The following is a 72,089-nucleotide window of genomic DNA, read 5'->3' as shown; positions in this document are numbered from 1 at the left end:
CTCACCGAGTCCCTTAGTCTGATAAGCTAACTTAATGGGTTAAGCCCGTATACTTTAGATCCCAACTCCAAACTTCGAATACACCCTAGAAATGACCTTAGAAGGGGAAAGTTTCCAACTTTACCCTATAATACCCTTTCTTGAAGGATTTTACTCAAACCCTAACTCTTAAGGACCTAGATCATGGCCCACAAGTCACCCACACACCACACCAATGCATCCAACATAGATCTAGACCCAAACATCGCATAACCCTACAAATCTCCTGCCTTTTTCCTTCCATACATGACCTTTTGAGCTACAAAGGCCAAACGATTACTCTATTGCTTGCATGGGGACTCCCATGGCATAAAGTTTGCACCTTTATGCCATAATAGTCCTTAATGGTTCTAGATCTGAAACATAAGCCTTTGGGACGACCATTTCTCATATTCTAGGGTTCTTGGACCAAAAAAACCCTCATAAAGTGACCAAGAAGATATCTATCAAGTTAAAGGTCAAGGTGGAAACTTGATTACCAGAAAATGACGAGGATAGGGTGTTGCTTCAAGATCTACACTTCCTCTCTTGAATCCCAAAGGTTTCGCCTTCTTCTTCAAGCTTCAAGGTACTCAAGAACACTCATAAATGACTCACAAGCTCATGGAAAGAAATAGGGTTTCGTGGGTTAGGGTTTGGATAGTGGGGGATGAAAGGTGGAGAATAAGATGCTTAAATAGGGGGCTAAATCTTGAAGTTAGGGTTTCCCAAACCCAGACCAACTCGCCGAGTTAGTCCTCCAACTCGCCGAGTAGGTCACTTAACCCACGTTACAAAACTCACTCCTACTCATCGAGTCATCCCTCTAGACTCAACGAGTAGACTTCTTGACTTGAGATTTTCCTTGTTTAGGTTTTATGAATTTGGGGTTTTACATAATTTCTATTTTGGTTATAATAGAAGTTTATATTTGTATTGTTCAATGTATATTTAATAACTATGATCACTGATTTACGTCGCGCACCTCAGCGTTTCCGCCGGCGGCCGGAGGTGTGACACCAAGCCTCCAAAATTTTCTAGATCTTGAGTAACCCATAACTCGTACTTAGGGTTGTCTTCTTGTTTTGCTGCATCTGCAGTGCCAACACAAAGAGTTTGACACCTCATAGAATTGGTACCATTTGTGCTTTCCAAAGTAGAAAATTCGTGCGAGTAAGCTTGCAAGTTATTGTTGTAGCTATTTTTAAAGAATTGATGAGTGTGGGGGTAGTCATGATGATTGACGAACTACGAAAGAATGGAATGAAAAACCCTTGAGATCAAGCTTTGATACCAAGATAAAAAAAAAAATAAAAAAAAAAACTGAATTGGCTTGACAACTCTCGCAGTTCTATTTATATATAGATCACAACTACTACATATAGATCCTAAAGAATATGATCTGGAGTTATACAACAACTATTGGATATATATATATATATATATATATATATATATATATATATATATATATATATATATATAATTTGATGTAGTTATCTATTTATCATTTGACTTTATTGGATAATCCTTCTATTTACATTCTGGATACAAGGAGTGAAAATGATCAAATATAAGAAAGGTTAAACTTCTTTCCTAGAATTATTCCCACGATTACGATATGTTACATAAATATCGGGGGGAAAGACGGTTAGTTGAAACTAAAGATGAATGGATGGATTTGTAAGCGTGTAGGGTATGAAAATCAAAGGTTTAAAGGAGGCGTGAGTCTTTTTCATCAATGTTTTCCCACCACTACTTCTTTTAGATTATACTAGGCGAATGTCCACGCATTGCGTAGAAACACCTATATAGTTGAAGTCTTTACAAATATATGTTTTTTTTAATATAGCAATAACGTTGTTAAATTTGATATAATAATTCGTATACTAAATTGATATAATATATTGATTATTTTGAATTATATGATAATATATACATCTATTATAGCTGTATAATCTCAATCGTTTGAATGACTTCTATCCGCGAGTTACACATGAATAAAATTAAATATAATCTATGGTTTAATGTTATTTATAGTTATCGTTATTGTTAATTAATTTTTTAAAATTTATTTTCTTAATGTTTTAATTTCTATCATTATAATTATTTAAAACATCAAACATTGTTTTTTTATTTTAAAGGTAACAATATAATCATTTATATAAAGTTATTTTTAACTATTGTTATTGTAAGTTATTTTAAACTATTTATTTGAAAACTTTTAACGATTATAAAAATATCTTTAGGAAATAGTTTAGTTAAATTGAGATTACAATTTAGTTTTTGCAATTATCACTACATTTTATCATTTTTAACTATTTACAAAACATTCTTTGGTTTTTTCGGTGAGTTTTTTTTAAGTGGAACTGAAACTTATATTTAAGTTGACTTTGTAATGTTAAATTTAAATTAACAATTTTAGTATTTTTTCCAAACTGTTCAAAAGTTATAACTTTAAATTGATAATGATTTACATACAACAACATATTAAATCTAATAAAATAAGTATAATATGTTAAAATTTAAAGACATAACTTTATAACTAGAAGTAAATATATTATTTTAAAAATAAAATTTAGTATATTTATGATTACAATTTAGGTTTGATATTTATTTAACCTTATTAACCAACTTATAATCATCATTAGAAAGACTGCAACTAATCACCTTTTAATTATTCACAAAATATTCTTTGGGTTGTTTAAGTTTAACTAAAATTTATATTTAAGTTGTATCTTTAAAAATTAAAATATTTTTTACAAATTATTCCAAAATTGTATTTTTAAAATGATAATGACTTACATCCAACAATATATTAAAACTAGTAAACTAAATATAATATGTTAAAAGTTAAAAAAACATAATTTTATAAGTAGAATTAAAGATATTATTTTAATATTGAAATTTAGTTTATATACGATTATATTTTAGGTTTGATATTTATTTAACCTTATTAACCAATTTATAATTATTATTAGAAAGAAATTGAAAAGTAATGGAAGTTTCAAATGAATGTAGTGAAAGGAAAAATGATTCCTTTATAATATAGTATGACATGATAATAATTGATAAGTTGTAGAAATAGTCCCTTTGATTTGGTCAACTTCACAGTTTCAATCCAACTTTTGAATAATTAATAGTTCGCATCTTTGTGGTTTTTAAATTTTACAATTTTGGTCCTTATTTAATGTACAATAACTATTTTGCCCAATATAATATCTTTTTTATTTTTCAACTTTAAGTCTTTACTTATTTACATTTGTAGTAATATAACTAAAAGAGGCCCTTGTTTTCTTTACAAAAGCAAATTATAGTATTCAATACTTTGTTGGTAACTATATTATCTTCGACAAATGTAACGCCTGTATTTCTGGGCTAGTCATTAATATTGATATAATAGTCTAGGTTAACATTTGTAACCCATTTTGAAATAATAGAAGTGTATTATTTGAGTATTATGTGTTTTGTGCTTAACTGTGTGACTTAATTGAATTAAGAATAAAAATAAGCGTCAAAATGAAATGTTAGATAAGCACGATATCTATGGATAATGTTGTAGTAGTTGAAATGAGGTTTCCGAATATATAAAGAATGCCGAAATCCGAGTTATAACGAAGAAGTTATGACCTGTCGAAATTTCGCGACAGAACCGGCGACGCTGAATGACGTAAAAAGTGAAATTTATGTTAGAGCAATATCTAGCCTTAGTGATCTAAACGAAAGTGATAGGGTTCGTTAAATCGAGAGCGTGCATAAAAAGAACGCCCAAATCTGACTTCGTATGAGGAAGTTATGATTTTCCGAAGTTTCGACTTAGCAGTATGCTGCCCGAATCCTCGATTTGAGATCGAGTGATTTTTAGCCGAAACAATCTAAATGAGAATTGAAGATCTCATCGATAGCAGTGAAACGATAAAAAGACAGACAAAAACGGAGTTCAGATGAAGGAGTTATGAATTTCGAACGGAGTTTACCTATCTCGGCCTACTAAAAATAATATATTAATAATATATTAAAATTAAAGTCAAAATTAGCCAATGGAGTCTAAACGAGAGTTGTAAAGAATAATCTCACCTACGCGTGCATATAAAGAACGTCGAAAACAGAGCTCGTATTCGAAAGATATAAATTTCTGAAGTTTGGGGCACAAAAACCGAGCTTGTGTCAGGACTCACGACGTGAGCAGGCCGATTTAACCTTTCAAAGCTGCAGACACAAGTGGACGAATGACGAACGCGATGACCTATCGGGCTCATGACGTGAGCTTTAGAAACTCACGACGTGAGGAATGAAAATCAGCCCTATAAATAGAATTCAAGGGGCAGCCGATTTTGGTTGCTCCATCTCTTCTCTCCCACTCCCGATACTCTCTCCAAGCCCTATTTTAACCCCCCGAATCCCCGGTGATCATCCCGAGACCCGAAGCGAGTACCTAAGCCCGAAGATCCCGAGAAGAAAAGATTTTCCGAGCCGAAGCTTTGCCCGCGAGAAGCCCGGTGTGCGCAGTGATCCCAGTTTCTCCGAAGAATACTACTCTTAGAGCCGTAGTGCTGTCCGATCATCTTCTGATCAAGTGAGTGTGTAGTTACTTTCTTCCAACGCATAAGTATGAAGTATTTTATATAAAATATGTGTTATGTGTATATTTTGTTGTTATATGTGGGAATATATATTCACTTTCTTCTATCTCATAGATCTGATTTATTCTCTATGAAATACGTATTATGTGTGTGTGCCTCATCTGTTATGTGGAATATGTATTGATTGAACATGCTATATAGGTTTTAAACTATGTATAAAAATATATATTTTTATCTACTAATATGTTGGGTAGAACATAGATAGATAGTTGATGAGTGATAAACAGTTGAGGGGCCTCGATGTCGTTGTTGTTGATCTAGTTATTCAGCGGAGTATGGATAAAGACCACGGACTCTTTCGAGACAGTCCAGTGGAACGCTATCAGGTTCATAACTTGTAGGTGTTGTGAACGATGTGTTCACCGGTGTGCTCTATCCCCCTCATGGTTTCCTTTAGGATATCTATTGTTGAGGAAACCCCTTAGCAGTAATGTCCATCCCGATGAAAATCCTAGATTAGGTCCCTTGAGATAGATGTTGTTTTAGGGACATAAAGTGAGGATAACGGGAATGGGTAATCGGGTTATTGTTGGTTGGTGAAATTAAATATAATTATTTATTGTGGGTTGAAAACCCTATATGCTCACCGGGCTCCCAAGCCTGACCCACTCAGTTTTATTTGTATTACAGGAAGTGGCGCAAGGGGATAAGATGGATGAATCATCGAGTTGTTTTGTTTACAAGTCTGTATATGTATGTATTTGTTGAATGACTTGTAATGTTATCGTTTATGCTTTATGGTCTGTATCGGAATATGACATCCCGATTTTTGATTATATAATGAAAATGCATCTCTTGATGATATGCTTTGATAAATATTATTTTATCATATTTTGTTTTTGGGAACAAATTTCACAACTTATAAATCATAAAGGATTTACTCTGAAATTATTTTAAAAAGCATAAATGAAATCGGTCTTTTCTGGCCGAGATTTTGGGGATGTCACAGTTGGTATCAGAGATTAGTTTAAGCGAACTAGGAATTTGTAGGATTTCTAGACTTAAACTTAGAATGCTAAGTGAAGGTTGTTAGATATGTGCCTGTTATATTTCAGACACGAGCACTAGTTTATTTTAGGAAAGTTGCCTAAAATGCTTTTATGTGCTAAATGTTATATGTTGCCATATATGATATTTAATTGTTCGGATCTATGGTCTGTTGCCAACCAGATCTGGAAACCTTATGTGTTTAGGATTCTAAGCGTATGTCTATGGTATTAGAACTAGCATGTAAACTTTCGGAGTAATAAGTATGATTTGAATATCTATCATGAATGAGGATCTAATTTCACCTTATTTGGTGTATAGATCAAAAATGGTGAGAACAAGGAGTGGCGTTGGAAACGCGATGAAAACAGGAATCAACCGCCAGTGATTGAGCAAATACCTATTGTAGCAGCAGCACCAGAACCAATAACAATGGTTGGGGTGCAAGTCATGATTCGGGCTATGTTAGCCAAACAAAGGGATGAAATGTGACAGATGTTGCATGATAATAGGGACGAACCTAGCATACCCATCGAGGAACCTGAATTGATTCCCGAGTAATCGGAGGAAGGGAACAATAGTCGCATTATGAGTCAAGTTGGGACTCAAGGAGAACGAAGGAACGACCCGAAAAGGAGAAACAACAAGGATGGGCGAATGTACAAGAATTTCTTGGGCACCAAGCCGCCAAGTCTTTCTGGGAGCCCGAAGCCTGTTGAGATTATGGATTGGATCTCCGAAATGGAGATGGTATTTGAAAGTTGCGACTGTAGCAACAAATAGAAGATTGTCTTTGCAGTTAGACAACTGAAGACTGGAGTCTTGAGTTGGTGGAAGTTGTTGGCAGATACTATGCCACAAGGAGAAGCCCTGAAAATGTCATGGGAGGAGTTCTTGGAACAGTTAAGGGTGCAGTATTGTTCAGAGATAGATCTGATTGATCTGAACAATGAGTTCCAAAACTTGAAGAAGGGGAGGATGAGCATAGATGACTATGCTACAGCATTCACTGAGAAAATGAAGTTATTTCCATACCCAGTGCCAACGGAACTCTCCAAGATTGAGAGGTTCGCTAATGGACTGTCTGCTGACTTTGGCCCGACAATCAAGATGGCAACCACTCTGAAAACAGTTGTTTGAGCGGCTAAGAATGTGGAGGCCCAGCAGAAGGAAAAGGGTCTGGAGAGGTCATAGGCTGGTGAAAAGAGGAAGTTCGATGGACCTTTGGGGTCCAACAAGAAAAACAAGTTCTCGAAGTCTGGTTCGAGGGGAGGTGGAGGCGAAGCCAAGTGGTGCGACAAATGTAAAAAGAAGCATCATGGGAAATGTGAAGTGGTGGCCACATGTTTTAAATGTGGAAAGCCAGGGCACTATTTCAATGAATTCACCCTCACTAAGAAAGTTTGCTATGGTTGTGGTGAGGAGGGACACATGTTGAGGGACTGCCCGAAAAAGAAGGAGGCAGCAAGACCCAATATTCCGCCAAAGCCGAAGGCAAGAGCATTCCAGATGACATTGGAAGCTTCTAAAGATGAAGTTGATGTCGCTTCAGGTACCTTTCTCGTAAACAAATTGCCTGCCCAAATTTTATTTGATTCTGGAGCCAACTACTCCTTTATTTCGCATGAATTTGGTAGAAAACTAGTTTTGTCTGTCGATAGACTAGATAATGCATTATTAGTCGAAGTTGCTAGTGGCAAGTTTGTACCTGTTAGCCATCATATGAAAAACATCTTAATTGACTTGAATGGGAATAAATTCCACGAGGAATTATTGGCTATCGAACTAAACGGTTTCGACATTGTGTTGGGAATGGATTGGCTTAGCACCAATGATGCCGAGATATTATGTAAGAAGAAGATAGTCAAAGTAAACCCACCTAGGAAAGAGTCGTTTATGGTGTATGGAGATAAACGTAGAGTAAATTCTGGAATCATTTCATTGATGAAATCCAGAAAGTGTTTGGCTAAAGGATGTACGTCGTATCTAGCATTCATGATCAATGCTAAGAAGGAGACAAAGGCGATGCAGAGAGTTCCTATCGTATGTGAGTATCCGGAAGTATTTCCCGAAGATCTTCCCGGATTACCGCCTGATAGACAAGTGGATTTTAGAATAGACTTGTTACCAGGTACGACGCCAATAGCAAAAGCACCTTACCGATTAGCACCGACGGAGATGAAGGAGCTGATGATGCAACTTCAGGAGTTATTGGACAAAGGTTTCATTAGACCTAGTTCATCACCCTGGGGAGCTCCGGTGTTATTTGTGAAGAAGAAAGATGGAAGTATGAGAATGTGCATCGATTACAAAGAGATGAACAAGGCAACAATAAAGAATAGATATTCGTTGCCAAGGATTGATGACCTGTTCGATCAACTTCAAGGTTCGAGCTATTTCTAGAAGATCAATCTTAGGTCAGGATATCATCAGCTGAAAGTAAGAGAGCATGATATAGAGAAGACTGCATTCAGAACACGATATGGACACTACGAGTTTTTGGTTATGTCGTTTGGACTAACCAATGCTCCAGCAGCATTCATGGATTTAATGAACAGGGCTTGTAATCTGTTCCTAGATAAATCTGTGATAGTGTTCATAGATGACATTCTGATTTACTCGAAAAGCCAAGAGGAGCATGGCAGACACTTGCGAGAAGTGTTGGAAGTGTTGAAGAAGGAGAAGCTGTATGCAAAGTTCTCCAAATGTGATTTTTGGATTCGAGAAGTCCAATTCTTGGGTCACGTGGTCAACCAAGAAGGGATAATGGTTGATCCGGCGAAGATTGAAGCTGTGATGAAGTGGGAGCAACCGAAAAATCCCACAGAAATCTGAAGCTTTTTAGGATTAGCCGGATATTACCGAAGGTTTATCCAAGGCTTTTCTTCAATTGTTACTCCATTAACAGCTTTGACCCACAAAGGAGCTACTTATGCTTGGAATGATAAGCATAAAGAAGCATTCGAGAAGCTAAAGAAGAAGCTATGCGAGGCACCGATATTTTCTCTACCGATGGAGTTGAAGACTTCGTTGTTTATAGCGATGCATCTGGGGTTGGATTGGGTTGTGTCTTGACCTAAAGAGATAAGGTGTCGCATATGTGTCTTGACAATTGAAAGAACATGAAAAGAACTACCCGGCTCATGATTTGGAGTTGGCAGCGGTAGTTTTCGCTCTGAAAATATGGAGGCATTACCTCTATGGGACGAAGTGCAAACTTTTCACTGATCATAAGAGTCTCAAATATATGTTTAATCAGAAAGAATTGAATATGAGGCAACGACGCTGGCTAGAGTTACTTAAGGACTACGACTGTGAGATACTTTACCACCTCGGTAAAGCAAATGTTGTTGCTGATGCTCTCAGCCGGAAAGTCAATCTTGAAGGAAAAAGGCCAAGAGCATTGAGAATAGAAGTTGTCTCGACAATTGTGGAAAGTATAAAAAAAGCTCAAGAGGAAGCTTCTGAGAAGAATGACCGAAAGGAGGAACGTTTGGTCAAAACGTTGGTGTTTGGTATAAACAGTCATGGACTGAAGATGTTCCAAGATCGGATTTGGATACCTAAGACAGGAGGAGTCAGAGATCTTCTGATGGAAGAAGCTCACAAGACCATGTACTCGATTCATCCCGGTAGCACTAAAATGTATAGGGACCTGAAACCCTAGTACTAGTGGCCGACGGCGAAGCTTGATGTTGCAAAGTATGTGGCTGAGTGTGTGACTTGTGCTAGAGTCAAGACACAACACCAGAAACCATATGGGAGTTTAGAACCTTTGCCTGTGCCTATGGGTAAATGGGAAGACATTGCCATGGATTTTGTCACTAAACTGCCCAGAACAAAGAACGGTCACGACATGATATGGGTGGTCGTTGATCGCTTCACTAAGAGTGCGCATTTCATAGCAGCCAATGAGAAATGGTATATGGATAAGCTCGTGAATCTTATGTGAAGGAAATTGTGAGGCTTCATGGTGTTCCGTTAACGATTGTATCGGATCGTGACAGCCGTTTCACCTCATGATTTTGGAAAAGTCTACAAGAGGAGTTGGGTACCAAGTTGTGTTTGAGTACAGCTTACCATCCACAGACTGATGGTCAGAGCGAACGGACGATACAAACACTTGAAGATATGCTAAGAGCGTGTACCCTGGAATTCCAAGGTAATTGGGATGAACATTTACCTTTGGTAGAATTTTCCTACAATAACAGTTTCCACTCGATCATAAAGATGGAACATTATCAAGCTTTGTACAGACAGAAGTGTCGTACGCCATCTTGTTGGCTTGAGGCTGGGGAAAAGCAGTTTATGGGACCCGAGATGGTTCATCAAACTGCTAAAAAGTTGAAAATAATTAGGGAAAGAATGTTAGCAGCTCAGGATCGTCAAAAGAGCTATGCTGACAACAAGCGAAGACCGATGACATTTGAAGTTGGAGATTCGGTTTTGCTTAAAGTCTCGTCGTGGAAGGGACTTATAAGATTTGGAAAAAGGGGAAAATTAAGTCCAAGGTTTATTGGACACTTTAAAGTTCTTCAAAGGATTGGGAACCAAGCTTACAAGCTCGAACTACCAGAAGAACTGAATGGAATTCATAACACTTTCCATGTGTGTTATTTGAGGAAGTTCACGGGAGAAGTTCCCGACATGATTCCACTTTCGGAGTTGAGAAACGATGAGAACAAAAGGTTAATTGAAGAACCAGAGGCAATCGTTGACCGAAAGACTAAGAAGTTGCGACGCAAGGTGGTCGAGTTAGTGCTTGTCCGATGGAAACACACGAATGGGCCAAATCTCACCTGGGAGACGGAGAGAGACATGATGAGTCACTACCCGCATTTGTTCATTATTATGTGATTCCGAGGACGGAATCATTCTAAGGTGGAGAGAATTGTAACCCCTGTGTTTATGGGCTTGTCATTGATATTGATATAATAGTCTTAAGTTAACCTTTGTAACCCGTTTTGAAATAATAAAAGTGTATTATTTGAGTATTATGTGTTTTGTGCTTAACTGTGTGACTTAATTGAATTAAGAATAAAAATAAGCGTCAAAATGAAATGTTAGATAAGCACGATATCTATGGATAATGTTGTAGTAGTTGAAATGAGGTTTCCGAATATATAAAGAATGCCGAAATCCGAGTTATAACGAAGAAGTTATGACCTATCGTAGTTTCGCGACAGAACCGGCGACGCTGAATGACGTAAAAAAGTGAAATTTACGTTAGAGCGATATCTAGCCTTAGTGATCTAAACAAAAGTCATAGGTTTCGTTAAACCGAGAGCGTGCATAAAAAGAATGCCCAAATCTGACTTCGTATGAAGAAGTTATGATTTTCCGAAGTTTCGACTTAACAGTATGCAGCTCGAATCCTCGATTTGAGATCGAGTAATTTTTAGCCGAAACAATCTAAATGAGAATCGAAGATCTCATCGATAGCAGTGAAACGATAAAAAGACAGACGAAAACAGAGTTCAGATGAAGGAGTTATGAATTTCGAACGGAGTTTACCTATCCCGGCCTACTAAAAATAATATATTAATAATATATTAAAATTAAATTCAAAATTAGCCAATGGAGTCTAAAAGAGAGTTGTAGAGCATAATCTCACCTACGCGTGCATATAAAGAACGTCGAAAACAGAGCTTGTATGCGAAAGATATAAATTTCTGAAGTTTGGGGCACGAAAACCGAGCCTGTGTCAGGACTCACGACGTGAGCAGGCCAATTTGACCTTTCAAAGCTACAGACACAAGTGGACAAATGACGAACGCAGTGACCTATCGGGCTCACGATGTGAGCTTTAGAAACTCACGACGTGAGAAATGAAAATCAGCCCTATAAATAGAATTCAAGGGGCAGCCGATTTTGGTTGCTCCATCTCTTCTCTCCCACTCCCGATACTCTCTCTAAGCCCTATTTTAACCCCCCGAAGCCCCGGTGATCATCCCGAGACCCGAAGCGAGTACCTAAGCCCGAAGATCCCGAGAAGAAAAGATTTTCCGAGCCGAAGCTCTTCCCGCGAGAAGCCCGGTGTGCGAAGTGATCCCGGTTTCACCGAAGAATACTACTCTTAGAGCCGTAGTGCTATCCAATAATCTTCTGATCAAGTGAGTGTGTAGTTACTTTCTTCTAACACATAATTATGAAGTATTTTATATAAAATACGTGTTATGTATATATTTTGTTGTTATATGTGGGAATGTATATTCACTTTCTTCTATCTCATAGATCTGATTTATTCTCTATGAAATACGTGTTATGTGTGTGTGTGTCTCATCTGTTATGTGGAATATGTATTGATTGAACATGTTATACATGTTTTAAACTATGTATAAAAATATATATTTTTATCTACTAATATGTTGGGTAGAACATAGATAGATAGTTGATGAGTGACAAACAGATGAGAGGCCTCGATGTCGTTGTTGTTGATCTAGTTATTCAGCGGAGTATGGATAACGACCACAGACTCTTTCTAGACAGTCCAGTGGAACGCTAGCAGGTTCATAACCTGTAGGTGTTGTGAACGATGTGTTCACCAGTGTACTCTATCCCCCTCATGATTGCCTTTAGGATATCTATTGTTGAGGAAACCCCTTAGCAGTAATGTCCATCCCAATGAAAATCCTAGATTAGGTCGCTTGAGATAGATGTTGTTTTAGGGACATAAAGTGAGGATAACGGGAATGGGTAATCGGGTTATTGTTGGTTGGTGAAATTAAATATAATTATTTATTGTGGGTTGAAAACCCTATATGCTCACCAGGCTCCCAAGCCTGACCCACTTAGTTTTATTTGTATTACAGGAAGTGGCGCAAGGAGATAAGATGTATGGATCATCGAGTTCTTTTGTTTACAAGTCTGTATATGTATATATTTGTTGAATGACTTGTAATGTTATCGTTTATGTTTTATGGTCTGTATCGGAACATGACATCCCGAGTTTTGATTATATAATGAAAATGCATCTGTTGATGAAATGCTTTGATAAATATTATTTTATCATATTTTTCTTTTGGGAACAAATTCCGCAACTCTTTTAAATCAAAAGGATTTACTCTGAAATTATTTTAAAAAGCATAAATGAAATCGGTCTTTTCTGGCCGAGATTTTGGGGATGTCATAACAAATACATATGTATGTACCAATGTCTTGTATTTCTTTTACCAAATTATGCAAGGAATTGATTTTTGATACAAATCTACTTATCTAAGCATACAGAAATTTACTCATAACTTGTTGGACATGCCATTTTCCATTTCAAAATTTAGAAAATGTGTTCGAATAAATATTATGTATTTTCTACTGGTTTCATTTTCCAATTTTTGTACGTGTATATAAGTATATGTACATGTACTTGTATGTGTATTTTTACATTTGTCTATATGTGTATGTGTATATCTTTAGGTGTATATGTGTGTGCGGTGGGGTGGGTTGATGGATCGGTGTATGGATCATGGTGGGTATGGGGATGTGAGAGGTTGGGTGTGTGTATTTATCTTATACTTTTTATATCTTATACTATAATATAAAGCATATTAGTCATATCTTGAATTTTAAAAGGGATAAGTTACAAAACTTTTTGTACAATTCAGTTATGCATAAGTAAATAATTAATACTTTTTAAAAGTTTGAATACTTGAATTAATGAATGTTATTAAAAAATTCAATTTAGAACAAACTGACAATTTTAAAATATTAAATTCGTGTATATCAATTAATTTACGTTTTCTTAAGTAGACACTGATATTAATTAATTTACATCAATAATACAAACATGCAATATAAATATAATGTCTAAACATAAATATTTTATTTGAAGGTTATAATTTTTTTATTATATAATAACTAATAATAAAATTTTATAATTATTACACTGCAAAAAAAACTATTCGCAAAAATAGCTATTAATTATTGTCGCTTTGTACAGGCACACATCTAATATTTAAAAAATAGAAATGAAAATGTGTAAGAAACAATATGCACTTGTTTTTCAAGTAACTTTCAATTTAAAAATTCAGAAAAATCTTTTTTTTTTAATGAAAATTTTTAGAGATAATATTTTTATTAATGACAATCTAATCTACCCTGAACTCTCAACATTAAAGAGGAAAAATAACACTTAATACCTATGAGCTAAAGACCTTTTGATTGATAATGCCGAAAGAATTCTTTTAGAAATTTTTCTAAAAATAAAGGATTTTTCCACAACCAAACACACCAAAATATTACAAATGTATCTTCAATCGTTATCTTCTTCTTCCTTCACCATCTAAAAGTTGATCGAGCACCAGACTTCCACTCCTGTAAAAACACATGTAATTCATGATAAAATTCATAACTTAGGAGAAGATATCTGCAGTTTTCCGATGAGTCATTTGGGTGCATAAAATCTTTGATCCGTTCCGTACACAATTTTCCCAAATTGCCCTTGAGATTAAGATTAGAACACATACGAACGTCTAGAGATTCAAGGTGAGGGCAGCCGATAAGAATGGCCTCGAGTCCATCATTTGTCATATTACTACCACAAAGATCTAAAAGGCGTAACTCGGGCATGTAATTTGCAACCGCAAGGGCATGATCGTCATTGTGTGACCATTGGAATACTTTGTTCACTGTGAAAGACTTGAGTTGAGGGCAATTCCGTCCAATAACCTCGATGTCTTCTACGTTGATGAAGCCCAAAGAAATGTGAAGCTCCTCCAATTGTGGAAACCTTTTGGGGGCCCGAGTCAACCAACAGGCCTTGCCACGTAAGTACGTAAGAGAAACACGTTTCAACTTACCTGATCTGTTCACAAGTCACCATTGGAGCCACAGAAAAAGCAAGCAACAAAATTTCAGTAAACAAGGGATAATTGGTGGTGCGTATGAGTGTAGAATGAGTATGAAATTGAATATCGATGGGAAAAGGGAAGAAATCTACCGCAGAAATATGTAATCAAGGAGATCATCGTTGCCAAACCCTGAGATACTGATATCGATCAATTCCCCACAGCTGAGATCGATTGCCTTCTTAGTCAGCCTCTCGAGATCGAGATGTTCTTCCACATCATTATCGGATTTCTGAACATCAATCACTTTCCACATCGCCGGATCTTTGCAAATTCTCCGCCAAGTTGTGCACACTTTCCATGCATTGTTGAGTATCTCTTTAGTACCCAATCGTTGAAGTATATTTGCCATCACTTCGTCGGGCATTTCCATCCAATTTGGAGGATCTTCCATTGCCGATGACGACACTACCACCATGAAATCCGATGAGTTTTACTTCCATATTCATTTTTTATCTTTCTCAGTTAAATGACGTGTTTTTCTTTCGGAAAATGTGAAATACAAAAATTGATCCAGTACTTTTGAGTATTCTATAATAAAGTCCTTTGAGAAAAAGCAAATTGCAATTGTATAACAGAAAACTATGTATGTAAAGGTTCTTGAAAGTATACATTCCTCTAAAGAGAAGAAATGAGTTCGTTGATAATTAGGAACCATGGTTAACATACACACATGTTTACAAATTTAAGTGTAGCACAGTAATATAAGAAATACCATACAACAAACATAATTCATCTTGATTCTAGAGGTCATGGTGTCATTTGTGTAACGAATACATGAGGAGTTGTAACATTCCAAAATACAACAACAAGGTTTAAACCTAGATATTCTTATTTAACTCCCGAGATTTTACAAATTAGATCACAATAAAACATATAATAGTGGAAATAACAACATACCGAAAGAATTTCAATTAACAAGAAGCAACTCTAGATGCTATGTTTTTTCTTCATAGCATTATGTATTATAATGAATTTTTTAAGATGTTCCTTAAGTATGTACATTAGTACGTACATAAGGGAAAATGACTTACGAGCCCAACGAAGTTTCCAAACCGTTTAAAAAACCTCAATCATGTTTTGTCTGTTCAAGAAAACCAAACGAACTTAATATTTTGTCTAAAAAACTCAATTAAGTTACAATTTTGTTCAATTTTATGGAAGTCAAAGAAGAGAAACAAATGACATGGCTTTTACCATATCAGGAAAATGACTTGTAAAACCAACGAAGTTTCCAAACCGTTTAAAAAATTTTAAATTGACAAAACATGATTGAGGTTTTTGGAAACTTCGTTGGGTTTTTTTAGACAAAAGGTTAAGTTCGTTGAGTTTTTTTGAAAAGACAAAACATGATTGAGACTTTTAGAATATGTCATGCCGCCACTCGTACTCGAACGGAGATGCTCTAGCACTGCTTCCTAAGAAAAAGCGTGTCTACCGATTTCACCATAGCGGCTTACTCGAACTTATAATAACCTATTTATATTCAATTGTCGATATTCAACAAGTCAATTCAATCAAATAAGGTTTTTAGTCAACACTCAAATTGATAAATAAAAAAAAAATGAGTTCAAAAGTCAATTTGAAGCTTCATTAGTTTCATTTATTAGGGTATCCGTTTCTTTATCTTATCTTGGGCTTGACGTTGGGCTTTTAAGTCATTTTCCCTACATACATATGAAACTTATCGACCTCTTTTGTTTCGTGGCTTATGAACGTTAGGGTTGTTTTGATTCGTTTAATCTAACTAAAAAGAAGTATTCCATCTACGTAACTTAAGTAATTAAATTGAATGTTACCTTAGATTTTAGCCGGAATCTTTCCACCACTTTTTACTGCAGCTGGCCTCTATTCTTTTTTTGGTGTGTATATGATCGATATATGCGCTTCTATTTATTCATTACATATAGCGTGGGCTGGCTTGAAGTATCGACTGAATTTGATGAGGATTAAAATATTAAGAATCCCGTTTCCTTAGGAAACGATGGGAACTCAAATTGAATCTCTATCTGATTTTCTTTCTTTGATACTTTTAAACAAATTCTGTTTGGCCCCTCTCATTTTTTTAACTCATCAATATACCACCCTCTATAGCTACTATTATTAGATGTATTTTGTAGGAATTTGCAAGAAAATGTCAAAACAATAGAGCAATAAAATCGGAAAAAACAACGAACATTATCCAATGAGACCTCCCACCACATGAAACACAATTTTGAAACAAAGGCTAACGAAGGAGGCTGGTCTTTGAGAAATAAGAAAAAAAAAAAAAAAAAAAAGAGGGGGAAAAATCTTTCCAAATTCACCCCTCTCTTCCATTCCTCTTATTACCCTTTCTCATATATCATCACCATATGGTAAATGTGTCTTTATGATATGAGTAAATTTAAAGACAAAAGACCTCCACAATTACTTGCAACATCAACACCACAACAACATTCTTACGATGATGCCGTGTTAGAAGGCGTCGCAGCAAATGTCAAATTACTTTTAAAATTGATTCAAGATCACAAGGAGGCCTGCAAAACTCAAAGAAACGATGGCAGACGGATGTTGAGGGTGGCCGGAATGATGACCATCCTCGACATGGTCCGAACCCGGATCCAAAATTGTCAGTCTTTCGGAACCAAACGGTCTGATGGGCTCGGACCGTTTGGGTTGAGCCCAGCTCAAAGCCCGAAGGAAAAACAACGGTCAACAGACCCGTTGACCGTTGACGAACAAGAGAAGCTAAAGAGAGAGCATAGTGCGAGTTTAGCCGCACGTAAAAGTTTAGAGATTATGTGTTCAGGTTTGGGGAAAGAAAAGGAGATAATGATGGGGGAGTTAGCGAAAAAAGCACATGAGTTATCAGAAATGGAAGAACATATAAACGATTTAAAAGCGCAAAATGAGACATTATTGGCAAAAGTTTCACAATGTGCGGAAATGCATAAACATGATGAGAAAAAGCAGCTTTTGGAATCGCTTGATGGGTATCGATTAATGAAAAGGAAGGTGAGCGAAGTGCACGAGGAGAATATGGCGATGCAGGCTACAATGGAGGAAATGGGAACAAAAGTTAGTGCAAGTCTAGACAAAATTCGAAACTATAGACAACATTTAAACAATGATAGTGAAGAAATTGTCGATATTGAAGAGGGGATTTTGGAATTAGAGCATATGTGCAAGTGTTTTGAAAAGAATTCAAGTAAAACTGCTCATTCTTAGGTTAGAAAACCAGATATACAGTTATAGAAGATACAAAAAGAAAGGAATCTGTATAGGAATGATCAGTTTTGTAGCATGTGTACTAACCTTTATAAAATGTAAAATATTCTCTTCTGGTGACTTAGTATATTTAGTCTAATCAGTTATATATGGTGTTTTATTTTAAGTGAATAAAAAAATGATTTTATCGAAAGGTAAAAATGAAAAAGTGAAGTTTTCCACTTATGTTTGTAACCCTTTACAAATTAGTCTTTATATTTTTTGGTTGGCTCGAGAAGACGACCGGAAACTCATCGAAGATGTCCAAATCGTTGGGTCATCGGAAACAGATAGACCGACTATTGTCGGTCAAAATTATAGTTTGCGATCAGATTAGGTGAGTTCAATGATAAATCAAATACAAAAAATACTCATAATTCATCACCCAATGAAATCAATATGCTAAATTCAAGATGCTTCTTTTTCTTTGTTTTAAACATTATAGGTTTAATTTTCTTCTTGCCAGTGGATAATAGAAAATTTAATCCAATTATAATATTGTATGATCAATTCTTTTATTATTAAATATTAAGATTTTCTAACATGTGTCCTAAAGGCAAATATAAAAAAGTATTAATTATAAAAAATATTATTATAATTAAATTCGAATTACATTTATTATTAAGATTATTAATGTATTTCACATTTAATTATGATAATATTCCTTATAATTAATGTATTTTACATTTAATTATGATAATATTTGTTATTAATTAATACTTCTTATATGTGTTTTTAGGGCACATATTAGAAAACCCCTAAAATATTATATTTAGAAAAGTAGTTACATGAAACATAATGAAATCAGATTCATCAAATAACTTTTGAATGTTTATTTACGTTTAAACGATTTTAGTTTAATTGCAAGTATATAATTGAATATTTATTTTTATTTTGATACATTTGGTTTTCTCGCACCAGAGGCAGTGGAGCTCCTCAACAGAGTCCAACGGGTCATGCATTCTAATGTCATATCTCTTAGATCCACAAATGTTGTTTTCAAAAGAATTAGTTTTGTCATCCATAAAGGGTTAGCGACACAGCTTGTTGTCCGTTTGCCTTCCATCGATATGTATTGAACTATATTAGTCGTAAAAAAAAGAAACCATTTTTCGTTGATTACTATTTAAAGATATATAAAATACTGGTATTTTGATTTTTATTTCTTCCAAAGATTATATTCACCTCTAAAAATGATATAATAAACAAATTACATTTACCCTTTTATTTTTGGGTTAATGACTTATAAGAAACATATATTTTATCATCTGTAGATATTTAATTAGAGCTGACAAAAATCAACCCAACATGTCAATCCAACCCAAACCCAACCAAATATTAGCGGATTGGGTTGAGATTTTCAACCCATTTAAGTTAAATGAGTCAACTGGTCTAACCCGTTTAGTTAAATAGGTTGAGTTGGGTAAAAGTTATCAACACGTTTTCAACCCGTCAACCCATTTAACTTTAATATATATTTAATTTAATATTTATTGAATATTATCATTGTAACGATCCAAAAATCAAGGGTAAAAATTTCATTTTTATTATAGTCAAAACATAGATATCTTCTAAATCCAAGCATTCCAAAAATATTGCTAATTGAAAACATTTATCAGAGTTCGTCCCAAAATCACATACTGCAGAAAACACGGGTGTGTGCGTTGCAATCAAGTTGGGTCCTTCCTTTCCAAACCGATGATACCTGAAACCATAAACAAAACTATAAGCACGAAGCTTAGTGAGTTCCCCAGAGCATACCCCACATAATCACATAAACCATATCAGTCACATAAGCCATGCATATAAACATATAAGAATGTCGTGGGTTCCCCCCAGGGTCTCACTCCAGGATGTTGTGGGATCCCCCCATGGTGTTACACCTATGTGTCATGGGCTTCCCCGTGGTCTTTACCTGGAAAGCCATGGGTTCCCCCACATGGTCTGATATCCAAGTGTCATGGGTTCCCCCATGGTCTTTACCTGGAAAACCATGGGCTCCCCCACATGGTTTGATATCCAAGTGTCATGGACTCCCCCTATGGTATTTACCTGGAATGCCATGGGCTTCTCCACATGGTCTGATATCCAAGTGCCATGGGCTCCCCCATGGTCTTTCTGAAGGGTTTTGAGCACTCTAACAACCTTATGGTGCACATGTAACCCTAGATGCTTTGGATCTATGTTTTCTCTAATTATACATGCAATTTGATTTTCAAAAGCATACACCCTAACTAGCATACAATTTGACAATTGAACAATATAACTAGTTAGATAACTTACCTCTTAGTAGGACTTGTAGTTCTTGGCCTTCAAAAGCTTTAGCACCTCAAATGTGATGCCTCTAATGTGTCACAAACACCAAGTGCAAAAGGAGGCTTGAGAGAATAAGTTACTTAGAACAAAATCGGTTCTCACTCTCCAAGAAAGTATTGGCCACCGATTTTAGCTCTGGGGGATTCCTTTTATAGTGTGACAAATGTTAGGGTTACATCCATGCAAACCCTAATGCACCATGACCCTTCATATTACTTAGGCTCCATGGGTTAAACCTCCATGGACTATCCATGTTGGTTTAGCTCATCCTAAATAGCCATGGATCATTGGCCCACACTATAAGAATCATTGATTTACTAAATCAGTCCCTGTATATTTAATTAGTCTCTTTTGATCACTAAATTAATTCCAAATTAATTCTTGTTCAATACTAATTAAATAATGTGATTTCATATTAATATATTATACTTGTAATATATTAATAAACCACAAATAACCTTATTCTCAAAAGTCTATCCTATCAAATTGCATTGGTGAAGGCAACCCAAAAGGACCATGCTACTCTGGGGTCAAGTACATACCAATTATAGTTATGGGCTTACACACCTAATCCAACAGTCTCCCACTTGGATAAGTCTAATAATTATAACTGTATGACTTAAAACCGACTAGCAATCGTAGCTCTTAAAAGCCACTGTCAAACTCCGACCCAGTCACTGACGTGCCTATTAGATAAGGGATCATATAGTCCTCTGTTCATCAAGATATCAGCCGGACAAATACATGGAACAATGTCATACTTATTGTCCAGTAGTTTGTTTCTTGATTTCCAATTTGTTTGACAGAGAACTTAATTGAACACATCAATTTAGTCCCGACCGGGACCGGCACATAAGTCAAAACAAAATCATCGAGGGGCCCAGGATATTGCTTTTAATCCTCCAAGAATTAAAAGGAACAGATAAACTTCGACATTATATGCTTGTACTAACTATTTGCTAAATTATACACAACAGTGTGTTTTATAACATCAAGTTACTGATGCGTTTTCACACTATCAATGTACAACCAACTCATAGCGAACAACTCATATATCTTAGTTTAAAGACTCATATGATATTATCATCTCACGATCACTAGTGATAAATTCCATGAAGTGATTCAAGTAAGAGTGGGTTCAATCCAATACTCACACCTTATGAGCACTCATGAATGTTGTAGCAAACTTTTACTATGTCTAAGCACCTTAGACAATCTACAAGCCAAATTCATGACAGTCTTGCCTCAATACCTACTTCCAAAGTATGATCGATTGTGGACAGTTTGAATAATCTTATTATTCTGGAAGTCAAAACATGCAAAGGTGAAACAATAGTAAATAATTGACACAAGACAGTAACTTTACTTATAAATAAAACTCCTTTTATTTAATCATCAAATGTCAATTATAATTTAGCTATTACAAGTTTCAAACATTTATCTAATCACTAAAACTAATATCGTCCGTTATCCCAATGCCCCTTGCATGCTGCAAGTGCCTAACCCTACTCAATCCCTTCGTGAGGGGATCTGTTGGGATGTCCTCTGATGATATCCTCATCAAAACGAGGTGTCCTTCTTCTACTTGATGTCTTATGAAGTGGTACTTTTTGTCGATATGCATGGATCTACCATGATTTCTCAGTTCCTTGGTTAAGGCAACCACCCCTTCATTATCTCAGAAAATCTCCACAGACTCCTTTATGGCTGGCACAACTCCAAGGTCTCCGATGAAGTTCTTCAACCATATCACCTCTTTCGATACTTCGCTCGCTGCAATGTACTCTGATTCACACGTTGAATCAGCTATAGTCTCTTTCTTGGAACTTTTCCATGTTGCTGCTCCTCCATATAGGGTAAACACCTAACCCGAATGAGAGCGCAAATTATCTCTATCGGTCTTAAAATCGGCATCACAATACCCTGTCACTATTAAGTCATCACTCCCACTGAGGGTAAGAACCCAGTCATTAGTCCTCCGCAGGTACTTAAGAATGTTCTTAACTGCGGTCCAATGAGTTCTACCAGGATTCCCTTGATATCTGCTGACCATACTCAAAGCAAAGGCCACATTAGGGCGAGTACAAGTCATAGCATACATGATCGAGCCAACTGCGGAAGCATATGGTACTCGACTCATCTCCGTTAACTCAGCCTCTATACTTGGATTCTGAGTCTTACTCAGTTTGGTATTGCGTTGGATAGGTAAGTCACCTTTCTTGGAGTTCTCCATGTTGAAACGTTTCAACACCTTGTCCAAGTAGGTACTTTAACTAAGTCTTATTAGTCTTTTACTCATGTTTCTCAATATCATTATTCTTAGAATATAGGCAGCTTCTCCAAGGTCCTTCATATCGAAACACTTCCCACGCCAGGACTTAATTTCCTACAAGGTTGGAATGTCATTTCCTATGAGAAGTATGTCATCCACATACAACACCAGAAAGCTAACTATAGTCCAACTGGATTTGACATATACACAGGATTCATCCTCGCTTCTCGAAAATCCAAACTCTTTGACTTTGTCATTGAAACAAAGATTCCATCTACGAGATGCTTGTTTCAATCCATAAATGGATTTCTCAAGCTTAAACACTCTACTAGGGTATTGTGCATTGATAAAACCCTCTGGTTGACTCATGTAAACATCTTCAACCAACTTTCCATTAAGGAAAGCGGTTTTGATATCCATTTTCCATATTTCATAGTCATGAAATGCAGCTATGGCAAGCATAACCCTTATAGATTTAATCTTCGCTACTGGTGAGAAGGTCTCGTCATAGTCAACTCCCTGAGTTTAAGTAAAGCCCTTCGCAACCAGTCGCGCCTTATATGTGTGTATTTTCCCATCCATGTCAGTCTTCTTCTTGAAGATCCATTTGCACCGGACTGTCTTTCGACCCGGTACATTGACAACCAAGTTCCAAACTTGATTGTCATACATGGGTTGAATCTCGCTGTCCATTGCCTCTTGCCATTTAGCAGACTCGGGGCCCGTCATGGCTTCCTTGTAGTTGTTAGGTTCATCCAGATTTATCAATGTGTTATCACTGATAAATGTATCACCCTCAGATGCTATATGAAAACCATATAACACAGGTGGAACACTAACTCTACTGGAACATCTCAGAGGTAAGGAATCGTTAATCGGTTCAACAGGAGTTTCCTCCTCGTGTTGAGCGCCAGTGTTTGAGGTTCCTTCATCACTTAACTCTTGAATCTCTTCAAGGTCAATTTGCCTCCCACTTTCCTCTTGGAATATGTGTTCTCTCTCTCTCTCTCTCTCAAAACTCATCTCCTCGCAACGAAGACAACATTGTCACTCGGTCTATAGAAGAGATATCTAAAGGATTTATGTGGATAGCCGATGAAAATACATCGCTCACTACAAGGTTAGAGCTTTTTGTGAGTTTCTTTTCTCATAAAAACCTCGCAACCCCAAACTTTGATGTGATCCAACGAGGGAACCTTCTCTGTCCACATCTTGTGAGATGTTTTGGCAACCTTCTTAGTAGGGACTAGATTAAGGATATGGACGGCAGTCTCTAAGTCATACCCCCAGAATGAGATAGGTAACGAAGCTCGAATCATCATGGAACGAACCATGTCCAACAAGGTTCGATTGCGCCTCTCAGCCACACCATTCAACTGTGGTGTCCTATGTGGCATCAACTGTGAAATAATTCCACATTCCTTAAGATAGTCTAGGAACTCGATACTAAGATACTCTCCTCCTCGATCGGATCGCATCATCTTTATCTTCCTGCCCAATTGATTCTCCACTTCTTGCTTAAACTCTTTGAACTTTTCAAAGGTTTCTGATTTATGCTTGATTAAGTAGATATAGCCATATCTGCTCTAATCATCAGTAAAAGTCACATAGATGCAGTTAGCATCCCTTGTGGTGGTTCTGAAGGGCCCACACACATCAATGTGTATAAGTTCCAACAAACCTTCATCCCTTTCACAAGTACCAATGAAGGGTGTCGTGGTCATCTTTCCAAGCAAACAAGATTCGCAATTGTCATCCGACCTTAAGTCGAATGACTCCAAGACTCCAACCTTTTGGAGTTGGCATATGCGCTTCTTGTTGACATGTCCAAGACGACAATGCCACAAGCATGCCCCATCCAAACTATTGGAAGAATCAATGTGCAACACATTATTTCCTAAGTTGTCTACAACCATCACAGTTTCATATACACCATTACAAGGCAATGCTTTAAAATAAAAAACACCATTATAAAAAGCATTAATAGCACCAATTTCATTATCAAATGAAAAACTAAAACCTTGATTGTACAAACCATGAAAGGAAATAATATGTCTCTCCATTTCCGACGAGTAACAACAATTATTCAATTCTAATTCTAACCCACTACTAAGCACTAAAGAATAAACTCCAATCTTGGTGACAGGCGATATTTTCTATATCCCATGATTAAGTTTATCTTCCCGTGCTCCACATCCCTACTTCCTTTTAGCCCCTGCACATCAGAACAAATGTGAAATCCACAACCTGTATCAAGGACCCAAGAATTAGCATGTGATGAGTTATTAGAAAGAATAGTGTAAATACCTACGAAGGTGGGCTTTATCTTCCCATTCTTAATATCCTGCAAGTATTTGGGGCAGCTTCCTTTCTAGTGCCCTTTTTCATGAAAATGGAAGCACTCTGCATCCTTTGGATTGGTATAGAAATTAGTAGAACCAGCTTTGGTCCCACTGGAAGAGGATCCATCAAGAGACTTTCCCTTGCGGCTCTTGGAGGGAACCTTCCTCTTCTTCGCTTTCCCATGTCCAATTGCCAAGACAGGGGCAGTAGCAGTAGGAGTAGAAACAACAGATTTACCTTTGAGACTACTTTCAGCAGTTCTCAAAAGGCCTTGAAGCTTGCTAAAAGTGACCTTCTCCTTGTTCATATGATAGGTCATTCTGAACTGATCATAACAAGAAGGCAATGAGTGTAGGATGATATCAATGGCCAACTCTTCATCAGAGTTCACATTCAACTTCAGCAAGCGGTCCACATATATCTGCATCTTTTGCAAGTGGGTTGTAATGGACTATCCATCCTTCATCTTGGTTGTGATCATGGAGGCAATGATCTCATACCTCTCCTGCCGAGCACTTTGATGGTACCTTTCCATCAAATCTAGGTGCATTTCGAAGGGCTAGAGGTCCTCATAGGACTTTTGAAGCTCAACAGTCATGGTAGAAATCATTATACATGACACCTTTGACGCGTCCCTCTCATGAACCCTATATTCCTCGATTTGTTCGGGAGTAGCAGTTTGTTCATCAATCTCCTTCAGATCTTTATCAATGACATATTCTTTGTCCTCATAGCGGAGGGTGATATGAATGTTTCTTATCCAATCGTTAAAGTTTGACCCATCGAAGATAGTTCTCCCAACCAAATTCATGAGGGAGAATGAGCTAGAAGGGTTTGAACCTGAAGCATTGTTTGGGATAGATATCTGAAAGGAAAGAAGAACAAAGTTTAGATTAGATGAGAATCCTTAATATAACACCCAAATGAAATATTAAGGCTAGAACCCAACACAATATTTTACAATTCGGAAGAGGAATGTCGTAATCTAATTGCAAAATATTTAAAGGTAGGTAAATGACGATTTACCAATTTCTACCATGAAAAACAAAATTTATTATTAAGTTTTAATTGGATTGAAATTCCTAGATACTTTGAGATTCATTGAACTTTTCAATGGCATATTGGCATGTTTAAATCTCGATTATGCCCTTCACGTTTGTGACTGGGATACCGACGATCACAAACAAGGTGTGAATAACCATGCAAATGTGCTTGGTACTCTTGATGTCATATATCACCTAATCAATGTGTCGGTTAACCACCCACGCTCCATCGATATATGATAAACATCAAGCCACCCTTTGCCACCCTTACTAGTCCATGTTAGTGTGTCGGTTAACCACACACGCTCCACTAACGACTTGGCAAGGTGCAAAGTGAAATTTCATGGATTAGCATCAATTTCACATTTTTCCTAAAGTAACTAAGATTGGGAATTTAATAGAACATTTAGTTACTTTATAATTATCATTATACTTTTAATGAGAATTAATGTCCTATCCTACCCGTTCGGCTAACGACCCTCCACCAGTCAAGGAAGCAGTGGGTGAGAGTGGACACCCATTAAACCACCATTTTATAGGCAGTAACCTTATACCCCCTTATAGACCGGCTTCGTGAATGAGGTCTACTAACGGTAAGACTGACTTATCTTATACATACATACATACATACATACATACATACATACATACATATATATATATATATATATATATATATTAAACTTTTAATATTATAATAGTATAAGGGTAATTTTAAACTTTTAAAATTCTAGGGTTTGGAATTAAAGTATTCATAAGTGTGACTTTACAAATTCCAAAACTTGAGGGTAAGTTTTGAAACTCTTCAAAACTTTTCATTTCCATAATTTATGAGTTTAATGACTTTTAAAAGTGAGACTCTTCATTTTCCATAACTCGAGGACAAGTTGTGGGATTCATTAAAGGCATTTAGATCAACATTTTAACTAAAACAATTACCCAATAATTTATCTATGATCTAGTTAAACTCATAAGTCAAGATAATTAATATCAACAATTTGCAAGAAATTAGCCTAGTTATATAAACTAATACAAATCTTGAAATTTTGACAATTATCTTTTAATTGGATGAGCATGATCACTACAATATCAAGAAAACAGATTTTATGTTTCAAAAAACAGGTTGTGGTAATGATCCAAATCCAATTCTGGCCACAAAATTAACATTTTGCAACCAGAGCCATCAACTCGACGAGTGCATGATCCTGACTCGTCGAGTTGCCCTTTTACCGAGTGGACTCGTCGAGTCAGCCAGTGGACTCGGCAAGTTCATCATTCAGAGGCCAAAAAATCGATTTTTTCAACTTTGAAAAATAACAAGCATCAAGTATAACAGAAAATAATCCTAGGCTCTGATACCACTGAAGGGTTTTGAGCAATCTAACAACTTTATGCTGCACATGCAACCCTAGATGCTTTGGATCTACATTTTCTCTAATTATACATGCAATTTAATTTTCCAAATCATGCATCCTAACTACCATACAATTTGACAATTGAACAATATAACTAGTTAGATAGCTTACCTCTTAGTAGGACTTGTAGTTCTTGGCCTTCAAAAGCTTTAGCACCTCAAATGTGATGCCTCTAATGTGTCACAAACACCAAGTGCAAAAGGAGGCTTGAGAGAATAAGTTACTTAGCACAAAATCGGTTCTCACTCTCCAAGAAACTATTGGCCACCGATTTTAGCTCTAGGTGGTTCCTTTATAGTGTGACAGATGCTAGGGTTACATCCATGCAAACCCTAATGCACCATGACCCTTCATATTACTTAGGCTCCATGGGTTAAACCTCTATGGACTATCCATGTTGGTTTAGCCCATCCTAAATAACCATGGATCATTGGCCCACACTATAAGAATCATTGATTTACTAAATCAGTCCTCGTATATTTAATTAGTCTCTTTTGATCACTAAATTAATTCCAAATTAATTATTGATCAATATTAATTAAATAATGTGATTTCATATTAATATATTATACTTGTAATATATTAATAAATCGCAAATAACCTTATTCTCAAAAGTTCATCCTATCAAATTGCATTGGTGAAGGCAACCCAAAAGGACCATGCTACTCTGGGGTCAAGTACATACCAATTATAGTTATGGGCTTAGACACCTAATCCAACAGTTTCATGCAAATATCACAAAGACAACTAGCATACCACATAACACATAACCCACTAGTATACCACATATCATTAAATCAACTAGTATACCACATATCACAAAATGGGCCGGCCTTGGTGCCTTCGACCCATTGGTATGGTGAGGAGACTCACCTCGCACTGATGAAGTCCCACAAATAAATATATGGCTGTTGGCTGACCAATCCCCGAACTGTTAATCATCAAGACAAAACCCAATTAGATATTTGGGTTTCAATGCATAACCTTGAATCCATAATTAGGGTAAATGGACCATTTTACCCCTAACCTAACTTGCTTCAAAACTTAGGCCCAAACCTAATAGTCCACAAGGCCCAAATAGAATAAACTACCTAAGGCCTAATCCATGGCCCAATTTTCCAAATTGGGCCCAAAACCATTGTGGGCCTCCACAAATAAATATCAACCCAAAACGTGATAGCCCACATCGAAGTCCAAAACCCAAAATCCCACTCTGCTGAGTACGCGGGGCATACTCAGATTGTATGCTAAGCGTACTGGCTTAAGAGCTTATACACTGCGCGTACAGGCTTGTACGCCCAACGTACTCCTCTTGATGACCAACTCTCAATTCTAGCTCTTAATCCATTAAGTCAAGACGTCCAACACCTTAGAATAGCCAAATATAACTGACTTGATTAATAAAGTCGAATGCTTTAAGCGTTTGCATGGCTTGATGAAGCCCAAACACCAAAGATGAATTCCAAAAGGTCAAAATCACTCCCAAAATATCTTAAAACTTCTTAATACCTTAAGACCTCAGTCCGACTTCCAGATCTGATTTGAAGGGACTTTTTAAGTCATAATGTTTCCAAATTTATGACTTAGCATAACTCAATAGGGCCCAAATCAAAACCCTAAGTCCCAAACTTCATCAAATGACTACCAATTCATGCATGGAAGATTTATACCCATCAAGATCCAAACTTTATAACTCCATAACCACAATAAGGTCCAAATATGAAGCTCAAAGGTTCTGGAGTAACTTCTACTCTAAAGAACCACCTCAAAGGGACCAAACCATAATAATTGTCAAGGTTAAGACTCTATACCTCTAGAAGATAGATCTAGGTGCACAAAGCTTGGATCCAAAAGCTCCAAGTCAAACAATGACTCTTTAAGAAGTTCCTTCTTCCTCCTCAAGCACCAAAACACACAAAAATCACTTTGAAGCTCTACAATCACTCAAATGGGGGCTAAGTGTCGATTTATAGGGTTTAGAGGGATTGAGGATGAAGATATTAGGGTTAGGTTATGAGATAAGCAGCTTAAATAGGGTCCAAGACCCTAAAATAGGGTTCTAATCTGACTGGTGTATGCCCAGTGTACTCCGAAGAGCATTCACGACCATCCTGGTCAGTACGCCCCGCAAAACTTCTGAAGGCCATAACTTCTTTGTAATAAGCCCAATTCTGAAGATCCTTATATCCACGGAAAGGTAACGAGAAGCGCTACACTTCTATTAACTCATACCTTTCTTAAGACCTTCCGAACAAAAATCCATTTTCCATAAAAGCCCGAACTGAAACTTTACCGAAATACCCCTAGACTCCAAAACACGGACCGAACACTCGGATCACTTCTAATACATCTCCCGCACCATCTTCATACGGATCCCTCTTGCTGTTCCGAATCCATCCTCTCCAGCATATCACAACAGGCATGATCGACATCTGCCTATGGAAGAACTTTGGAGTTCAAGGAACTACCGTTGCTAGAAAAGGAATGGTAGCATGAAGATGGTGGTGCCAGTTGCGTGAGTTGTTTGATCATTGGATGTGTCAATGGAATCGTGCCTTCGCAGGGACTAAATTCGGTTAGAGTTCAATGATTCCTTGAGTATAGAAATTAGAGTAGAGGTTCGTCAGTACATGGCAAGAGTTATGGTTCTTAGTCGTCGGCATAAGAACTCAAGGAATTGATATGGTATCATGGGAGGTGATTTGGATTATCGGACTGGTTAAGGTCTCAAGTGTATTCTTCCAGATTCCAGGAGTTGGGTAATTATGAGATTGGCTAGTAATGGATCACTAGCAAGGGTAAGCCCCGGTCGTCAGCAGACCGTTAGGAGGTAAAAAGGATTGGGGAAATCCTTCAATTCCCGTGCGTTGTGAGTACTTGTCGAATCGAAGTAGGGGAAAATCATTTAGGAGTAGGAGTGGTTATGAAACTAGAATGAGTTTAGCATCCCCTTCAGGGAGGAAGGCGGCCCAAGCGGCTGATTGATTTGAGGGTTGTGTGAGTTGGGAATTCGGTAAAACTCCCATGCATGTGAATCGCGTCTTCTTGGTGCTTGATAGCTGAATTTGGAGAATCAGGTTAGGGTTCAGGTCATGAATTGAGTTTAGTTTGGGTGTTCAGTCAAGTGTGTGCTCGACTCTGTGTGAGATTCGAAGATATAGATTAGGGGTAAGGCATTGGGTTGCGATTGAGTTAGGGAGAAAGTATTGTAAGACTGCTGGGGAGCTGTAGCATTCACTACTGGTCCATTGGGGCGAAAGTGTTGTAAGACTGTGGGGGAGCCATAGCATTCACTACTGGTCCGTTGGGGCGAAAGTGTTGTAAGACTGCGGGGGTAGCCATATCATTCACAAGCATTCAGATAGTGTGGAAAGTGTTGTGAGACTGTGGGGGAACCGTAGCATTCACAAGCGTCCGGATAGTGTGGAAAGTACATAAAGACTGCAGGGTAGTCGTGGCATTCACGGATTCGTTTAAATGACTTAGGCCAGGGTGGGCCAGTTCACAAGGTTGTGAGTAGGTCACAACATAATTGGAATCAGGAAATGGTAGGTCAAAGGAGACCGGGCATGATATAAGACTCTAGTTATTCTGGTAGCATTCACCTTTTTGTGTCGGATTTAGTGGTGATAGGTTGTCAGCCTATCATGATCGGATGGATCAAGAGGATTGAAGGAGCCAAGAGTGGCGGTATAGATAGGGCAGTTATTGTTAGATGAGGTATCCTTCGGAGGTCGCGTGGGGAAAATGCAAGGTTGCTTGTTGGCTCAACAACCAGGCAGAAATCTGATATTTCGGACAGTGGCAGACAAGATTGGGATCCAGAGAAGTCAGACCTTGACAACTTTTTCATGTAGATCTATCTAAGTGGTACATTGTTATGGTTTTGGTCCCTTTGAGGTGGTTCTTCTATGTAGAAGTTACTCCAGAACCTTTGAGCTTTATATTTGGTCCTTATTGAGGTTATTGAGTCATAAAGTTTGGATCTTGATGGGTATAAACCTTCCATTCATGATTTTGTAGTCATTTGATGAAGTTTGGGACTTAGGGTTTTGATTTGGGCCCCCATTGAGTTATGCTAAGTCATAAAGTTGGAAACGTTATGACTTAAGAAGTCCCTTCAAATCAGATCTGGAAGTCGGACTGAGGTCTTAAGGTATTAAGAAGTTTTAAGATATTTTGGGAGTGATTTTGACCTTTTGGAATTCATCTTTGGTGTTTGGGCTTCATCAAGCCATGCAAACGCTTAAAGCATTCGACTTTATTGATCAAGTCAGTTATATTTGGCTATTCTAAGGTGTTGGACGTCTTGACTTAATGGATTAAGAGCTAGAATTGTAGTTGGTCATCAGGAGGAGTACGTTGGGCGTACAAGCCTGTACGCGCAGTGTATAAGCTCTTAAGCCAGTACGCTTAGCGTACAATCTGAGTACGCCCCGCGTACTCAGCAGAGTGGGATTTTGGGTTTTGGACTTCGGTGTGGGCCATCTTATGGGCTTTGTTGGTTTGGGCCATGTTGGGCCATCACGTTTTGGGTTGATATTTATTTGTGGAGGCCCACAATGGTTTTGGTCCCAATTTGGAAAATTGGGCCATGGATTAGGCCTTGGGTAGTTTTTGCTATTTGGGCCTTGTGGACTATTAGGTTTGGGCCTAAGTTTTGAAGCAAGTTAGGTTAGGGGTAAAATGGTCCATTTACCCTAATTATGGATTCAAGGTTTTGCATTGAAACCCAAATAGCTAATTGAGTTTTGTCTTGATGATTGACAGTTCGGGGATCGGTCAGCCAACAGCCATAGATTTATTTATGGGACCTCATCAGTGCGAGGTGAGTCTCCTCACCATACCAATAGGTCGAAGGCACCAAGGCCGGCCCATTTTGTGATATGTGGTACACTAGTTGATTTAATGATATGTGTTATACTAGTGGGTTATGTGTTATGTGGTATGCTAGTTGTCTTTCTGATATTTGCATGAAAGACCATGGGGGAGCCCATGGCACTTGGATATCAAACCATGTGGGGGAGCCCATGGCATTCCAGTAAAGACCATGAGGGAGCACATGGCACTTGGATATCAGACCATATAGGGGAGCCCATGGCTTTCCATGTAAAGATGAGTTTTTTTAGCAAAACAACAATCCTATGGTGCACATGCAAACCCTAAAGCTATGAATCTAGGTTTTTCTAATTATACATGCAATAATCATCCAAAGCTTGTAAACCCTAATCTATCATATAGAAATCGAAATCAACATAATGAAACAAGTAAGAAGGTTACCTTTCAATTGTAGCTTGAAGATCCTTGCCTTTGAGAGCTTAGCATTACAAGTGTAATACATGTAATCGATCACAAACACCAAAAGCAATTGGAGAATGTTAGAGAGAGAGAGAGAGGATGAGGCTCAAAATTGGGTGGTGATCCTTCTAGGGTTTCAAGTGGCCGATTTTGGGATGTTATGGGGCTCCTTATATAGATGAAGAATTAGGGTTTCAGTCAAATACCAATCTAGTTGCTTAAGCCCTAAGCAGCCCATAGGAATCTTCCAGAATCCTTATCATGGATGAAATCTAGTGGGCTTCCACGAGGATTTCGTCCACCCCTATCCTTAGGGTTCCTCAGCCCATATTGCAATTATCTTATAATTACAATATCAGTCCCCTTAATTCAATTAACCTCTTTTGACCACATAATATATTAATAAATCACTTTTATCCTCTTTCTCCATTATTCATACAGTCAAGTTGCTTTGGTAAAGGCAACCCAAAAGGACCATGCTACTATCGGGTCAAGTACATACCAATTATAGTCATGGGCTTAGACACCTAATCCAACAGTCTCCCACTTAGATAAGTCTAATAACTATAATTGCAAGTACGACTTCAAAATCCGATTAGCAATCATAGCTCTCAAAATTCGTTGTCGAAATCTGACACGTCCTTTAGATAAGGGATCGTATAGACCTTCGTTCTCAAGATATCGTGTGGACAAATACATGGAACATAGTCATACTTATTGTCCAGCAGTTTGTTTCTCAATCTCTGATTTGTCTGACATAGAACTTAATTGAACACATCAATTTAGTCCTGAACGGGCTCGACACATAAGTCAAAACAAAATCATCGAGGGGCCCAAGATATCACTTTTAACCTCGTAGGATAAAAAGAACAGATAAACTTCGACTTATATGTTTGTACTATTTACTCATCAAATCGTACACAATAATATGTTTTATAACATCAAGTTACTGATGCGTTTACGTATTATCAATGCACAACTAACTCGTAAACAACAAATCATATATATATATATATATATATATATATATATATGTTTAAATACTATATGATATTATCGTCTCACAATCACTCGAGATTAAATTCCATGAAGTGATTCATGTGAGCGCGGGTTTAATCCAATACTCAAATCATATTTCAGAAGCAATCATGAACATTGCAGCAAACTTTTGTTATGTCTAAACACTTGAGACGGTCTACAAGCCAATTCATAACAATCTTCTTTCATACTTACTTCCAACGTATGATCGACTGTGGATAGTTTAAATAATCGTATTATTTAGGAAGTCAAAACATGCAAAGTGAAACAATAGTAAAGAATTAACACAAGACAGTAACTTTACTTATAAATAAAACTCCCTTATTTAATCATCAAATGTTAATTACAATTTATCTATTACAAGTTTCTAAAAGCTATCTAATCACTAAAACTAATATAGTCCTTCAGCCCAATGCTCCTAGCGTGCTGCAAGTGCTTAACCCTACTCAGTCCCTTCGTAAGGGGATCTGTTGGGTTATCCTCTGACGATACCCTCTTTACTACGAGGAGTCCCTCTTCTACCCGATGTCTAACGAAATGATATTTTCTGTCCATATGCCTGGATCTGCCATGATCCCTCGGTTCCTTGGTCAAGGCAACCGCACCTTCGTTATCGCAAAAAATCTCCATAGGCTCCTTTATTGCAGGTACAACTCCAAGGTCTCTGATGAAGTTGTTTAGCCATATTGCCTCCTTTGACACTTTGCTTACTGCTATCTACTCTGATTCTCACGTTGAATCAGCTAAGGTCTCCTGCTTGGAGCTTTTCCAAGTCACTGCTCCTTCGTTCAGGGTAAACACCCAGCAAGACTGCGGGCGGAAATTATCCCGGTTGGTCTGAAAAATGGCGTCACTATACCCTCGAACTCTCAAGTCATCACTCCCACCGAGTATAAGGAACCATTCCTTAGTCCTTCGTAGGTACTTGAGAATGTTCTTTACTGTGGTCCAATGTGCCCTACCATGGTTCCCTTGATATCTTCTGACCATGCCCAAAGTGAAGGTCACATCAGGGCGAGTACACGTCATAGCATACATGAATGAGCCAACTGAGGAAGCATAAGGTACTTGTCTCATCTCTTCTATCTAGGCTTCGATACTCGGGCTTTTAGTCTTACTCAACTTGGTATTGCTTTGGATTGGTAACTCCCCTTTCTTAGAATTCTCCATGCTAAAACGTTTTAACACTTTGTCCAAGTAATTACTTTAACTAAGTCATATTAGTCTTTTACTCCTATTTCTCAATATCCTTATCCCAAGAATATAAGCAGCTTCTCTGAGGTCCTTCATAGCGAAGCACTTCCCAAGCTAGGACTTAACCTCCTGCAGGGTTGGGACGTCGTTTCCTATGATTAGTATGTCGTCCACATACAATACGAGAAAGCTAACTATACTCCCACTAGCTTTAACATATACGAAGGACTCATCCTCACTTCTCGAGAAACCAAATTCTTTGACTTTCTCATCAAAACAAAGATTCCATCTACGAGATCCTTGTTTTAATCCATAAATGGATTTCTTAAGCTTACACACTCTATTAGGGTGCTCTGCATTGACAAAACCCTCTGGCTGACTCATGTAAACAGCTAGCCAACTTTCCTTTAAGGAAATCAGTTTTGACATCCATTTACCATATTTCATAGTCATGAAATGCAGCTATGGCTAGCATAACCCTTATAGATTTAATCTTCGCAACTGGTAAGAAGGTCTCATCATAGTCAACTCTAGGAGTTTGAGTAAAGCCCTTCGCAACCAATCGCGCCTTATATGTGTGTATTTTCCCATCCATGTCGGTCTTCTTCTTGAAGATCCATTTTCACCCGACCGTCTTACGACCTGGCACATTGTCTACCAAGTTCCAAACTTGATTGTCATACATGGACTGAATCTCGTTGTCCATAGCCTCTTTCCATTTCGCAGACTCCGGGCCCGCCATGGCTTCCTTGTAGGTGTTAGGTTCATCCAAATTTATTAGTGTGTTATCACTAATAAACGTATTACCTTCACTTGTTATATGGAAACCATACAACACAGGTGGAACACTAACTCTACTGGAACGTCTAAGAGGTAAGGAATCGTCAATCGGTTCAACAGGAGTTTCCTCCTCAGGTTGATCGCTAGTGTTAGAGGTTCCTTCACCACTTGATTCTTGAAGCTCTTCAAGATCAATTTGCCTTCCACTGTCCTCTTGACATATGAGTTCTCGCTCTCGTAAAACCCATCTCCTCACAATGAAGACAACATTGTCACTCCGTCTATAAAAGAGATATCCAAAGGACTTCTGCGGATAGCCGATGAAAATACATCGCTCACTACGAGGTTCAAGCTTGTCGTGAGTCTCTCGTCTTACGAAAGCCTCACAACCCCAAACCTTGATATGTGACAACGAGGGAGCTTTCCTTGTCCACATCTCGTGAGGTGTTTTGGCATCCTTCTTAGTCGGGACTAGATTAATGATATGGGCGGCAGTCTTTAAGGCGTACCCCCAGAATGAGATAGGTAACGAAGTTCGTATCATCATGGAACGAACCATGTCTAACAAGGTTCGATTGTGCCTCTCAGCCACACCATTCAACTGTGGTGTCCTAGGTGGCGTCAATTGCGAAACAATTCAGCATTCCTTGAGGTAGTTGTGGAATTCAATGCTAAGGTACTCACCTCCTCGATCCGATCGAAGCATCTTAATTTTCCTGCCCAACTGATTCTCCATTTCTTGCTTAAACTCTTTGAACTTTTTAAAGGTGTCTGAATCGCGCTTGATTAAGTAGATATACTCATATTTGCTATAATCATCGGTGAAAGTCACATAGAAGCAATTCGCATCCCTTATGGTGGATCTAAAGGGCCCACATACATCGGTATTTATGAGATCCAATAGACCCTCGCCCCTTTCACAAGTACCAATGAAGGGTGACTTGGTTATCTTTCCATGTAAACAAGACTCGCATGTTTCATCGTCCCTAAGGTCGAATGACTCCAACACTCCATCCTTTTGGATTTGGGCTATGCGCTTCTTGTTGACATGTCCAAGACTACAATGCCACAAGCATGCTTTGTCCAATACATTGGAAGAATCAATATGCAACACATCATTTCCTAAGTTGTCTACAACCATCACAGTTTCATAAGTTCCATTACAAGAAAGTGCTTCAAAATAGAAAGTACCATTGAAGAAAGCATTAATATACCCAATTTCATTATTAAACAAAAATATAAAACCTTGTTTATATAAACCATGAAAAGAAATAATGTTTCATGTCATTTCTGACGAGTAGCAACAATTATTCAAATCTAAACCTAACCCACTACTAAGCACTAAGGAGTAAACTCCAATCTTGATGACAGGCGACGATTTCCTATTCCCCATGATCAAGTTTATTTTCCCATGCTCCACATCCCTACTTCTTCTTTGACCATGCAAATTAGAACAAATGTGAAAACCACATCCTGTATCGAGGACCCAGTACATAGCATGTGATGAGTTATTAGATTGAATAGTATAAATACATGCGAAGGTGGGATTTATCTTCCCATCCTTGATATCTTGCAGATACTTTGGACAGTTTCGTTTCCAATGCCCTTTGTCATGGCAGTAGAAGCACTTTGCATCCTTCGGGTTGGAAGAGGGAGCATCAGTACCAGCTTTGGTTCCACTAGAAGAGGTACCATTGTGGGACTTTCCCTTGTGGCTCTTAGAAGGATCCTTCCTCTTCTTTCCCTTTCCTTTCCCAATAGCCAAGACAAGGGCAGCAGTATTAGCAGTAGATGCAATAGATTTGCCTTTTAGACTACTCTCAGCGGTCCTTAGCATGCCGTAAAGCTTGCTTAGAGTGACCTCCTCCTTGTTCATATGATAAGTCATACGAAATTGATCACAACAGGGAGGCAAGTAGTGTAGAATGATATATACGGATAGCTCCTCATCGAAGTTGACATTAAACTTCAGCAAGCGGTCCACATATCTTTGCATTTTCTGCAAGTGGGTCGTGATGGACTCTCCATACTTCATTTTAGTAGTGATCATCACAGCGATGATCTCGTACCTTTCCTGCCTAGCACTTTGATGGTACCTTCCCATCAAATCTTGGTGCATCTCGAATGGATAGTAGTCCTCGTAGGACTTTTGGAGTTCAGCAGTCATTGTTGTGAGCATGATGCAATGAACCTTCATAGCATCTCTCTCACAAGTCTCGTACGTAGCAATTTCCTCGGGAATAGCAGTTTTCTGGTCAATTTTCTTCGGCTCCTTGTCGAGAACATACTCTTTGTCCTTGTAGCGGGTGACCATGCGAATGTTGAGGATCTAATCGTTAAAGTTGGACTCATAAAATATCACCCTCCCACACAAGTTCATGAGTGAGAATAAGCCAGAAGGGGTTGAGCCAGAAGCATTGTTGTTTTGAGTAGACATCTGAAAAAGAAAAGAGACAAAGTTTAGATTAGATAAGAATCCCCAATTTAACACCCAATTGAGAAATTAGGGCTAGGACCCAACACAATTATTTACAATTCAGAAGAGGGATGTCGTAATCTAATTGCAAATAATTTGAAGGTAGGTAAATGACGATTTACCAATTTCCACCATGAAAAACAAAAAAGATAATTAAGTTTTAAATGAATTGAAATTCCTAGATTCTTTTGAGATTCATTGAACTTTTCAATGGCATGTTTAAATCTCGATATGCCCTTCAAGTTTGTGACTGGGATACATAGGATCACAAACAAGGTGTGAATAACCATGCAAATGTACTTGGTACTCTCGATGTCATTTACCACCTAATCAATATGCTGGTTAGCCACACACGCTCCATTGATCTATGATAAACACCGAGCTACCCTTTTCCACCCTTGTTAGTCCCAAATTTAGTGTGTCGGTTATCCACGCATGCTCCACTAACGACTTCGAAAGGTGCAAAGTGTAATTTCATGGAATAGCATCATTTTCACATTTTTCCTAAAGTAACTAAGATTGGAAATTTGTAAAAACATTTATTTACTTTATAGATCATTATACTTGTAAATGAGGAATTAGTTGCCCTATCCTACCCGTTCAGCTAACGACCCTCCACTAGTCAAGAGTGTGGTGGGTAAGAGTGGATACCCAATGGAGGTCATTTTATAGGTCGCTTCCTTAAACACCTCTTATAGACCAGCTTCGTGAATGAGGCCAACTAACGGTAAGACTAGCTCATCTTATACATATGTATAATTATTAATCTTATAATATTATAATAGTATAAAGGATTGAATTTTAAACTTGTAAAATTCTAGGGTTTAGAATTTAAATATTTCAAAATTCAAACTATTAATCAAAATTTTAAATTCCAAAACTTAAGGGCAAGTTTTGAAACTTTTCAAAACCTTCTAGATCAGATTTCAAATAATTTAATTAATCAAATAATTTGTAATTATCTAAATTTGACCTAATTCAATTTATGGCAACATAATTCATATTAAATAATATAAATAATTTATTTTATCATATAAACAGGTAATTATCTTATCATTTAACAATTATCTTCTAATTGGATGAGTATAATCAATACCATATTGAAAAAATCAAAATTTATCAGTTAAAAACGTTTATGGTAATTATCCCAACCCAATTCAAGTCAAAATCCCAAAAAATCTGCTAACAGACGAGCTGATTCGCCGAGTCACAGACTGGACTCGTCGAGTTCATAAGGGGACTCGATGCGATCATCAGGCAGATGTAGATTTTTAGAATTTTTCAGCTTTGAATAATTTAGCTATGCATCAAATACAATAGAAAAAATGACCTAGGCTCTGATACCACTGATGGGTTTTTTAGCAAAACAACAATCCTATGGTGCACATGCAAACCCTAAAGCTTTGGATCTAGGTTTTTCTAATTGTACATGCAATAATCATCCTAAGCTTTTAAACCCTAATCTATCATATAGAAATCGAAATCAACATAATGAAACAAGTAAGAATGTTACCTTTCAATTGTAGCTTGAAGATCCTTGCCTTTGAGAGCTTATTATCATAAGTGTAATACCTCTAATCAATCACAAACACCAAAAGCAATTGGAGAATGTTAAAGAGATGGAGGAGGAGGCTCAAAATCGGTTGGTGATCCTTCTAGGGTTTCAAGTGGCCGATTTTGGGATGTTATGGGGCTCCTTTTATAGCTAAAGAATTAGGGTTTCAGTCAAATACCTAATCTAGATGCTTAAGCCTAAGCAGCCCATAGGAATCTTCTAAAATCCTTATCATGGACGAAATCTAGTGGGCTGCCACAAGGATTTCTTCCACCCCTATCCTTAGGGTTCCTCAGCCCATATTGCAATTACCTTATAATTACAATATCAGTCCCCTTAATTCAATTAACCTCTTTTGACCACAAAATTAATTCAAAATTAATTCTTGACCAATATTAATTAAATAATATGATTTCTCTTTTAATATATAATTCACATAATATATTAATAAATCACTTTTATCCTCTTTCTCCATTATTCATCCAGTCAAGTTGCTTTGGTGAAGGCAACCCAAAAGGACTATGTTATTATCGGGTCAAGTACATACCAATTATAGTTATGGGATTAGATACCTAATACAATAGGGAGCCCATGGCACATAGGTGTAAGACCCTGGGGGAAGCCCACGACATCCTAGAATGAGACCCTTGGGGGAACCCACGACATCCTTATATGTTTATATGCATGGCTTATGTGACTGATATGGTTTATGTGATTATGTGGAATATGTGGGGTATGCTCTGGGGAACACACTAAGCTTCGTGCTTATTGTTTTTGTTTATAGTTTCAGGTATCATCGGTTAAGAAAGGAAGGACCCAGCTTGATCACAGCGCACACACCTGTGTTTTCTGCAATATGTTATTTTGGGACGAACTCTGATAAATGTTTTCAATTAGCAATATTTTTGGAATGCTTGGATTTAGAAGATATATGTGTTTTGACTATAATAAAAATGAAATTTTTACCCTTGATTTTTGGGTCGTTAAATCATGTATTAATTAAAGTATTAATTTATAAATTATAATGTTGTATTATTATTTATGTTTTATAAAAATTCAGTACTAACTTCCATCCTTTTTTAACACCGATAATACTAGTCACTCTCCAAAATCATTTTGAAATTAAACATTTTTAATGTTACTTGAACAATTTATTTGTATTTATGAATTGAGATTGTGTTTTTGTCATACTTATGAAATTTTATTAATGTATGAAACTAAATTAAATGGTATATTATTTATTTTATTTATTTATTCATTTGATTTTAAATGGGTTAAACCAAGTTTAACCCATTTATTTAACAGGTTGGGTCGGTAACTACATAAACCGGTCAATCTGGTGACAACCCATTTATCTAAAAGGCTGGTTTTGGTTGGAAATATCAACCCATTTAAATAAATAGGTTGTGTTGGGTTGAAATTTTCAACCCAATTATTAAATGGGTTGAACCTGAACCCAATCCAGGTCGACCCATTGTCAGCTCTACATTTAATCGTTTATGTTCTTTTGTACATATATGACTACTAAACTTGTTTGGGTTGATAAAAAAAACTTATATGACCTGTTAGCATAAGGTTTTGGTGATTTAATATCATATGTGACATATTTATGATGGGTTTTGAGCATTACAACATTCCAATGTGCACATGCAACCCTATTTGCTTTGGATGTAGATTTTTCTCAAGTTATACATGCAAATTGATTTGCCAAAGCAAAACCCTAATCTAGCATACAAGAAAATGAAATCTAATCATATTAGGGTTAGAAGAATACATTTCTTGTTGATTGCTTGATCTTGACCTTCAAGAGCTTAGTGCCTCAAGTGTTACACCTCTAATGGAGTCACAAACACCACTTAGCAAAGGATGAACAAGAGAAAGGTGATGGAGGCTTCTTAGATTCGGTTAGGGTTCTCTAAGAATGCATAGGGTCGAAAACCTTAATCCAAGGGTTTCTTATATAGTTGAGCTGCTAGGGTTTTAGGTGGAAACCCTAATTATTTGCTTAAGCCTTAAGCAATCCATGGGATCCTTCTAGAAATCCCCTTGGACGAAATATGTATGGGCTTCCCATAGATTTCTTCCACTTCTTCCTTGGGATTCCATCAGCCCAACTTGAAACTATCAATGATTTGCAATTTCAGTCCCCTTACTTTTAAGTCTCCCACTTGGATAAGTCTAATAACTATAACTGTAAATATGACTTCAATACCGATTAGCAATCGTAGCTCTCAAAATCCATTGTCGAACTCTCACCTAGTCAATGGCACGTCCTTTAAATAAGGGATCATATAATCCTCCATTTTGCAAGATATCATGTGGACAAAGACATGGAACATAATCATTCTCAATGTCCAACAGTTTGTTTCCCGAATTCTGATTTGTCTGACATAGAACTTAATTGAACACATCAACTCAGTCCTGACCAGGCCCAGCACATAAGTTAAAACAAAATCATCAAGGGGCCCAAGATATTGCTTTTACCCTCTTAGGATAAAAGGAACACATAGACTTTGACTTATATGCGTGTACTATTTACTCATCAAATCATACACAACAATACGCTTTATAAAATCAAGTTACTGATGTGTTTACGCACTATCAATGCACAACCAACTCGTAAACAACAACTCATATATCTCAGTTTAAATATTATACGATATTATCATCTCACACTCACTTGTGATAAATTCCATGAAGTGATTCACATTAGCATGGGCTAATCCAATACTCAAATCTTATTTCAGAAGTACTCATGAACATTGCAGCAAACCTTTGTTATGTCTAAGCACTTAGGCAATCTAAAAACCAATTCATGACAGTCTTGCCTCATTACTTACTTCCAAAGTATGATCGATTGTGGATAATTTGAATAATCCTATTATTCAGGAAGTAAAACATGCAAAATGAAACACAAAATAAACAATTAACAAAAGATAGTAAACTTTACTCATAAATAAATCTTCCATTAATTAATCATCAAATGTCAATTACATTTAAATTGTTACAAGTTTCTAACTCTCTAATCACTCAAACTAATATTGTCCTTCAGACCAATGCTCATCGCATGTTGTAAGTGCTTAGTCCTACTCAGACCCTTTGTGAGGGGATCTGTTGGATTCTCCTATGATGATACCTTCTTGACTATGAGGAGTCCCTCTTCCACCCAATGTCTAATGAAGTAGTATTTTATCTCGATGTCTTTGGATCTACCATGATCCCTTGGTTCCTTGGTTAAGGCAACCGCTCCTTCGTTATCACAGAAAATATTCATATGCTCCTTTATGGTTGCTACAACTCCAAGGTCTCCAATGAATTTCTCCAACCATATTGCCTCCTTCGACGCTTCGTTTTCTGCTATGTCCTCTGATTCGCACGTTCAATCGGCCACGGTCTTCTGCTTGGAACTTTTCCAAGTAACTGCTCCTCTATTTAGGGTAAATACCCAGCCCGACTAAGAGCGGAAGTTATCTCTGTCGGTCTGAAAGCTGGCATCACTATACCCTGTCACTCTCAAGTCATCACTCCCACCAAATGTAAGGACCCAGTCCTTAGTCCTTCGTAGGTACATAAGAATATTCTTAACTGTTGTCAAATGAGCTCTACCCGAGTTCCCTTGATATCAGATAACCATGCTCAACGCAAAATCCACATCAGGGTGAGTACATGTCATAGCGTACATGATCGAACCAAATGGCGGAAGCATATGGCACTCAAGTCATTTCCTCTATCTCAGCATCGGTACTCGGACTCTAAGTCTTACTCAGCTTGGTATTGCTTTGGATTGGTAGTTCCTTTTTCTTGCAATTCTCCATGCTAAAACGTTTTGGCTCCTTGTCCAAGTATGTACTTTGACTAAATCCTATTAGTCTCATACTTCTATTTCTCAAAATCCTTATCCACGGAATATAAGTAGCTTCTCCTAGATCTTTCATAGCGAAACACTTCCCAAGCCAGGACTTAACCTCATGCAAGGTCGGGATGTCGTTTCCTATGAGCAGTATTCAACATACAAAACTAGAAAGCTAAATATACTCCCACTAGCCTTGACATACACATAGGACTCATCCTCGCTTCTCGAAAATCCAAACTCTTTGACTTTTTCATCGAAACAAAGATTCCATCTGCGAGATGCTTGATTTAATCCATAAATGGATTTCTCAAGCTTTCATACTCTATTAGGATATTTAGCATCCACAAAACCCTCTGACTGACACATGTAAACATCTTCAGCTAGCTTCCCGTTAAGGAAGGCATTTTTGACATCCATCTGCCAAATTTCATAATCAAGAAAGGCAGAGATAGCTAACATAACCCTAATACACTTGATCTTGGCCACTGGTGAGAAGGTATCATCATAGTCAACCCCTGGGGTTTGAGTAAAGCCCTTTGCAACCAGCCATGCCTTGAACGTATGCACCTTTCCATCCATGCCAGTCTTCCTCTTAAAGATCCATTTGCACCCAACTATCTTCCAACCTGGTACATTGTCAACCAAGTTCCAAACTTGATTGTCATACATGGATTGGATCTTGCTGTCCATTGCCTCTTTCCATTTTGCAGACTTCAGGCCTTCCATGGCTTCCTTATAGTTAGTAGGCTCATCCAAATTTACAAGTGTACTATCACTAATAAATGTATCACCTTCCATAGTAATATGAAAACCATAAAACTCAGGTGCTATATGTAGCACCTGGTTCTTGGTACATTTTTCTTTTTATTTTTATCTAAGTGTTTTGCATTTTTGGCCTTGGACTCGGCGAGTTGAAGGACCAACTCACCGAGTTGAAGCGGGACGGAACGCGGGACTTAAGTGATGGACTCGGCGAGTCGGATCCCGGACTCGACGAGTAGAGTGTAACACCCGGATTTCCAAGTATGAGATTTTGTTCCTTTATTTTTGGATTTTGAGGGGGGGACTCGGCGAGTTGGCGTCTAGACTCGCCGAGTATGGTCGCGGATTCGTATGAGAGTTCAGAGTTGGACTCGGCGAGTTCATGAGTGGACTCGGCGAGTCCACGTTGTTTAATGAAACCTTAATTTCCAGGGTTTGAGACCTATTTAAAGGCCCTTATAGCCGTCCATTGCGGCTACCACACCCCAGAGAGAGTCCTAGATCGCTTGTGAGGAGAAGAGAGGCCATTTTTGATCTTTTGTTGGTGAAATTTGAAGGAGAAAGTGACCAAGGCAAAAGAAGGCTGAAGGAAGTGCAAATCTAGTGTCTTCAGAGATCAAAGGCTTCATATTAAGGTATTCCTTCGGACCTTCTCCAGTTTTGGGTGTTGATTCATAGAGTTAGGGTTTTTAAACCCTTTAGAAGAAGAGTATGTAGAGTATTTAGTCCCCTTTTCGAGTTTGTGCTTTGGATCTGGACTCAAAGAGGTCCAGAGACCTTAACCCTTGGAGCTTTATGAGCCATTTTGGAAGTCATGAGCTTAGAATGTCATTTTTGGGGCTAAATCACCATTTCGGACCATTTCTATGTTATATGTGTGTCAAGGTCCGAACTTTACGTGATTATCATGCTTGGGGAGGCTAGATCTATGGTTGTATGGAACAGATCTAACCTCAGAAGTCATTTTGAGTTTGTGCATGGCATGAACTCGCCGAGTCTGAAGAACAGACTCGGCGAGTAGTTTGAAGGTTGCCTGTTAATCACTCAGTGAGTGGACTTGTCGAGTTGGAGGAATGACTCGGTGAGTCAGGGAGAGTCCGGGGTCTGAGTTCAAGTTGGAACTCGCCGAGTTGTTCTTGGGACTCGGCGAGTTGAGTCGGGGTGGCCCCGCGATTCTTGCCAGGTGGAACTCGTCGAGTCAGGGGAGTACTCGACATGCCAAGAGAGGGTCTAAGAGAGAGTCAGTGGACACGTGTAGACTCGCCGAGTCACCCTAGTGCACTCGCCGAGTCGGGTCAAAGTGTGACCGTTGACCTTGTAGACTTTTAGGGTTGAGTACAGTTGTATTTATGGGAGTATTTGCTTTATGTGATTAGGCGGAGACTAGATCACATTTCTACCGAGACAGAGACTTACCGAGATATCTGAGGTGAGTCTTCTCACTATACTGTACCTGGAAAGGTACTTATGTGTGGTCGGAAGGTCTTGTATGCTATGAGTTGCATGTTTTGTATGCTATGCGTTGCACGTTTTGTATGCGTTATGTATGTGATATGTATGCTATGTATGATATGGGCCGGAAGGCATTATGACGTGGACCGAAAGATCAGGGAGTCATGGACCGGAAGGTCGATACGAGTAGGACCGGAAGGTTGATACGAGTAGGACCGGAAGGTCTAATGGGACTGGGACGGAAGTCCCCTGAGACACATGGACCGGAAGGTCGTGTAGAGTATGGCTTGGAAAGGCGTATGTGTGTAAGGGTATTTTGAGGAACTCACTAAGCAATATGCTTATAGTTGTTGTGTTATGTGTTTCAGGTACTAGCGAGGACCGTGGAAAGGCGCTGGCGTGACTCGTACACACTAGAGAGAGGATTTGATTTTTGTGATCTTGGGATACGGTATGTTTTGATAACTATTATTGGATACTTTATAAAACATTTTGTGTGAAAATGGTTGTGACAAAAATGAAATTTTTGGTTTGAAATTAACGGTGTTACATAGAGCCTGGCTGTACAAAAACCCTAATCTGAGGGTTTGCACCCTATTTAAACATCTCATTCAATCACCCATCACCCCATTAGCTCTCAGAAGACACCCATAGCAAACCTCAATCGTGTGAGTGAAGATCTAAGGCCTTTTGAATGATTTTGGTGCTTTAGTGATCTAAGAAAGGAAGGAAAAGCTTGAAGAAACAAGAAGAGGTTAGAGGGATCCGAGTTTGAGCATCTTCCACAGTGCATTTGACGTGTTGAAGGACTATGATTGCGAGATCCTTTACCATCCGGGGAAGGCCAATGTGGTGGCCGACGCGCTTAGTCGCAAGGCAGTGTCGATTAGGGATATCTGTCTGAGGATGACAGTGGTGACTCCACTGTTGGAGCGGATTCGGGCGGCCCAACAGGAGGCCATAAAGGAGGAACATCAGAAGAGCGAGCAAATTGTGGGGCACGTCTCCTCCTTCGACTATGACAGCCGAGGATTGCTGACACTACACCGTAGGGTGTGGGTGTTGTACCACGGGGGTGTGCGCCAGGTTTTGATGGAGGAGGCGCACAAATCTCGATTCTCCATTCATCCCGGGGAGACGAAGATGTATAGGAATCTTCATCTGGACTATTGGTGGCCCTGCATGAAGCGGGATGTGGCATGGTACGTGGAGCGGTGCTTGACCTGTAGGAAGGTCAAGGCCGAGCATCAGAGACCACACAGCAAGATGCAGCCGTTGGATATTCCGCTATGGAAATAGGAAGACATTACGATGGATTTTATCACAAAGCTTCCCAGGACCGCGTGGGGAGTGGATTCGATTTAGTTCATCGTTGATCGATTGACCAAGAGTGCCCATTTTATCCCGATTCAGGAGATAATTTCGGCCAAAAAGTTGGCCGACATCTATATCAGGGAGGTGGTGGTGCGGCACGGGGTGCCAGCTTTGGTGATTTCAGTCAGGGATGTGCGGTTCACTTCTAGGTTTTGGAAGAAGTTTCATGATGATTTGGGTACTCATCTGCACTTTAGCACCGCCTTTCACCCGCAGACGGATGGTCAGAGCGAGCGGACCATCCAGACTCTGGAGGATATGCTGCGAGCATGCGTGTTAGACTTCGGAGGTAGTTGGGATACCTACCTTCCATTGGTAGAGTTCTCTTATAACAATAGTTATCATGCGAGCATTGACCGCCCTCCCCTCGAGATGTTGTATGGGAGGAGGTGCATGACCCCGATATGTTGGGGCGAGGTTGGACAGATGGTAATGGGGAGCACTGAAGTAGTGCTCAAGACGACAGAGAGGATTCAGCAGGTCCGGAGCAGGCTTCAGACTGCTCAGAGTCGGCAGAAAAGTTATGCCGATAAGCGCCGATCAGACCTGGAGTTCCAGGTCGGGGATATGGTTCTCCTGATGGTGTCGCCATGGAAGGGCGTTATCAGATTCAGGAAACGTGGAAAACTGGGCCCCAGGTACATTGGTTCGTTCAGGGTTATAGCTCGGGTGGGCAAGGTGGCGTATAGGCTGGATCTGCCAACCGAACTTAGTCAGATCCACAGCACTTTCCACGTTTCCCAGTTGTGAAAGTGCCAGGTGGACGACTCAGCAATGGTGCCCTTGGAGGACATTCAGGTTGATGGCAGCCTGAATTACATTGAGAGACCTGTGGCGATCCTCGACTGGAAGTCAAAGGATCTGAGGAACATGAGGGTGGAGCTCGTGAAGGTGCAATGGCAGCATCGGAAGGGCTCAGAATAGACTTGGGAGTCGGTGGACGAGATGATGGAGCATTACCCAAAGCTGTTTCAGGAACAAGCAGCAGACTTCGAGGACGGAGTCTAAAATTAGTGGGGGAGATTTGTAGCACCTGGTTCTTGGTACATTTTTCTTTTTATTTTTATCTAAGTGTTTTGCATTTTTGGCCTTGGACTCGGTGAGTTGAAGGACCAACTCGCCAAGTAGAAGCGGGATAGAACGCGGGACTTAAGTGATGGACTCGACGAGTCGGGTCCCGGACTCGACGAGTAGGCCCTAGCTGGACAAAAAACCTAATCATAGGGTTTGCACCCTATTTAAATATCTCATTCAATCACCCATCGCCCCATTTGCTCTCAAAAGACCCCCATAGCGAACCCTAATCGTGTGAGTGAAGATCTAAGGCCTTTTGAGTGATTTTGGTGCTTTTGTGATCTAAGAAAGGAAGGAAAAGATTGAAGAAACAAGAAGAGGTTAGAGGGATCCGAGTTTGAGCATCTTCCACAGTGCATTTGAGGGATAAAGCTTATACCTTCCTCATTATTATTATAGATCTATTCTTGAAGGAAGTTGGGGCTTCTAAGAGTCATTTTGGCTACCAACCATGACTGCAAGCATGGTTAAGGGCTAGGGTTTTGGATCCAGGGTTCTTGAGGGACCCTAAGGCAGAAATCAATTGTTTTAGAACCCATGGAAAGCCACATGCATGTTGGGAGTTCCTTTTTGAGCCATTTGGGCTCATTCTTCCATGCATGCACGTAAAGTTTGTAACTTTACGTGCTAGATCGAGTCTAGGGGCTTGGATCTACCTTTTGATGAAAGGTTGTACATCAGAAATCGAGGATTTAGAGTGTGGATGTGACCGACTCGGCGAGTCCGTTGCTGGGACTCGACGAGTCCAATGCTTTGAGTCCCATATATGTTGAGGGTCAAAAGAACTCAGTTGGGTGTTAGAAGGGTTGTAGCAGGATAGAAAGAGTGACCCAACACATTGGACTTAGTTTTAGACCTGGAGTTCATGGGACTCAACGAGTGCTAGAACAGACTCGGCGAGTCCAAGGCAATCTCCTTAAGATTGAAGATGAACTCGACAAGTTGTTCAAACAACTCGGTGAGTCAAGGTCAGACTTGATCGTCAGATGAAGGTGAACTCGACGATTTGTTCATACAACTCGGCGAGTCGGATGAAGGATCATTCGATGTTCTTATAGAAGAGGAACTCGTCGAGTCATCACCAAACTCGACGAGTCGAGTCATGGATAAGGACGTGTAAAGGGTTAGGGACTCGACGAGTTGACGGCTCAACTCGACGAGTCGGGTCAACTTGAAGTTGACTTTGACTTGGACTGGATTGGGGGTAAAATAGTCATTTTACCCTAAGAGTATATGTCAGTTTATGACTAAGTGTTTTGTGGGGATTGTAGCCGGAGGATTTTCGGAGCAGCGGCAGACAGAGACTTCCCACACGAATTATCAGCAACTACTTGCTCGAGGTGAGTTACCTTCCAGTAGCGGTGGGTCTACGGCCACAATGTCGGCCCACCAGTAGGAGTTGTATGTTAGATGATTGTCTTTGTGATATCATCTTGGTTTGCTACTACCTGATATGTTATATGTGATAGTAGTAGAGTTCGGTTGTTAGGACAGAAGGGTAGGTCAGACACCCCAGATATGTCTGATAATATGTGTTGATATGTTTATATGTTGGCATGATATGTTATATGTGATAATGGTAGTAGGAGGGGAATATTCCCCAAGTTCAGCTGTTAGGACCGAAGGGTAGTTCGGACACCCCATATATGTCTGATAGTATGTTTATGTTATGATATATGTGATAGTAGCAGTAGGGGTGGAATAGCCCCGAGGGTCGGTTGTTAGGACCGACGGGTAGGTCAGCACCCCAGAATGGTTTCACATGGGTAGGACGGCACCCCAGAATGGCCGCATGGGTAGGTCGGCACCCCAGAATGGTCGTACGGGTAGGTCGGCACCCCAGAATGGCCGTACGGGGTAGGTCGGGCACCCCATAATTTCCCGACAGTATGTATGTTATGTGATTGTATGGTATGTGGTACGATTGGGTAACTCACTAAGCTTCGTGCTTACAGTTTACAGTTTTGGTTTCAGGTACCTCTTCGGCGAAGGGGAAGGAGCTGGCACGGTAGCGGCACATCATACACACATTCTTTGTTTTCCACACTATGGATATTCTGGGATTGTACTCTGACATGTTATTATTTTGTGACTTGGGTTTCCAGACATGATACATTGTTTTATGAGATGATGTGATTTCACAGTATTTTCTTATGAATGTTTTTATGAATCAGTTAATTTAAAAAGAAATTTTTGGACTTAAAAATTGGGTCGTTACTTCTTCTTAGCCCCTGCAAATCAAAACAAATGTGAAAACCACATCCTGTATCAAGGACCCAAGACCTACCATGTGATGAGTTATTAGATTGAATAGTATAAATACATGCGAAGGTGGGCTTTATCTTCCCATCTTTGATGTCCTACAAGTATTTCGAGTAGCTTCGTTTCCAATGCCCCTTGTCGTGACAGTAGAAGCACGTTGCTTCTTTAGGATCGGATGAGGGGGAGTGGCAGAACCGACTTTACCTTTGGATCCAATTGAAGAGGATCCATCATGGGACTTTCCCTTATGGCTCTTAGAGGGAGCTTTCCTCTTTTTCCCTTTACCATGTCCAATAACGAGGACCGAGGCAGCAGCAGTAGGGGTGGACTCGCCAGCTTTGCCTTTAAGTCCACTCTCAGCAGTTCTCAACAAACCTTGAATCTTGCTCAAGGTGACTTCCTCCTTGTTCATATGATAAGTCATATTAAACTGGTCATAACAAGGATGTAAAGAGTTTAGGATTATATCAATTGCCAACTCTTCGTCAAAGTTGACATTCAACTTGAGCAAACGATCTGCATACCTTTGCATCCTTTGCAAGTAGCTCGTGATGGACTCTCCATCTTTCATCTTGGTTTTTATTAGTGAGGCAACAATCTCGTACCTTTCTTGACGTGCACTTTGATGGTATTTTTCCATCAAATCTTGGCACATGTCGTAAGGTCAGTAATCCTCGTAGAACCATTGCAGCTCAGGAGTAATAGTGGCTACCATAATACACGACACCTATGTCGCGTCTTTTTCATGAGCCCTATACTTATTTATTTGTTCAGCAGTAGCTTTGGTTTCATCTATCTCTTTAATTTCTTTATCGAGGACGTATTCTTTCTCCTTGTATCACAGTGCCATTCGCATGTTGCGGATCCAATCATTGAAATTGGATCCATCGAAAGTGACCCTCCCACAAATGTTCAAAAGGGAAAAGGAGCTTGAAGAGTTGGAGTTCGAGCCAGAAGCGTTGTTTGAGCCAGACATTTGAAAAAGAAAAAAGGAGCAAAGTTTTGATTAGATAAAGAATCCTTAATATAACACCCAAATGAAATACTAAGGTTAGGACCCAACACAATAATTCACAATTCGGAAAAGGGGTGTCGTAATCCAGTTGCAAATTAGTTGAAGGTAGGTAAATGACGATTTACCAATTCCACCACAAAAAAAAACGAATGAAGAATTAGGTTTTAAATGAAATGAAATTCCTAGATTCTTTTGAGATTCATTGAACTTTTCAATGGCATGTTTAATCTCAGTTATGTCCTTCAAGTTTGTGATTGGGATACCGAGGATCACAAACAAGGTGTGAATAACCATGAAATTAGCTTGGCACTCTCGATGTCGTTTACCACCTAATCAATGTGTCGGTTAACCACACACGCTCCATTGATCTATGGTAATTCTCGAGCTATCATTTTCCACCCTTGTTAGTCCAAGTTAGTGTGTCAGTTAACCACACACACTCCACTAACGACTTCACAAGGTGCAAAGTGCACTTTCATGGCCTAGCATCATTTTCACATTTCCTAAAGTAACTAAGATTGGGAATTTATAAAAATATTTAGTTACTTTATAATATTCATTATACTTATTAATGAGGAATTAATGTCCTATCCTACCCGTTTGGCTAACGACCATCCACCAATCAAAGAAGCGGTAAGTGAAAGTGGACACCCATTTAACCACCATTTTATAGGCAGTTTCCTTATACCCCCCCTTATAGATCAGCTTTGTGAATGAGGCCTACTAACGGTAAGACTGACTTATCTTATATATATATATATATATATATATATATATATATATATATATATATATATATATATATATATGTTGTAAAAATCGTTCGACGTTAGCTAGTCGGTAGACTAGGGTTAAGGGATTAATCGGCTAGACAGAGATTAATCGGGGGATTAATCGCGGACCATTAATTGCTAATTTGTTATATTTTAAAAATTAAATATGAATAATATCATATAAAAGTTCATAAATATCACTAATATCATAACAAAATAGGTTAATATGATAAATACAACACTAATCATACCTCAAATGCTTTCTATTGAGATATAACTTATTCAAAGTGTTTAAATTTCATCGGGTTCTACTGTTTCAGTCATTTTGTATGCATGGATTAATCACTAGACGCTCTCTAATCGTTCGAGTAGCGCCTAAGGATTAATCAGAGATTAATTGGGACTTAATCGAGATTTTTACAACACTAATATATATATATATATATATATATATATATATATATATATATATATATACATATTAATCTTTTAATATTATAATAGTATAAGGGATGTATTTTAAACTTTTAAAACACTAAGGTTTTAGAATTTAATATTTCAAAATTAAAACTTTTAATCAAATTTTAAATTCCAAAACTTGAGGGAAAATTTTGAAACTTTTCAAAACTTCTAGATCAAACTTTAAATAATTAAACTAATCACATAATTTTGAACATTATCTTAAAATTTGACCATTATCTTTCAATTAGATGAAGATATTCATTACCATGTCAGAAAATTCGAATTTAAACAGTAAAAACAGTTTAAGGTAATGATCCTTAACTAATTTAGGGCTGAAATCCGAAAAATCTGTCAACAGACGAACCAACTCGTTGAGTTGGTCCAACTCGTCGAGTTCATCAGACAGAGACCAAAAATGAATTTGATTCAGCTTTGAACAAACTACAATTGCATCATATATAATAGAAAAACACCCTAATCTCTGATACCACTGATGGGTTTTGAGCATTACAACATTCCTATGTGCACATGCAACCCTATTTGCTTTGGATCTAGGTTTTTCTTAGTTTATACATGCAAATTAATTTTCCAAAGCAAAACCTTAATCTAGCATACAAGAAAACAAAATCTAATCATATTAGGGTTAGAAGAATACATTTCTTGTTGATTGCTTTATCTTGACCTTCAAGAGCTTAGTGCCTCAAGTGTTGCACCTCTAATGGAGTCACAAACACCACTTATCAAAGTATGAACAAGAGAGAGGTGATGGATGCTTCATGAATTCGGCTAGGGCTCTTTAAGAATGCATAGGACCGAAAACCTTAAGCCAAGGGTACCTTATATAGTTGAGCTGCTAGGGTTTTAGGTGGAAACCTTAATTCTCTGCTTAAGCCTTAAGAAATCCATGGGATCCTTCTAGAAAGCCCCTTGGAGGAAATCTATATGAGCTTCCCATAGATTTCGTCCACTCCTTCCTTGAGAGTCCATCAGCCCAACTTACAACTATCAATGATTTGCAATATTAGTCCCCTTACTTTTAATCAGTCTCTTTTAATCACTAAATTAATTCCAAATTAATTTCTGATCAACACTAATTAAATAATATGATTTCTCAATTAATATCTTATTCTTATAATATATTAATAAATCATTTATCAACCTCTTTCTCCATAATTCATCCTATCAAATTACTATTGTGAAGGCAACCTAAAAGGATCATGCTACTATCGGATCAAATACATACCAATTATAGTTATGGGCTTAGACACCTAATCCAACAATTTAGACCTGAAAATATTGACCTTAACTATGTTGCTGGAGACATGGGATTTTTGCCATATCATGAAAGTAAATATCGACGATTTCAAGCTTCTCCAAGTCATGCATAGAGGAAAATGACATTTGTTGCTATTGTCGCCTCACATCTGGAATCCGTACCTCTAAGATCAATGGTCATCGATGTCTATTTTCTTCATTTACTCCGTAGCAACTTGAAACTTTTGTGGAGTGGCATGTTGAGACAAGAAGGTATGACTGTTTCCGACTATTACACAAAACTTAGAAGTATTTGGGACGAAATTTAGTTCATCAGTCAAATCCCCACTTGCCAATGATGTAAATGCAATATCAACAAAGAGATGATTAATTTAATAGAAAAGGAACGATTGTATGACTTTCTCATGGGTCTCAATTAGGAGTTCAATGTTGTTAAAACTCAATCCTGGGTAACAGTCTGGTTCCCACTTTGAGGACTACATATCATCTTGTTAGTCAAGATGAACAGCAATGAATCATTGGAGCTACTCGTAGCACCAACAGTGAGTCATTTGCATTTCAAACCACAGGAAGAGAATGCACACGACAATCTAGAAAATTTGCATCTCAATCAAAACGAGATGATCATGGATAGAGATCAAAATCTGATGATCGTTGGTGCTCTCACTAGAAATCAGGGCACATCATCGATGGATGTTTTGAATTGGTTGGTTATCCTGAATGGTGGAACACAAAGTCCACCATTGGGAAAACTCAACTAGTAAAGAAAAAGGTCCAAGCACATGTTACAACTGTCACAGAGGAAACAAGTTCATTGGTGATCACTAGAGAAGAATATGACAGCCTCTTGAAGATGATACGGTCAGCAAAACCTTTTGAAAACACACCAAAAGCCAACATGACCGGTAAGAATATTCTGAAAGCATACATGACTGTTAAGAACAAAACACAAAATTATTGGGTCATCGACTCGAGAGCCAGTGAACACATCACTCCTCACAAACATTGGTTAAAAACAATTAAAAACAGAGAAAATGTTTCTGTGACTATTCCTAATGATCAATCATTACCGATTAAACATGTAGGAAATGTCCAATTTCCAAATGGATTTGATCTAAAGGATGTTTTAAATGTTCTTAATTTTAAATGTAACTTGATATTTGTAAGTCGGCTAACTCGTGACCTAAAGTGTTCTTTAACCTTCTTTCCGGATTCATGTCTAATACAGGACTTACGTACGAGGAATCTGATTGGGACGGGTAAAGAACGAGATGGCTTATACTATTTGGAACCATTCAAAAGATATAGGGTGGCAATGGCAGTTTTAAGTAAGCAAATGATTTAGCACAAAATATTAGGACATGCATCTGAAGCAATTTTAAAGAAGATACAACAATTAGACGTAGGTAACTGTAACCAATTTTGTGATTCTTGCATTCAAACAAAACAAACTAGATTACCTTTTCCCATTAGTTTTTCTAAACCCATGGAGTGTTTCGATTTAATACACATTGATTTAGGGTCGATAAAAACATGCTACTCTTAATGGAGAACATTATTTTTGTCTATTATGGATGACCATAGTAGGGGAGTTTGGGTTTATCTAATGAGAAACAAATCTAAAGCAGGAGAATTTTTTATTTCCTTTTATAATATTGTTAAAACATAATTCGATAAAAGAATTACAAGGATATGAACAAATAATAGTTATGAATTCCAATCAATACACATGCTTGATTTCTATAAAGAACAAGGAATACTCCTGGAAACTTTGTTTCCCTACACACCAGAACAGAATGGTGTTGTTAAAAGAAAACATTGTCATTTGTTGGAAGTGGGTCGTGCATTGTGATTCCAAGCATCATTGCCCATCGAATTTTGGTTTGATTGTGTTTCAACTGCAACTTATATCATAAATAGATACCCACTAAAGTTCTTGATAGAAAAACTCCATATGAGATACTTCTTGGAAAATTACCCACCTATAACCATCTCAAGGTTTTTGGGTGTCTTGCTTACGTCCACGATAACATTGGAAAGCAAGATAAGTTTAGTGAAAGAGGGAGAACGTGTGTCTTTTTAGTTTACACAATGAGAAAGAAGGGCTACAATTTCTATGATATAAAGGGAGAAAAGGTTTACACTAATCTTAATGTGACTTTTGTCGAACACATCTTCCCATTTGGAAATGATTATGAGACCAAAATGGACTTTGAAGACACAAGTTTCGTTGAATCATTAATGAAACTTCAACAAGTAATCGACAATGACAATGAACTATGGGAAAATCATACAAGTTCCAATGTTCATGAAGATACTGAACATGAGCTTGAAAGTGAACATCGTGATGAAGGTAATGATGTTGATCTTGGAATAGAGAATGAAGACGGAACTAATACCCACTACAGTCCAAATCGAGAAACAACCAATCATCCAAGAATAATATCGAGGCACAACAAGCAACAAATGAAAAACGACAAAGCACTAGAGTTAGAACAAAACCTACACGCTTCAATGATTTTTTTCATGGATTTGCCACCATCTCTTGAGCACTTGACTATTGTTCCCACTTCAGATTCTTCCACGGTTTTTATGGTACACCCTATTTCTCATATGTATCTTATAATAAATTCTCAAAATCTCATCGTGATTTCTTAGCAACCATCGCATCTTGTGATAAGCCAAAGAATTTTTCTCAAGCAACAGCTGACCCTAGATGGCGTGAAGCTATGAGCAAAGAAATCAAGGCTCTTGAGGATAATGGAACTTGGATCTTGGCTAAGCTTCTTATAATAAAGAAAGCTATTGATTCAAAATGGGTGTATAAAGTGAAATACAAACCAGATGGGTAGATAGAGCAATTTAAAGCTTGTTTGGTTGAAAAAGGGTATACGCAAGTTAAAGGGATCGATTTCCACGAGACATTTGCACCGGTTGCTAAACGGGTATTCGTTAGAGGTGCACTAGTTGTAGCTTCCAAGAAACAACAGGTTGTTCACCAACTCAATGTTAACAATACCTTCTTGCATGGTGACTTGGAAGAATAAGTATATATGAAGGTTCCCCAAGGATTTGTGAAATCAAATGAAGGTTAGGTGTGCAAACTACAAAAATCGGTTTATGGCTTAAAACAAGCCTCTTGTATCAAAAGTTTACTACAGCTTTGACCGAAAAATAGATTCAAACAGTCTAAGGTTGATCACTCTATGTTTATATTCAAAATAAATTAAGTCCATGTCATTGCTCTTATCTATGTTGATGATGTTTTGTTAACATGTATTTTAGAATTAAAGATTTGGTTCCATTAAAATGCTTTCTATGAATATAAGTAGCTCGATCTCCAGAGGTGTTGGTGATCAATCAACGCAAGTACACACTTGATATCTTGGACGATTGTGGAATTCAAGGAGGATGACCTAGCGAGTTCCCTATGGAACAAAATCTTCGTTTATACAAAGATGATGATATCCCAGAAGTTGATGCTTCACGGTGTCGTTGGTTGGTAGGAAGACTGTTATATCTGACAGATACCCATCCAGATGTTTGTTTTTCTTTGAACCAGCTCAGCCAATTTTTAAGCAAGCCTCGAAAAACTCACATGGATGTTGCTATTCGAGTCTTGAGTTATCTAAAAACTACACCGGGACCAAGATTGTTTTTGCCTTCAAGTGGGGATCTTAATCTGGTAGCTTTTTGTGATTCTAGTTGGTTAAGTTTCCCTTCAACAAGACGCTCATGTAATGGTTACTTCATTAGCTCAGGAGGTGCCCCCATTTCTTTGAGAGCTAAAAAGCAAAGTGTTGTGGCTTGATCCTCAGCTGAAGCTAAATATAGGTCCATGGCTAGTACTGTGTGTGAGGTTTTATGGTTGTGATGGCTCCTTCAAGACTTGGATGCTACATAAGAGGGAGATACACCAATAATGTGTAATAGTGAAGCAGCTTGTCACATTGCAGTTAATCATGTTTATCACGAGAGGATAAAACATGTGGAGATGGATTGTTTTTTTGTTCATGAAAAGGTTAACAGTTGGAAGATAAAGCCATGCCCCATTCTCTCTGAATCACATCCAACTGATATTTTTACTAAAGCATTGGGAGCTGAAAGTTTTAAATTTCTACGTATCAGGTTGGGTGTTCATGATCTTCACAGTCCAACTTGAGAGGGAGTGTTGAGAATCGTCCCAGATGTCTTCTAGATGATTTTTTCGATTGCTTCCTTATCAAGCCTCCTTATCTCTTAAAGATTATGGTTATCTTGTTTCCTTTTATTTAGTTTTTGGGTAAATCTCTATTTTCGGTATTATATGTACCTAATGTAATCCTTGAATTGAGAATTGAAGAAATCAATAAATAAAAGGTTATTTTATATCAGATTTATTATGGTAGACTTCACAACAATCCAAAATAGTTTCCAATAATATTCATCGTTGAACTTTTTTATTAAAGTTAGCATAGATGTGTATAGTATATTGTCTATGCAAAAATAAAACAATGAAAACACATGCAAAATATAAGAGAAATGCATACCCTTGTGTCCATCTCGAATGATGGTAAGTCCACCACCATTGTCCGATCAAATGGCATCCATAATAAGGTCTAGAAACCATTTCTATGTGTCTTTATTCCCAACATTTACAACAACCCAAGCAAAAGGATAAATGTGGTTATTGGCATCCCTACCACCATAGAAAAAAGCTCACCTTTACGGTTATCTTTCAAAAAATAGCTATCAAACATAAACACTCTTCTACAACCCTTCATCCAACCATCTCTAACACCTTTAAAGCAAACATAATACTTTGAAAATATATCTGGGTGAATCTGGTGGGATGTCCACATCCATTTTAACAGTAGATCCTAGATTACCCTCCTAATTTCCTCTTTATAATCCCATATTTTTCCATAGTGTCCAATCAAACTACCCTCAATCTCACTCGATGCAAACCTTGCTACATTTCTACACTGCTTTGACATTTAGATTAAATTTCTTTGAAATTTAGGCTTTTATTTTCCTAAAACTCAAATTTGGCCTTTCCAAACTTTCATTTACAAAATGTTTTCCTATCCATTAATAATTCACAGTTGCTCCAAGTTTCATACCATAGATCATAACCATGTGCAACTGCATTATTACCCGGCCAATGTGTATGTTCTCTAGGATTAGAGAATTCCATACATAATAAAGGAACCTTCTTATTCCATTCCGAGGTATCATCATGCACATGGTAGATTGGTGGTTCAATATAGCCAAAATCATGTCCTTCAAGGTCATCAATAATGCAATCATCGTCATCTTTTTTTTACAAGAGATAGTGGATTTATGAAGGCATCATCAACTAGCTTATTGACTAACACGACCTCCTCATCCTCTTTGTGATCACAATTATCATCATCATTGTCTGATAACTTGGAAACAACATTATCATTAGAGTTGTCAACATCTAGGACTTCCATTCCAATCCAAATGGCTTGGGGACGAATGTTCCATTGTAGTAGATATCAACGATTAGAAGGATATTTTCACACATTGTGCTCTTTCTATGTCTATGTTTGGTTGACCAAGAAGGTGGCTGTGTAACAGAAAACTTGATGTCATTATCAAAACAAGGAGACAACATAAAATGAGCATGAAATGGAAAATTGGTTCCCTAATTTCTACATAATACCCCAACAACATAATATGAGCATGTAACGGAGAATTGGTTCCCTAATTTCTACATAATAACCCCACATAATACACATTTAACTTTTCAAATTCAAAATCACCAATATAACCTACACTACCCAGTCATATATGGGTGTTTTTGAATAGCTTAAACAAGTTTAATGGCCATATGTATACAAATACAAACATAAGTGACTAAATGCATACATAGTATATAGTTAATATTAGCCATATAAGTCTTTAACCCTTTGTTTTTCTTTCCATTTCTTTCAGTATTTTGTCATCTTCTCAATAATCTTTAAACATTTTTTACTAAACTTTTATTTTTCTGTAAAGATTGTCATATTATTAATACCTTACCAAAATGACAAAATTAGTACCAAATCCAAGCATGATAACATTCTATACATGTTTGCAACCAGACTAAAGTAAACAAGAAACAATCTAATCAAAATCTTGAAGCTTAGAAGCAGCAATAGAATTCAAGATCCAAAAGTTGCTCACAGCTACACCACCACTTGATCTTGCTAGAGCCTCTGCATCTGACTTTCTTTGACTCAAAACAAGATTTCGCTCTTTCAGTTTAATCTTATCAGGAATCTCAATGCTATAAATCAAGAACTGCTTTTCATCATTCAAATTTACAGGCTTCCTGTGTAGCACTGTGCCTCCAGCAGCAATTATAAGATCATGTAAATATCCCTTGTATGAAGCCACAAAATCTCCAGTAAAATAGAACTTCAAACCATTAAATAGTTTTGGTTCCTATAAAATAAATCATAGGTAAATACTATTCAGTATTAGATATTTCAATATGAAAGCAAAAAATAAATAAATAAACCTTGTTGAGTAGCCTAAAACGCCCAAGTTTAGGACCTCCAGTAAATCCATAAACATCAAGATTAATCTCATAAAGCTGTTCATCAACAGGTTTCTTGACCTCCAAGCAAGCCTTAATCCCTTTTCACATGCAAAATAAAAATAAATAAATAAATAAAACACATAGCTATATATACATGAAGTAATATCTATTTATATATATGCTTACATTCAATGGTGAGGATCCACTTTCCCTCTATGATACCCATGAGATATTTTAAAGTTCTTCTACATGCGCCATTTTCATCCACTGATGCAATGACATGTGTCACTCTAGAATCCCATGTTTTTAGTATTGTAACTCCAGATAACTTCTCAAACTCTACAATGGTTTCCTATAATACCCTTACCAAGTTAGTTAAAAACAACATATATTTTGTGAATTTATATATGCATGGATGTTTATATTTATTTTACCTTTTCGATGTTTGTGAGAGCAGAGCAACAAAGAACAACTTTTGTGAATAGCCCATGTGTGTCCAAACGTGTGTTTGTCAACTGTCTGTTTGCACAAATATCAATGTCAAAATAAAAAATTAGCAAAATGGAAAGAAAAAAAACATTCATACCTTTTTGGGACAGATTTATTTTTCTGTTTTAGTTGAGAACCACATGTTTCATTTGGGAGCTTATGAGAGGCATGAAGTGGGCATAACATGACAAAGTTATCCTGTGTGAAGAAAAATGTAAACCCATTTTTATTTTCTGTATATATTTTTTTTTTCTTTTTAACAGTAAACATAATTTATATTGATACCTTATCCCATCTGCATTCTGGTGTTAGTTTTGCACAAGGAAAATGAAAGCTTCTGTGACAATTTTTCTCATAACATCCAAGAGATGCTCCCTTTATTCCACAGCAAGAGCATTTAATCCTCTTGCTTCTAGAAAATTCAGCTTCTAAATTGACAGCAATATCATCTTCAAAGTATACATTAGGAGCCCTGTATACATTTTCAACTTCACTTTATCAACAACTAAAAAGATAGCATGTTGAAAATTCTTTCATTTAAACCTAACTAATTAGGCTTTTTAAAGTTAATAATTAACAGGTATGTCAGTAAATTACCATTCTGTACAGTTGATATGTGCATGTATGGCATTTGGTGCACCTTCATGATCTAAAGTTATAGGCTTTCCTTTAAGGTAGTGTGTCATGCATCCAGTAATCTGCAGTATTTGCACTTTTGATTAGAAATAGAATATTATGTCTTTTTAACAGTTATCAAATAAGACAAACCAAATAGAAAATATTTGGGATTAAAAAGGGTAGAGAAGCGTAAAAATACATCTGATTCTTCTTTGGAGTGGCAGAAAGCACAACAAATTTCAGTCAGAGTGCCACTTTTCTTTGTAGTAACATTTTCAGACGTTCTTGGAATGTCATCAGTTGGTTTGATCTTATCCCCTTCGTTTGTAGAAAATGTCACCTTTTTAGAAGTTTTCAATTTCTTGGAAACTTTATCTTTATCAGTTTGTTTTGTGGAAGAACAAGCTTTTATCTTACAATTGACAAGAGAAGGCTTAATGGGAAACTGGGAGATGATAGTCTTGTTGGTCTCAGTTATGGTATTATTTCTGTTACTTGAATCTTGGTTTTTTGACTTTTTTGCCCTTTTTATAGGTTGCTGAGTAGTGATTTCTTTTTTGTCTGTGTCTCTCTTGACTCTCTTCTTTTGGATGCTTTCCTTGGTCTTTTTAGCTCTCTTCTTGGACCCTTTGACTTTAACTTCATGGTCAACCTTTTGAAGTGAGGATAAATTTGGTAAAACCACTTCCATGTTATCAGTCTCCTTCTCTGGGACCATATCATGTCCATCAGATTCTTTTTCCTGAGTCCCAATTCCAAATTAAGTGGCATGATTATCAACCAAAAAGAAAGTAAAACATATTTATATAAAACAATATAATAATATAATACCTGCTTCTTTACTGGACTTGCACAAAGCTCAGGAGAGCAAGGTCTTTGTGTCCATTCAAACATTTCACTATCTAAATTGACATCATTCTGCAATGATGAAACAAGTATAAAGAAAAGTCGATATTTTATAACAGTTATCATGTACAATAGTACAAAACTCAAACTTATATCAAAATATAAAGATACCTTTGAGGTCCCATGACCAGAATGATCCTCAAGGGAGTCCTTGATATCACTGAAGCATGGAGCATTTGATTGTGAAACATTAAAAAGATCTAAAGGTGTAGGTTCGACTGTTTCTTCATTATCTTCTTCATTTCTAAGCCAAAAGAAAGGGGAAAATATTCTTTCTTCGTTCTCATGTAAATGATCTGTGTCTTCTAATCCAGCCACATTAGTTTGAGTTCTATCTTTGATAAGCTCAGGCTTCCCACCTTCAGGATTTGCAGGTCTTGTTGGTGTTTCTTGTGGATGATGTTGTGGCACTTGAATCCTTTTCTTTATTGGGAAAGATGGTCTCACAGGATCTGAAGTACATCTTTTAGGCTTCTTTAGAGATCCTTTCAAGGATTTCCCTTTGTTTTTTCTCTGATTTTGTGTCGTTGGTGTGTTTCCAAGGGCCTTGCTGGTTGTCTTACTTCTAGAAGCAGTCGCATTCTCTATTTGATCCTCAGGACCTAAAAATCCAAGATAAAAGTTTGAACATGTATCTCAAGTTATATATGCCTTATGAACTAATACCTGATGTTTGAGGTTCTGTTTGAGTGACAAATATGTTGACTCCAGAAGAAACTTCCATGCTCTTGTAAATGTTCACTAAAGTATCCATGTGAGGTGCAGGACGAATCTCTGAAACAGATAAGATTGAGTTCATTACTAATTAGGGAACACACACAAAAGAGAGTTCATATGTAACAAATATGTTTACTAATCTGTAGCACATTATATAAGACCCACCGTGTATCAAACAGAAAGCCAGTTCAGGACTTGTCAATCTTAAGACCCAGAATTGGCGATTGTAAGTTATGTTCAGTACTACCGTCTAATAAACTAGTTGAAGCCTTGTCAATCTTAAAACCTAACTTCAATTCATATCTAAGGAGTTTTTTAAAAGAACAAAAGCATCGCATTCAGAAATACCTCTTCGCCGATAAGGGGTTTTGCATACAGGACAAGTTGAATCGGACTTCATAGATTTGTCGATGCAAAGACTGAAAATGATCGGAAAGAAGAAAGTAAATTAATTTTATCTGAATCATTCCCGCCGCTACGATATGGTAAAGGAAAATAGAAAAAAATATATGTTCTAAACAACAACAAATGAACAGCTTACTTGCAAAATATGTGATTGCACGTAAGCGAAACTGCATACTTCAAAAGACTTAAACTGCAGATAACAGAAAATTAGACAACTAGGAAATCCAGGCCACCTGAACCACGGAATCAATCACCAAAAGGAAACATGATATCAGTTTTGTGTATGGAGATTACCAGATGGGACACTTGAGTTCTTCGCCCATTCGTTCCAGGTGCGAAGTGGCCTCCATTTTTCAGATCTGTGAATATTTTGCGGCAGAGATGAAGAAGGTGAATTGAAATTGAAGACGAATTGAGAGGAGGGATGGATTTGTGTTGTGAAAATGGAAGTGGGGAGGTATGAAATTTTAAAAATTTTACACATCGCGGGAGACTTTTCATCATATGCTTTCCCGCTTTGTGAAAATTGCTGCATACGCAAACGACCCAAAAATGACCGGTCAATCTAATATGTCGGGATAGGCGAGTAATTTAAAAAACAAAAAAGAAAAAATAACTTTATTGTTTAATTTTTTAATAATTATAATGTATGTGTTTAAAAAAAAATAATAATAAGTTAGACCAAACATCTTTAATTTGTAACAAAAAAAATGTTTGTGTTTATACGTAATTAGTTTCTTTAGCAATTTTCATCTACGGTTTGTATTCTTTTAGATAGAACATTGTCGTATATCATGTTTTCTTCTTCTTCGGTGTATGGATACACGAAGCCTTTGGACACCTCTTTGTTTTATGTTTCCTTTATTTTATCAATGCTAACATTGTATCAAAACTATAGATATTGTTCTAAGTTCATCTTTTAGATTGTATTCTATAAAATATTGATTACTTCCCCAATCAATTCACTTTACACAAATCTAACAATTTATGACATAATAATTATCATTTCCTTTTAAGGATACACATAACAAGTATAACATCTAGGTGGATTAATCGCATTCGTCTACAAACCATTTTATACGAAAATGCATACGCAGGGCCGATCCTTGGGTCTGGACAAGTTGGGCGACCGCCCTAAGCCCCTAAATGACAAAGGGCCCCCATTTTATGCTTGTTAGACTAACCGGTATACGTAGCACGAGGTGGACCGTGGTCTAGTTGGCCACGAACCACGGCCGTGCACACCACCCCGGTGGTTCGTGGTGGGTCGTGGTCGTGGCCATCCGTGTCCCGGACAACGGCCCTAAACGACCAATGAGCTGCGATGCAAGAATTCGATCGTTTCTTTGTGGTGTGTAGCCGTTGTTGAACGGCTAGATTTAAAAAAATAAATAAATAAACAATTTATTTACCTATAAATACCATATTTTTACTCCTTATTTTTTACACCATTCTTTTCTTTCTCTATACACAAACTACACACTACATCTTCACAACCAAAAATCATGGATCCCAACCAAAATACCCCTCCAAACTACCGAAATCGCAAACCCGATAACGCTTTTGCGTTAGATACAACACCTCGATAATTCCCGACTATGGAGTCACCTCAAGGCGGTTTTATCAATCTACTTCAAAGTGGTTCCCCTATCCAACAAACACCACTTTTCCAACAACAATATCAACCTTTTCCGGCTTTCCAACAACAACAAATGCAACAACAATACCAACAATTTCAACAATTCCAACAACTACAACAACTCCAACAACAATCGTCACAACAACAACAACCACCAATTTCACAACCACCAAGCTCACAACCACCACTTTCGCCGGATTTTGTTCCGGAAACGCAACCTTCACCACCACCTCAACCAAAAAAGAAAAAAGGAAAAAAAACGGCCCGACCCACTACCAACCAAGAAAGGGTCCCATGGACAAAAGAAGAAGAAGAAAAGTTAGCGGAGGCATGGGTGGCGGCTTCCGAAGATTCAATTGTAGGAGATAGCCAGACTTACGGAAGTTTTTGGGAAAAAGTCTGAGCCATTTTTTACGAGTTAATGGAAAGTCAAACTCGAAATGCCGATCAAATTACGTCGAAATGGCGAGATATTCGACTAAAATGCACCGATTTTGGAGGAATCTACAACAATCTCCTAAACATACGCAAAAGCGGCTCGAACGATTTTGATGTATTCAAGGCGGCCATGGACCAATATGAAAAAACAACGCATACACGCAAAGCTTTTCCGTATATGAAACCGTGGCTAAAATTGAAAGACGCCCCAAAATGAAAAGAGCAAACGGAAGGAAGTTCCCAATCTTCCGATTCAAAGCGTTCGAGAAACCCCGATGGAACTTCTCAACAATCGGACAGCCGAACACACATCGACATCAACGACGATCCGATAAATCTTGAAACCGACCAACCTCTTCCTCGGCCCGTTGGAAGAAATAAAGCAAAAAAAAGCGGCGTCAACAGCTTCGAATTCTAGTGTTATGGATATGTTCGGCAATAAATTTGATCGATATGTGTAGCTTCAAGAAACGAAGGCCGAGGTGATGACTCGGATGGAACAAAAAATGATCGAAGCACAAACATCATTTCAAGAGGCACAAGAGACACTCCAAACAAAAACCGATATGGAAATCTTGAAAATGAAAGCGGACGACCTTGAGGGCGAAGACTTTGAACTTTTTCAAGCAATGAAAGAGTCGGTTCGAGCCCGACGTAGGCGTAGGGGGTAGTTTATTTTATGTATGGTTGGAATTTTTAGTTTTTTTAATGTTTTTTTTTAATTTTTTTTAAATTAACTAATGTAATTTTTATTTTGATTGTTATTTTTATTTTATTTTTTAATTTCTATTAATTTAGTTTTTATTTAATGTAATTTGGTATTTTAATTTAATGGAAAAAATAGTATTAAAAAAATGTTTTTAATGTAATTTTGAATTAAATTTAAATAAAAAAATGAGGTGGAGTGGTGTGTTTAGTGGTAAGTATCTCATGTATGTGGCAGTGGAATGTGGTGCTGATGTGGCACCCACACATATGTGGCCGTTATTTTTTAGAACAGTCCATTAGTTCAAAAGCCCAATATTAATATTAATATCAGGCGTCAATTTAAGGAAGTGGGAGTGATTATTAGGCATGCAATGTCAAATTCCGAATTCCAAGGCTCGTCTAATGGATCAGCTGATTGGCATTGTTCCCACTTCTCCAAACTAATAGTTACTTCGATCTCTGGTTTCTCTCTTTATTTGATTTCTTAATTCTTGTTTTGGTTCTTCTTTTTGATTCCTGAATCCCATTATCCCACAATCCCACGATTTCTTTCTCGATTCTTCCCCTCATATCGACTTGTCTTGACCCTTTCACATGTTGCATCAACGATTTCTATTTCTCAGTCATATATTGTTTATGAAACAAACTCTAATTTGTGAAATATTGAATGAGAAGCGCTCTGAAATTCGAGTATATGAGAATTTAAATATGCAAATCACAGAATTGATTTATGAATCTATTAGACTGTTAAATCTGATTTTTGAATTTGTCGTTCCATTATTCTAATTGTTGCAACATTTGTACTTCTTATTCTTACACGGTTACACTCTCTTAATTTCAAATTTCTATTCTATTTCAATTTCTAATAAAGTTAATGCAGCGCAGTCAAATGGTTACAACATAAGAGGTGCTCTTGTTTCGCATTTTTATTTGTGATCTCTATTATTTGTCTTTTTATCTATTAAATATGATTCCTATAAAATAGTGAAAAACTCAGAAGAAAAAAAAAACTATACAATTTGTTGAAACACAAAATGGATATATGAATAAGTTTATGAAAAAGTTAAATTGTTCTAACGTAATAGTAAATGTAAATTTTTTTAGTTTTTATTTTTTATGTTTATGTTTTGGGCCTTAGAACATGGTATTTTTTATTTTGTTTTTATGTAAGTAGTACTTGTTAAGCTGTTTGGGTTCTATTTGGACTTTGGAATCTTTATTATTCCATAGGTGGGGAGTCCCAACATGTAGTTGTATAAATTTTCTTAATTAATAAAATTTTCTGGAGGTGGTGATCAAGATTGTCCAGGGACAATTGTCAGAGATGTTTAGGTCTATCAAGACCGTCATGATTGAGTATTTCGACGAGCGATATGCAACCATTGCAGGGACGGTTGTCGCGGCGGCTACAACAGATGTAACTGCGGCAGGAGGAAGGAGTTGGTCGAGCTTGCAGTACCGGGACTTGTCAGTGGGACATATTCTGATGAGCAGTGGGCTGCAGTTACTTAGGATTGGGGGAAATGTTTCATACTCGTTGCACTCCACGGGTTAAGCGGGAGAAGTTAGTATATTAGTTTCCTGGTTTGAGGCTTCACGGGTCTTGCTCGAGGTCGGGATTCGAGTTGCAGGGACTCCGGAAGGGAGTGATGATTATGATCAGTTAGATTTTTGTAGTTGGAAGTAGAATGGATAGTAGATGGATAAGAATGTCGTTTCCTAGGGCAAGGATTATGCCCTTCCAGTTGTTCGAGCTCCGAGCATTGAGCAGGCTTGCGACCCTAGGATCAGGTTGTATTCCAGCTCAGGTTAGTTGGTCACCAGGAATGGTGTTAGGTGCATTTTGTGCACCTTTTTGCATAGCTTTTAGCCTTTTTTATGCATGTCCTTAGCATAATTTCGTTGTTTTTATTGCATTTTAGCATATTTAGGTTAGTTTCTTGAACAACCTTATTTGCACTCCTTCATGTCCTTTTCAGGTGAACCGGAGGTTGGAGCGCGCTTTTGGAGGTGTTAGGGAGCGTTGGTGAAGATTGCGGGACGATTGGGTGAGAATCGGAAGAATTAGAAAAATCAAGTTTAGACGAGCATCCAAAGGGCAACACGGGGCGTGTTGGGTTTGCCTTAGAATCCAACACGGGACATGTTTGACTATCAGGCAATTTTTTTTGACTTCGATGAACACGACCCGTGTTCATTCAGCCTTTATGGACACGGGGCGTGTTGGGCTGGCTGGGCATTTTTGAGCACCGTACTTCAAATTTGGAATCGAGAATTGAAGGGTTGGTTTACACTCAACACGACCCGTGTTGATTTGCTCTATTTCGACACGGGGGGTGTTCAACTTAAAGACTGTCCTTTTGGCAGTTTTTCCTCTTTTCTTATTACGGGAATTAGGCCATTGTGGGGGTAACCGGAGCAGAGAAAAATCAATTTTGGGAGAAGGAATTGAAGGTCTTAGCAAGGATTGTCCGTTAAACATTTGGAAACATTTTAATTTCTTATTTGTAAGCATTTTAATTCTTGATTTCATCTTCTAGATTTCTAGGTTTGTTCTAGTCATGTGTGGCTAGAACCCTAATTTCTCCAACTCATGTTTTGACTTTCTAGTTGTGAATCTAATCATATGACTTGATGTTTGTTCTCAATTTCTATCTAATGAATTTGATTTTGCTTCAATCGAATGTTTGATTCTAATTGTGATTCTTATTGGCCATTTGAATTAGGGTTAGGTCATTCAAGTTATCTCTTTTACAAAATCCGTAATTGTTTTGTGAAATTGAACAAGTAACAAGCATTAAATTGATCTCTATTGAATGAATTTAGTGTAAATCTTATTCATACACTTTTACACTCCCGAGCTTATGAGGAGTATTGGGTGTTGTTAGGAACATTCACATAAAGCTTCATGCAATCTTTCAATCTAATTCTAAGAGCTTGTTTAGATTAGGTTAGTAAGGTTAGGATTAATCAAAGAGCTTGTTTTGGTTAATTATTATGGTGAATGGAAAGTGTTAGAGCTTGTTAACACTTTCAAGTACCAACTTAGATAGAATGAAACAAAAGTCTTGTCATCTTGGATTCACATTGTTGAACTGTCATACATGAAGTCGGAGTCTTTATAATATCTGAATTTAATTTACTCATTCAACCAATTACTTGTGATTTTACTTTATTTGTCTAATCATTGCAATCAAAAACCCCTTTTTTCTTTCATCTTTTGTGAACAAGTACCTTATGCAAAAAAGGTATAGACTGATTGTCCCGTGTCTCTATGGATCGACCCTACTTGCCTTGTACTACTTTTTAGTGCAATAAAGTGGTGTTACTTTGGACTATATCGCACCCCTATTATTTGTTGGGTTTGACACCCCTAACAAATGGCGATAGTATTTCAGCGCTGGTGAGCGTGGGTGGTTCGATGTGGCATGAGTATTTTGTGAGGTCCGGTTCGCCTTGGATCTCTTGTATCGGGCTGTAAGGATTGATTGTACGATCTATTGCACTTTTGCGGATTGGAGACTATGTCTTGGGAGTAGTTTGTAGCCCGGTTTAGGGCAGAGGTTGCTTCATCTACTGTAGTTCAGATATGGATGATCGAGCTGGTGAGTAAGTCAGGGTGCGAGACCCTGAATGATATTATTTATAGAGCAGAGGGTGGGAGATTTGTTGGAGTACTTTGGGAAGAAGGGTATTATGTGGGAGGTCTACGAACAGGGTCCCACAGGATGGTTATTCAACATTGTCAGAATTCAGTGGTTTTAGTAACCGTTATTGATTGACGGATGAAAGCGCCAAAGGAAGTAGCTCGTTGCTGAGGTATTAGTGGGGGTATCTGTCTTTTGGTCTTCAAGATTTGAGTGTGGGATCATTCAAGCATTAGGGACTGTTGGTTTCACGGGGGTTCAGAAAGTGTTCATCTAGTTGATAGAAGCGTGTGATCATTTGAGGTTGGCTAGTAAAGGAGTACCAGTTGGAAAGGTCTGGTTGGCATCAGATCGAGCTTTGGAAAGTGAAGGATCGGGAATTCTCGAATTTTCATGCATTGCAAAGTCTTAGTCAAATCTAAGTGGAGGAGAGTTACCTCGAGATACAGAAGCGGGAGTGGTTTTGAAACTGGGATAAGTTTTGCCTCCTTGTCAGGAAGAAAGGCAGCCCAAGTGGTTGACGGTTTGAGAGCTATGTGAGTTGGGAGTTCGGTAGAACTCCCCATCATGTGTATCAGGTCCTCTCGGTGCTTGATAGCAGAATTTAGGGAATCAGGTCGAGATTCTAACCATGAATTACATTCAGTTATGTGTTAAGTCGAATGTGTATTCGACCGGTATGGAAAGTGTTGTAAGACTGCGGGGGTAGCCGTAGCATTCACTAGCGATTAGGTAGTATGAAAAGTGTTGTAAGACTGCGGGGGTAGTCGTAGCATTCACTAGCAGCTGATAGTGCTAGAGTGATGTAAGTCTGTGGGTGTAGCAATCACTTTTAGCGTTGGATTTGGTGACGTCAGGATTTGACGCTTGGACCCGATCATTTAAATCAGAAGGTTATTAGAGCCTGAGTGACATGATAACTAGTGGCAACTAGTTCCAGAAAAGAATTTCGTTCGGGAGTCGTGTGAGGCAACTATGTGGGAGTCCTTTAGCTTCGTGACCGGGGCGGGACCCGGTATGTCAGATGATTGGTGAACGTATTGAGACAAGGGAGGTCTCGGTAGATTTTAGAAAGCAGTCATGTGACAGCATACTGCTTCAGGTAGATCAGTGTGCGGGTAGTTTCCGCTTTTGGGCAGTATTGGTAATTATGTTAGGTTGCGAATACGGACAAAATAATAGATTGTTTGGGTTAGGCTAAGTGACATGTAGGGATAATTGGGTCTGTGATTTCAATTTTCACGTAGGGAGCCCAAAGCAGACAGTATTGTGATATGTGCCAGTGGGGGATGTTACAGATGATTCAGTATGAGCAGTCTGTCAGGAAGCCAGATCATCTCGAGACTCCAGATTTCAGATTGATTAAATGTGATCATATTGTAAGGGATTCGTTTATCTCCAGGTTTTAGAGCCCTACGAGGGTTGGCTACGATTGCCTTGAAAAGGCTAGGGTTATGTTCATGATTGTAGCCAAGTAGTTCAAGTTGTTTGGTGTGTAAGGGATGATAAGAAACGATTTCAAGGACGAAATAAAATTTAAGTGGGGGAGAGTTGTAACATCCCGATTTTAATGGAGTAATTAAATAGTAAAGTAGGAATCCCGGGAAGTAATTTTATTATTGTTGTATTTTATTATAGCCCAAAAATTGGATGATAATTGGAGGAGTGTTGGTTTGGGAAGCTAAATGTCAATATTTGGACCTTTGGGGGCTTAATATAAAAGAAATTATGGAAGCGGGGGTTAAAAAGTAAATATTGGACTTGATTAGTAAGGATTTTCCGAAGGAGGGGTCGAAATAGTAAATTAGGTATCAGTTTTGAAAGAAATATGGCAAGGATGGACCATTTGTGTTGTTATGGGAAAGATTCAAAAGAATCCGGGTATAAAACCCATCGCTACTCTCTCTAAACCCTAACTCTATTTCCAGCTGTCACCTTCCCCTTATACCTCCCTCTCGTCTTCAACCGGCCGCCATCTTCTATCTCTCAACTCCGGCGCCACCACCATGTCGCTTGTTCAGGCCAACCGAGACCAACGGATCCAGCCGCCATGACCGGAGAAGCTGAAGACCATCGAGGGGAGGGGGCAACGGGTGATCGTTTGTCGTTGTCTGGTTGCTTTTACCCTCAGTCGCCGCTGCACTTTCATTGTTGGAGTCGGAGTTGCCAACTAGGACCGAGCATCGCTTCTTCGCCGTTGTTGGACTGTTCCGACGAGGAT

At 37.9% G+C, this 72,089-nt stretch overlaps 3 protein-coding genes and 2 pseudogenes across 3 annotated transcripts; 3 read left to right on the top strand and 2 right to left on the bottom strand.

Annotated features, from left to right (window-relative positions):
• Window positions 1-13,919: 13,919 nt before the first annotated feature.
• Window positions 13,920-14,885, bottom strand: LOC145063918 (putative F-box/LRR-repeat protein 23 pseudogene; annotated as a pseudogene).
• Window positions 14,886-16,852: 1,967 nt separating this feature from the next.
• LOC145063917 (uncharacterized) lies at window positions 16,853-17,701 on the top strand. The gene has a single exon (XM_079011474.1). It carries the CDS (start codon window positions 16,853-16,855, stop codon window positions 17,699-17,701), a length of 849 nt encoding a protein of 282 aa, XP_078867600.1.
• Window positions 17,702-54,670: 36,969 nt separating this feature from the next.
• Window positions 54,671-56,624, top strand: LOC145063916 (uncharacterized). The gene is made up of 3 exons (XM_079011473.1): window positions 54,671-54,934; window positions 55,693-56,367; window positions 56,454-56,624. Exons 1-3 carry the CDS (start codon window positions 54,671-54,673, stop codon window positions 56,622-56,624), a joined length of 1,110 nt encoding a protein of 369 aa, XP_078867599.1.
• Window positions 56,625-57,202: 578 nt separating this feature from the next.
• Window positions 57,203-57,583, top strand: LOC145063915 (putative mitochondrial protein AtMg00240 pseudogene; annotated as a pseudogene).
• Window positions 57,584-59,804: 2,221 nt separating this feature from the next.
• BRCA1 (breast cancer susceptibility1) lies at window positions 59,805-63,951 on the bottom strand. Its single transcript, XM_079011030.1, has 14 exons — window positions 63,731-63,951; window positions 63,573-63,626; window positions 63,380-63,450; window positions 62,981-63,088; window positions 62,426-62,916; window positions 62,240-62,326; window positions 61,608-62,150; window positions 61,388-61,488; window positions 61,076-61,262; window positions 60,888-60,988; window positions 60,736-60,820; window positions 60,488-60,653; window positions 60,281-60,399; window positions 59,805-60,204 (listed from the first exon to the last, which is right to left on the bottom strand). The coding sequence occupies exons 1-14, from the start codon at window positions 63,784-63,786 to the stop codon at window positions 59,884-59,886; spliced, it is 2,490 nt and encodes an 829-aa protein (XP_078867156.1). The 5' UTR covers window positions 63,787-63,951; the 3' UTR covers window positions 59,805-59,883.
• Between the last annotated feature and the right edge of the window lie 8,138 nt (window positions 63,952-72,089).

Source organism: Lactuca serriola, chromosome 7, assembly GCF_051521515.1.
Source record: "Lactuca serriola cultivar US96UC23 chromosome 7, Lser_US96UC23_V15, whole genome shotgun sequence".
Taxonomy (NCBI): Eukaryota; Viridiplantae; Streptophyta; class Magnoliopsida; order Asterales; family Asteraceae; genus Lactuca; species Lactuca serriola.
The sequence above is the reverse complement of the archived record's forward strand: the minus strand, read 5'-3'. Positions and strand labels throughout refer to the sequence as shown.

Coding starts and splice junctions, on each gene's coding strand:
- LOC145063917 (XM_079011474.1), top strand. CDS start 16,853: ATGTGTCTTTATGATATGAGTAAATTTAAAGACAAAAGACCTCCACAA.
- LOC145063916 (XM_079011473.1), top strand. CDS start 54,671: ATGACCGGTAAGAATATTCTGAAAGCATACATGACTGTTAAGAACAAA. Junction 54,935..55,692: donor TTAAATGTAACTTGATATTT/GTAAGTCGGCTA, acceptor TATCATAAATAG/ATACCCACTAAAGTTCTTGA. Junction 56,368..56,453: donor ATTCTTCCACGGTTTTTATG/GTACACCCTATT, acceptor TCTTGTGATAAG/CCAAAGAATTTTTCTCAAGC.
- BRCA1 (XM_079011030.1), bottom strand. CDS start 63,786: ATGGAGGCCACTTCGCACCTGGAACGAATGGGCGAAGAACTCAAGTGT. Junction 62,917..62,980: donor AACAGAACCTCAAACATCAG/GTATTAGTTCAT, acceptor TTGGATTTTTAG/GTCCTGAGGATCAAATAGAG. Junction 61,263..61,387: donor CATATCAACTGTACAGAATG/GTAATTTACTGA, acceptor AAATGTATACAG/GGCTCCTAATGTATACTTTG.